General features: G+C 38.8%; 3 protein-coding genes across 7 annotated transcripts; 2 read left to right on the top strand and 1 right to left on the bottom strand.

Annotated features, from left to right (window-relative positions):
* The first annotated feature begins 7,004 nt into the window (after positions 1-7,004).
* LOC131232590 (F-box/kelch-repeat protein At1g22040-like) lies at positions 7,005-9,982 on the top strand. The gene is made up of 2 exons (XM_058228931.1): positions 7,005-7,164; positions 8,218-9,982. Exon 2 carries the CDS (start codon positions 8,349-8,351, stop codon positions 9,777-9,779), a length of 1,431 nt encoding a protein of 476 aa, XP_058084914.1. The 5' UTR covers positions 7,005-7,164; positions 8,218-8,348; the 3' UTR covers positions 9,780-9,982.
* A 20,530-nt stretch (positions 9,983-30,512) lies between these two features.
* On the top strand, positions 30,513-34,960 carry LOC131232597 (membrane-anchored ubiquitin-fold protein 3-like). The gene is made up of 3 exons (XM_058228942.1): positions 30,513-31,482; positions 33,938-34,108; positions 34,500-34,960. The coding sequence occupies exons 1-3, from the start codon at positions 31,353-31,355 to the stop codon at positions 34,550-34,552; spliced, it is 354 nt and encodes a 117-aa protein (XP_058084925.1). The 5' UTR covers positions 30,513-31,352; the 3' UTR covers positions 34,553-34,960.
* A 2,578-nt stretch (positions 34,961-37,538) lies between these two features.
* LOC131232568 (uncharacterized) lies at positions 37,539-60,810 on the bottom strand. Of its 5 annotated transcripts, none has more exons than XM_058228884.1 (10): positions 60,634-60,802; positions 58,003-58,136; positions 56,479-56,679; positions 56,167-56,286; positions 53,513-53,550; positions 53,285-53,411; positions 44,004-48,026; positions 39,005-39,112; positions 38,773-38,915; positions 37,539-38,214 (listed from the first exon to the last, which is right to left on the bottom strand). In XM_058228884.1, exons 2-10 carry the CDS (start codon positions 58,078-58,080, stop codon positions 37,980-37,982), a joined length of 5,073 nt encoding a protein of 1,690 aa, XP_058084867.1. In that variant the 5' UTR covers positions 58,081-58,136; positions 60,634-60,802; the 3' UTR covers positions 37,539-37,979. The 5 variants fall into 5 exon arrangements, with proteins under 5 accessions (XP_058084867.1, XP_058084873.1, XP_058084893.1 ...); XM_058228890.1 differs by lacking the exon at positions 60,634-60,802 and adding an exon at positions 60,435-60,566; XM_058228910.1 differs by lacking the exons at positions 53,513-53,550; positions 58,003-58,136.
* Positions 60,811-72,089: the final 11,279 nt, after the last annotated feature.

The raw sequence follows: 72,089 nt of genomic DNA, 5'->3' as shown, positions 1-72,089 counted from the left end.
AGTGTTCATCCTTTGATGATGGGTTGCACATTTGCCTTCTATATGATGTTGATTTTAGTATTAAGCGAAAGGTTAACTTACAGGTTATCCAATACTACTTCACTAGTACCAATAGACGGCATAGGGGAAGAAGCACTACACTTAGGAATCAACAACATGAAAACTTTATTATAAATTACTCATTTTTCTTATCAATATCAAGACTAACAAGAATAGTTGGGACAACAAAGGACCTTTCGGTAAAGTTTGAAGAGAAATGAGAAAGGGATTCTTATAGTCGATTGTGAAGAGCAACTACTCTTAGATGAGGAACTAAATTTATGCTCACCCAAATTATAATTAAGATTACCAACTACTTGATTAACGCCATGGATTATACCATGCAATGTAAATAGTAAACGAAAAGTAAATGATTACACTAGGAAATGTAATTGCCTTGCATAAATGGTAAAGTGATTACACTAATGAATGTAATTGACTGGTAATTGAAAGGATAGTTGAAAGATAATATTCAGGCGTGATTGGGTTAGTATGAGATGAAATTTCCCTGTTAAATCCCCATATTATTTATAGCTTTACCCTTTCCACATTCTGACGGTTACTATAACCACTTGGCCTTATTTGCTCATGCTTTTGTCACCCTTCTTGTAACTGCTTCTACATGATTAGTTTTTCTGGCATAAAGCGACAACAAATCCACTATGGTAATGAATGTTACAATAGATGGAAGGGCTTATTGATATGAGAATACACTTCAAAACCCATAAAAAATCCTAGCTTTGATATCCCTTTGCGCACCAAAAGGCTTGACACGTTTTTAATTACCCTAATCCCTGTTGACAAACCCTTAATATAAAATAAAACCCGCAGTTCCACAAAACTGCGTAAGTCGGTCAATATGAGCTTTAATTATATCGAGTGCTATCGATGACCCCTCGATGAGATCGAAGCCATCTTCGATTAGATCGATTTGAACAAAAAAAAAAAAACTATCCAGCGAGCAAAGGTCAAAAAATAGAATTTTCTCAATAAGATCGAGTAAGCTGTCAATGGAATCAACAACTGCTCGATGGGATCGAATGGTCTGTCGATGCCATCGACAGACCCAGTTGACATAGAAATTTAAGATAATTGACAATAATCTCCACCATGTCTTCAATTATCATGAACCACAATTTCAAACTCTATCTCTAGTTCCTCCATCATAACTCCACTATCGTCATGGCTTCTCGTGCACACTCTACCCTCGTCAAGCCATTTTCAAGCCCAGAGAAGTCACACATAACTTGAATTTCTCTATAGGAACCACTTTCATAAGCATGTCCATCAGATTCATGCTTGTGTGGATCTTCTCAAGAGTCACTCCACCTCCCTCAAGCACCTGTCAAATAAAATGATAATGAACATCAATATGTTTAGTACAAGAATGCTAAACGGAGTTCTTCACTAAATCGATCACGCTTTCATTGTCATAATTTACTAACATGACTTCTTACTGAAGCATAAGTTGATTTATCATCAATTTCAACCAAACACCTTCTTTAAATACTCTCATTACCGACATATACGCTACTTCAGCTGTGGAAAGAGCAACCACAGATTCAAGCTTCTATATCCAACTGATCCCTCTACCCGCTATCACAAATGAGTAGCCAAAATTTGATATCTTGTTATTCATATTACCTGCGCAATTGACATCCACATAGCCTACCAACTTGTCCTTAGACTTTTCAAATGTTAAGACAAGTCTACTATACCTCGAGTATATCGAAGTAACCATTTCCCTGCTTCCCAATATTGTTTGTTAGGGTTAGCCATGTATTTGCTTACAACACCCACTGCATGTAAAATATCAGGTCTCGTAAGACAATGATATATATGAAAATGTCAACAACACTCGAATAGGGAACACGAGATATCACTTACTTTTCTTTATACACTTCTTTATTATTTTCTTCATTCTTCTCTATAGGGTGCCAAGTCCTTGATTTTCATAGCCTTGATTGTGTGATTTTCTCTATAGACTTCATCATGGGTGATCCACCTCAAAATTATCCTTTATATGATAACCCTCACTGGGGGTGTCAACGGGTCGGGTTAGTGCCAAGCCAAGCTGTCACGCCTCGAAATTCGGTACCCGAGTTGGCCAGGCCCGAACTCGAATTCTAGGACTGTGAGTTGTACTTTAACAAAATATACCACGTAACCCACATTATAATCATGTATTTTTAAGGCAATCAGAGTAACTAAAAGAATAAAAATCATTCTCATTAAATAATGTCCACTAATCAATCCTTAAAATTTTACTTACATTAATATTCAAAAATAAATAATAACAAAATGCATTGAATTTTAATTAATATTCGAATAAACAAAAGAAAAGGTCTTCGATATTGCTCAATTGGTTCTTCATACATAAACCCTGCAAAAATCTATACGGTTATGAGCACGACAGCTCATAGGGTCACATCATTCCTAAAATTAAAACTTCTACATCAGTATGTAACGATGAATACATAATGAAAGGTCGATTCATAATGCGTAGTATCGTAAGCCGGTAGGGGCTTTGCACCAAGGGCCACAACTCACATTAATTCCATACCTAATGTGTGAAGTGATTCTAAGATGATAAACTCCAGATCCCGAATAGTCTTATGATCGTGACCCACAAATTTGTACACCAAAACTGTATTTACGCATCCACAACTTGAACATAAGAGTACAATAATATTCTACTAATATAAATGAAATTCTGAAAATGAATTCAAATAAAACAAAATAGTTTTTGATCCGTTTTTGGACTTTGCCATGACATAACACCTGTGCACCCATTTTAGGGATCAACCTAAGGCAGAGCATCGTGACCATTTTGGACCTCCCAGGGCGGGGCACCGTGCATCCAACATTTTAGGGAATCCGGACAGAGCACTCACGTGTACATTCACTTAATCTTAAATAAAGAAAATATAATTTTCATCCTGAAACATGGGCCATGGATCGAATATTTAGATATGACACATCCTGTAATATGGGTTAAGGATCGAATGTCCACAATTGCTAAAAAATGTAGCATGAAATAAACATCCTTTTCGGGAGTGACCCGGGCAGAGCACCCATAATAACATGATCCTTTCTAGGGCAGAGCATCCATAACTTAACCATATTTAAAAGAAGGTAGCAATAATCAATTGAATTAATTTCACATATTAATAATTAAATAAATGCATTTTATTTTACGTGCACCGAAAATCAAATAACTAGAATCAATAATATGAAATAATAATCAATGAAAATCAAAGTATATACTAATGTAGGCTTTTCAACCGGGAAGATCACCTATCTATTATGATTGTAAATATTGAGGAAGATCTAAACTCTCACGTGGTTGATTTGAACGATCCAGATTATATGGCTTCGACTCGACCAATCACGAAATCTTTAACTATCGCTAAACTGGTGACGATAAAGAATTTAACTAGTTTAAATCAGGAACATCTTCCTCATTGGAAGTGGTAACTATATATGGAATTTATGGTTCATATTCAAGAAATCTAACAAACGGAAATGGTTGACTCACTAAGTTAACTCGGTGAGTCAACACACCAAAGAGATTAATCAAAATAGTATATGGAACAAGGAGTTCATGAATAGATATGATCTGAGGGGAATGAATGCATACCTGGTGATGCTATAAGAGTTGTCAAGGCTCTGGAAATCAACACAAATATAAAGGTGGAAGTCAGTTCAATGGTTAGATCTGGCGAGACTTGGTGTGTTCAACTCGTCGCACCTAAGTACAACTTCCTCTCTCAGTCCAGGTCTTTCTTCTTTCTTTTTCTTCCGTTTTCTACTTTGTCTTTCATTTGATTGCTTGTTGGGTAGAATTCATGTTGGAGAAGAGTAGGCCATTGGATGGAGAGATTTAATGGTCGAGATCGTGAGGATGGGCTTCGTGCCGATTGTGGAGAAGGAAGTTCGTGCTTGCAAAAATGGAAGGAGTTTCCGCTTCGAACGGAACTTACGCTAGATGCTCGGGTTTTTAGTTTTAGTGGCTGATCTAGGTAGGGTCCACTAGAAAGATCTAAGTCGTTCATTAGTTTTACAAGATAAGGATAGATCGGGGGCTTAAGAAATAAAGAAGATCTGAATCTCTAGTGGGTGGCTTAGGGATGAATATGGATAACATATGATTGAACTTGGAGATTTCTAGGCAGTTTTGATTAGACAAACGGTCTAGATTAGACTGACGGGTCCACCATGATGGACGGTATACAACTCAAATGGGTGCGACAGCGGCTCTTGCAGCGAATGGAGGAGAAAAAGGAGGAGAGAGAGATTAGTGGAAGATGGGTTGGACTTCTCAGTTGACATGCACAACACGTCATTTTTTCTTTCTTTATTTTATATGAGGGTGGGCACATAGGAATGGTGTGACAAATCCACACTATCCATCGCTTTGGTCCACCCATGTTAGGGCATGGGCAAAGAAATGAGGCCGATCCAAAGTTCAAATGGGCCATACCACAGGGAACAATGGAGCTTGCCGTTGAAAAAAAAAGGGTATTACACAAGCTCTGTACGAGCTTAGCCTGGAATTTTCAACTTAAGCCCAAACCTGGGTGGGCATGTGACGAGCAAAAATAGTCTAGCCCAAGCCTGGCCCTATAATTATTACATAACCCCGCTCGAGCCCTAAATTAAAATCATATTTTAAAAATACAAAAAAAAAATGTCTCTTTTCTTCCAAATCCTCATATCTCCATTGACATCCTCTAAGCCTAAGTGGTGTTTGAACAATAGTATCGAAGTTTTTCCCGTTCCGCATATGAAAAATTAAGATAGAATCCAATTTTCTCAAATGATTTAATAATTAAAAAACAAAAGTAAAAAGGAATAAGATATAATGAAAAAAGAAATCCAATTCCTCGTACTTACAGAGTATAAATGATAAGGTTTTCTGATTTCCCGAGGATTCATAGCACTCATCACATATGAAAAGAGCACCATGATATCAACTAAAAGGGTCTTTGTAACTTTAACGCCTTACTGTTGTTTGCTCTCGGTTTGTTTTTGTCATGTGTAGTGTGTGCGGGTATGCTAAAACTGATTGTGCAGCTCGATTCAAACTGAACTAACTTAACCACAAGCGCCAAGATATGCAGATACGTCGAATGCAATCATATATGATCGATATCAAAAAATATTGATTACTTATTCAGTCACTCACAAAATAGTTGTAAGATGATCAGACAATAGTTAGAGGGTATGGTTCTTCCTCCGAAGATGGATTGCACATTGCCTTCTGTATAAAATGACTTTTTATAAACGGAAACAGTCAAACAAAAAAGAAATACGTATGATCAATCACAGGGAACAATTGTAAAGTGCCTTTTTGAAAGTTGAAATGATTGTATTGATACGGGGAATAGTCAGGTGCAAAAGCATAAACTTGAATTACAACTAAAGATTACTGCTACTCTAATGACTCTTTATAAACGGAAACAGTCAAACAAAAAAGAAATACGTATGGTCAATCACAGGGAACAATTATAAAGTGCCTTTTTGAAAGATGAAATGATTGTATTGATACGGGGAATAGTTAAGTGCAAAAGCATAAACTTAAATTACAACTAAAGATTACCGCTACTCCTAAGATAGAGCTAGGCTATAATAAGGAAATATAACTTTAATAGGATAAATTTGATTAGTATGAGATTGTTTGCTTTGCTAAAGTTCTTGTTATTTATAAATTTCTGTTGCAACTTCTTTTCAGACATTTATCTTCTTTATTTTAACAGTTATAGTAATTGAATCGTTGCCACGTTGGTCTTTCAGATCCTTCTGTATCTTCATATCCCTCGAACCATTCTTTTTCGCTCGATTGCTTTACATTTACTGAACTTCTTAGTAATGTCTTGTCATCATATGATATGTATCATCCAGCTCAACATTAACCGTACTTCCATAAAAAGTCCTACAAATATCTCTACAAATCTTTCACAAATATATCGAAAAAGAATGGTTGCTGAAGTACTTGCTATTTATAGATTTCTGTTGTAGCTTCTTTTCAAACATTTTTCTTCTTTATTTTAATAGTTATGGAAGTTGAATTGTTGCCACGTCGATCTTTCAGATCCTTCCGTCTCTTCATATCCATGCAACCATTCTTTTTCACTTGATTACTTTCCATTTACTAACCGTACTTCCATAAAAAGCCCTACAATTGTCTCTAGAAATCTTTCACATGCTATTTCTTCACTGGGCAATGACATATGTTCATTTCTAATTAACTATTTTAGAAATGGTTAAAAATATAATACAAGAAATGTAGTCATTTCTCCGTTAGAAAATGAGAGAGATTAATGGATTTTAAAAGAGAGGGGAGGGCGAGGGAGGTTAACAGGAGGAAAGTTTTTCCTTTTTAATTTTACGACTTTTAAAATAGTAATAGGTTAAGCCAGGCTGGGACCTTTTGACAAGCTAATTCAAAACCAGCCTGCGTGAGAAACGGGCTGGATTTTGAAGCCCATCCCTAGCCCTTAGGCTTGATGCGACAGCCCAAGCCTGTCCTCAGAAAGGTCAGACGCGGATGCTCGGCTGCGCACCGGTTCGCATGGAACTCGTGCGAATTTTTTTGAGAACTCATAATAGGTGATGTGAATCCAAAATCTGAACGGTCCGAGTGAAGAAGAACCTCATGAAACCTTCTGGGACCAACTTTTACTTTGATCCAAGACTTTCGTTGGCCACAAAAAAAGAAGAACATTTCCTCCCTTGATTTGTATTTCTCTCTGCTATGGCCCACAAGAATTTTAGAGCAGGGTGGAAATTTGTCCCCAGAGATTTCATCGGATTCCACGTAACATGGACCGTACGGATTAGACGCCCATAATACGTGTACAAAAGTACGCACGTGCGTAGGTGCGCAGGTGAACAGGACTCCATATAAGGAATCGTGATGCAGCACCCCGTTGGAAACCCTCGGCCGGACTTTTACTTTGATCCAAAACTATAAAAGGAATCGTGATTCATGTTGAGAAGAAGAAAGGCGTACGAGAGAGAGGCCGAGAAATAGCGGAGCAGCAGCCGACGCAGCTCGTTCTACAAAACCCTAAACAAGTGCTTCTTCTCCATCGCTTTCGATATCTTCATATCTCATTTCAGGTACGTTTCTACTGGAATTTGAAGAGAAAGAAGCATTCCCGAGATCGTTCGAGATGGGACTACTTCTCCTTGGCAATTTTCCTGAATTTCCCGTTCCGAGATTTCCACTCGGGGCCTGTCTCGTTCCGAGGAATCCCGGGTTTTAGGGTTTTGGTTTTACATTTTGGAATAGCGGAAAAGGATTTATGTAGCCGACCCCAATTAGTTGGGATAAGGCTTAGATGAAGATGATGAAGAATTTGTAGAGACAGTGTAGTGTGTGTGAGTGATCCAGGATTCAATCCCGGGAAGCATTACATTTCACAAAAAAAAAAAAAGAAAAAAAAAGAAAAGAAAGAAAGGAAAAAGCAAAAAAGATTATGGTGATGATTTTATTTACTTGTGCATATTGCTTATCTAGAAATGCTCGAACCGTCGGGATTCATAGGATATTTGCACTTTTTTTTAGTATTTCATGGGCGATTTAGATTTGCGGACATGTTATTGGTTCCTTTTTCCCATAGATTTTTTAAAGAGCTTATGGTTGGGATTTTGGTGAATCTATTGAAAATGATTTTTTTTTTTTTTTTTCTTTTCTGATTTTAACTATGGGATTTTTTGTTAAATTCCAGTTGGGATTTTAGAAGCCTGTTATTTGATTTTACTGATTTTTCCAGTGAAGAATTTGTGAACCTAATGAGATTTGAGAGGGAAATGTCAAAGTTATATTTGCAATATTATTTTTCCTTTGTTGATAATTTGTGATGTTTTGGAATGCTGTGGTGATGTTCTCTCGAAGCTTCATCTTTGGGGTTGATGTTTGTAGACTTTATAGTGGAAGTTTAGGAAACGTCTTCAAATGTTTATTCATCATTTTAACTCATTCATTGGTGGATGTTTGTATAATTTGTGACCTGAAAGTGGTATTTTCAAGCTTTGCATATGGATTTCCCGTGTCTCTTGTGGAAAGAGTTTGTTAGTGCACGTTATTACTTTATATTAAAGCACATCTTTGTCATTGCTACTAATAACCTTGTCTTTTTATCCTTTTATTCTTTTCCTGCTGATTTCCAGATCCAGTGCTTTTCTCTTTGACTGAAAAATGCTGTTGTGAGTATTTCATCACTTGGAATAGCTTATGGGATCACGTACACTTGGGTTGGTCTGAAAACTTCTGTGAATCGAAAGTGATTGTAAGGATTTTGATGGGGGCTTTCTTGAGCTTGGGTGGCACCAGGACTAGGACAAGCGAGCACGACGAGAATTCACAAATTGAAGCCTACAAGAGGCAGCGGATGTCTTTGAGCTTTAATGATGAGAGCCCAAGACTGATTCCGAGCCTCCCTGATGAGATGTCGATTCAGATTCTTGCAAGATTGCCTAGAATTTCTTTTTTGAATGCAAAATTGGTATCTCGGAGCTGGAGAACTGCTGTGACAAGTCATGAAGTCTATCAGGTGAGAAAAGAACTTGGAACGGCTGAAGAATGGCTGTATATTCTGACAAAGACTGAAGAAGATAAGCTTATATGGCACGCTTTGGACCCTATGTCCAGGAATTGGCAAAGGTTGCCGCCAATGCCCAATGTTGTTTATGAAGAAGAATCAAGGAGGGGCCTATCTGGTCTTCGGATGTGGAATGTTGTGGGTTCAAGTATCAAGATTGCGGATGTCATAAGGGGGTGGCTTGGGCGGAAAGATTCATTGGATCGAATGCCATTCTGTGGTTGTGCTGTTGGGGCCATTAATGGCTGCCTCTTTGTGTTAGGGGGATTCTCCAGAGCTTCGGCCATGAGATGTGTTTGGCGGTATGATCCTCGTGTAAATATGTGGAGTGAAGTAATGCCCATGACCATTGGCCGGGCTTATTGTAAGACTGGTCTCTTGAACAACAAGCTCTATGTTGTTGGAGGGGTGAGTAGGGGTCAAGGTGGGTTAACTCCTCTGCAATCTGCTGAAGTATTTGATCCCTTTAAGGACACATGGACTGAAATACCGAGCATGCCTTTCTCAAGAGCTCAGGTGTTACCGGCTGCCTTTTTAGCTGACATGCTCAAACCAATCGCAACTGGAATGATTTCATATCAAGGAAGGTTGTGTGTTCCTCAGAGTTTATATTCCTGGCCATTTTTTGTTGATGTTGGTGGGGAGATTTATGATCCCAAGACAAATTCCTGGGTGGAAATGCCTACTGGTATGGGGGAGGGTTGGCCAGCACGGCAAGCAGGGACAAAGTTGAGTGTTGTTGTAGACGGGAAGCTATATGCATTAGATCCTTCGAGTTCTTTAGATAGTGGTAAGATCAAGTTATATGATCCTCAAGAGGATGCTTGGAAAGTTGTTATAGGGAAGGTTCCAATTCGTGATTTCACCGATTCAGAGACTCCATATTTACTTGCTGGTTTTCTTGGAAAGCTTCATGTCATCACAAAAGATGCCAATCATGAAATTGCAGTATTGCAGGCTGACTTCCAGAGTCATGGAAGCTCTTTCCCTTCAACATCATCATCTCCTCCTGTCAGATCTTGTGAAAAATCTGATTCATTGGCTGAAGCAGAAACAGACCTTTGGAAAATCATTGCCACAAAGAACTTTGGGTCAGCTGAATTGGTCAACTGTCAGGTTCTTGGTGTCTGATGATATGTTAGTGCCTGGATGGGAATAGTGCCTCATGTAACATTAGTTGCTTGGAATCTATTGAACAATTCAGGAGCTGACACTACTGTAGTATAACTTATCTAGTAATGTATCTTTACATTTTCTTCAATAAATCTTCACTAAAATAAAAGTAGTTCAAAAGAAATGGGAGCCATAAGACTGTAGTAGCCTATTTTCCTATCCATTCTGTGCATTTGCATTGGCTTAACAGCATTTTGTATTTTTCACAAGCATTATTTTCATGGCTTGTCTTGAAAATATGTAGTTGGTCAAATATTAATTTGAAAGCCCTTAAACAAACTTTGCCAACTTTAAAATGTCAAGCTAATTAGAAATAAATTTAATGAGGGGAATATATTCAGATCAAAAGGCATTTTAGGAATGCTAGCTAATATATTTGAATATTCTCCCTTATTCTATGTGTTGCATGCAATTTGATCTTAAATCAGCTTTGTGGCTCAATTGCGTAAAACTTGGGAATATAACAGATATAAGGGATTGAGTAATGGCCTAAGGCCTTGTTTGGTAGATGCCTAAAAATGAATTCATCTCATTTTAGTTAACAACAATTATGTATTTGACAATTTTATTTCTAATGCATAATCATTGTTACCATGAACTCATAATGTACTAGAGATCATGATCCCTAATATATAATTATTGTTAACTAAAATGTGATCAACTCATTTTTAGGCATCTACCAAATAGGGCCTAATATTTTTAATCATCATCATCATGTTAGCCTTATCCCAACTAATTGGGGTGGGCTACATGAATCCTTTTCTGCCATTCTAGTCTATCAAGGGCCATAACTTTAGTTTTACCATTGGTCATCAAGCCTTTTTTTGCCCTACCTCCCACCCATGCCCTTTTAGGCCTTCTCCTTACTCTTTTAAAGCCTTCTACTTGTATGAACCAGTGTTTCAAATAGTGCCCGTAGTGTAGCATGACCGTAGCGCTACGTAGAGTCCTAAATAGCATAAATCCCATGTAGTGTACGCTATAGGGGTCGTACCATATGCTACAGCTACATAGCGCGTAGCATATGTAGCATAAGCTACAATGTATTTTTTTACTATTTTATTTTTTTATTACTTTTTTCATGTTTTCTTTGTATGTAATGTTGAGGAATGTGACACTTGTATTGTACTTGATACTTTTAAACTATGTGATTTTTATTTCTTTTCATAATTGTGACTTATGGTTTCAATTAGACATTATTAATTAAAGTGGTTTGCTTAGAAAATTGTTGATGTGATAATTATTTGATTTGGCTTATATATGTGGATTGGCTTTTGATAAATGATAACTAATAAATCGTTTGAACATGCTTATGCATTTTTATATTTTTCTTTTCCTTTTTTCCAATATTTATTATATTTGTCCCATTTTTAAATTAAAAAATAGAAGTAACGTGTAGCTTACGCTACACGCTACGTATTTATGCTACACGCTATAGAGTGCTGAGCGCTACGCATCACGCTACCGCTATTTAAAACACTAGTACAAACTCATTCCTTCTAATTGGTGTAGTGCTTATACTCCATTGCACACGGCATGACCAAACCATCTAAGTCTACTTTCCCTCATCTTGTTACCAATCGGTGTTACTCTTAAATTCCTTCGATTGCATTCATTTATTGCTTCGAATGCATTCATTTCTAATTCTATTATTGTTTTTTGCTCATCCTTCTCAACATCCTCATTTCAACCCCATGTGTGATACTTTTTTTGCCAATTTAAAAAAGGGAAAAAATGGAAGACACGTGAATCTATCATTTATTTTGTTTTCTACATAAATTCGTTGGGGTGTCAGACAGAGTACCGTAATGGTAACAGTGGGCGTAATGGCTCAGACCATTACCATTTCGGTATGCCCTAGTAGTAGGCAATTTAAAAAGGAAAAAAGAAAAAGTTGGAAAAATCTATAACATTAGAAGGATTCCAAATATGTATTCTTTTGTAGTTTTGAACATGTTTGTGATGGTGTAACAATTCGCTCTTTAGTCGAAATGTTGTCTTAGATAGCTTGATGATTATATTAATTTGACAGGCTTAAATTGACCCCAAATTGGTCCGGAATTCATGTATGGCACTCATCCCACTAATGTACATCCCTAAGCATTTGACGTCAGCCCCTAGGTAATTTGAAGAAAAGTTTGAAATTAAATTCGGATGAATAGTGTCGTCAACTTGGGCGACGATAATTTGAAGAACCACCTGAATCCCCTCAAAGTTCTTGCAATCTATGACACTTATTCCATTAACTCATATCTCTGAGGATTTGGCATCATTGCCTCCAAGCAATTACAAGAAAATTTGAAATTAAATTTGGATTAATGGTGTCGTTGATTTAGGGTACCGCTCGAATGCCCCCAAATTGGCGCGAAATTCATGCAATCTATGACACCTATCCCACTAGTGCATATTCCTAAGGATTTGATATCATTTACGCCAAGTAATTATAAGAAATTGAAATTAAATTTGGATGAATAGCGTCACTGATTTGGGAGATCTTACTTGAATGCGCTAAAATCAGCCTCAAATTTATGCAATCTATAGCACTCATATCACTAATGCATACCCCTAAGCATTTGACATCATTACGCCCAAACCTCTAAAATAAATTTTAATGTCACCGATTTGAGGGATTGGTCAACTGCCCCTAAATCAGCCCGAAATTCATAAAATCCTTGGCATTCATCCTTGCAACAATGCTTATATCACCATCCAACTATCAGATCGATGTACATTTATTGGACAATGAAGAATTAAAAATATCTAGCGATCCTATACTCCTATTTCAACAAACAAGTGTCTGCAAAATCAACGGTTGGGATCATTCAAACAAATCTGATTTTGGGACTATGGTTTAGCAACAATAAGTCCCACAACTTAATCAGGTTATTTTGAGTTAATATATGCCATCATGTGCAATTTGTGAGTGCAAGTGTTTCAAGCATCACCCACCATCAGAGCGCCAACTTAGCAACAAGGAGTCCCACAATTTAATTGTTTTTTTTTTCAGTTAATACGTGCCATATATGAGAGAAGATTATCCAGAATTAAAAAATATCTGTGATTACAACCAAATGACAAGGAATATATGCATGCTATCCCAGCATAATACTAGTCCATGACTGGGGTTGGGGAACTTCCCCTCACCTCCAAATTATATAATATATGCAAATTAACTATGTAAAATATCACAATTTATTAGTTTAATATGCACAATTCTAATTGGTAAGAAGTCCAGTTAAAATGTGAAAATTGTGAAAAGCACTATTTGGTGGATTAGGGCCTATTACATTGAAATACAACATAAAGAAGAAGAAGAAAGATGCTTTACTCTGATTTTTCAAAAAATGGTGGACTCAACTTTGATTTGGCGATTCCCACTTAAAATGAAAAAAAAAACCCCTTCGATTTGACGATTCGTGCTTCAATCTTGTGTTCAGATCTCCAAATAGGCCTAGATCTAGTTGAAAGTGATTTATGATGCTCTCTCTTTGGTTGAAATGAAGAAAAAAAGCAAGAAGATAAGAAATTTTGGAAAGAAATTCAAAGGGGGGCTTAAAAACCACAATATGGAATTGTGCGAGATCAACATGCTCTGATTTTTTAATTAGCCTGTTTGATTGTTTCACAACTGTATTTTGTATTGGCTTTAGTCAATATCGATCTGACACAGTCATACTGGCCGATTATGAACCCATGTTTTGAGCGTGGTGAAAAACTTTTTCACTTCCAAATTTCCAATTATACTTCCAAAATTAATTAAATGGATAAACAGGTAATTTTGTTTAGTTCTCACTATCCTTGTTTCCAAACAGTCCCTTTCTGTTTTGACTTGGACTTTTTCTTTATGGATTACTTGTTTCTTATTGCAAACTAATCACCACTTCTTTTTCTTCTAGGTTTACTTAGCAGATGGGTGAAGTTGAAGTTGAGAAACGTAGGAGTATTAACTGCGCCTAGAATAGGGCTGAAAGTCAGGCGGGTTGGTGCTCAACCCTAGCCCAACCAAGGTTCCTATACCTCAACCCTAACCCAACCCAACCCAACCTCAGATTAGGAATTCTCAACCCAAGCCCAACCCAAACAGGCTCAGTCGGGTTGGTCGGGTGGGTACATGCTAATATTTTTATTATTACATTAATCTATTATACTTCAATACACATCTTATTTTTTGTACTTATGATTTTATTAATTATATATGTAGTTATTTATCGTAAAGAACTTCATTTTTTCTAAACAATCAAGCTAAAATATAGGACAACTACTTCTTTAAAAGTTGTGTTGTGCAGCACACAATCTATTTGGGAGAGAGAAGTCTAGCGTATCTTGTTAGCTTGAGTCATCGGAAATGATGTGGACCAATGAGACCCAATGGCACTGGAATTTCATGTGCCTTCAACACAAACAATCCACACTCAGTTATAATTTATAAGTAACTTATATATCAATCAGGTTTGGGTTGGGTCGGGCAACCCGAGACCTCAACCCAAGCCCGACCCAAGTTTTATCGGGTTGGTGTTTGTATAGCCCAAGCTCGAGACTGAACCCGATACATCCTGCCCGAGCCCAACCCAATGTCAGGTCAGTCACGGGTCGGTTGGGTTGAACCTGCCCGACTTTCAGCCCTAGCCTAGACTGGGTTAGTGCGCATTGTGCAATTAATGGGCATATTTGTAACTTAAACATTAAAGTTGTGGTCTGTGCACCTCTCTCGTGAAGAACTATGACATGCAGCATTTCAAGCTTTTGAATTCCATTTTTTATTCAGACCATGCCGTATGAATCCAAGTCTATTATCTTTGGTAGTTTAGCTAGTGATTTTTGTGGATTATACTGATGGGCTCTACTAGGTGATCCATCTTCCCTAGCATAGTTTGTTGAGATGTGTGGTGCAAGGTTAGAAAGTTTTGGGGTTGATCAGGGAGCAACAGATGCACACATTATGCTTTGAAGAAGCTTATATGATTCGGATGTGACTTTTCTGAAATTGCATTTGTTTCATTCTTCTATTGTCATGCGCATACAAGATTTCTGAGAACTTACTATTTTATCCAAACTTAGGATACCGTTTCACATATTGCTGGTAGGGGTGCAACTTGGGTGGGTTGGGTGCGGTTGAGGGTCAAACCGAGCCCAACCAGACCTCAAGAGGACCCAACCTGCAACCCGACTGAACTGAATTCCAACTTGAGTATCCTATCCTGAACCCAACCTGAATTCCTCTATGCTCAACGCAAAACTGACCCAACCCAACCCAACCCAACCCAACCCAGATGCATGTTATTTCCCAACTCAGCCTAAACCAACCTGAATTTGGTCAACACGAACCCAACCTGTTGTCAAATTAGGTTGTAGTTTTTCAATCCTAACACAGCCTAAGGACCCTGACAGCCTGACCCAAGCTCGGGTTGGGTCAGTCTGGTTCAGGTTGACTGAACCCAAGTTGCAGTCCTAATAGCCAATGTTACACTTTGCTTTTTTAATTAGCCATCAAGCTTTAGTGTAACAAGATCTTTTAGCATGGATTGTATTAGCTGTTGGAAACAATAGAATTGATTTGTCACTGTAAATTCTTGTCACAATATTTCCATTCACAATGTATTGAATTTCATCAAAGCATTATATCATGGAAGCTTGTAGATTGAACATGATAATTAACAATATCAAATGACAGCAGATCTTGAGTCACAGGTACCTTCAGTTTGGATCCAGTCTGTATTTCACATTTCTTTGTGATATGGCTGACCGAAAAGTTGTTACAGGTAAGTTTAGTCAGCTGTTTGTTGCTTATTAGTTTTGTAGACCATCAACATTTTCTTTCTCAACTCCCTGAGTTGTTACAGGAGAAGACATTTCTAGGAGGCTTTTCCAGGGACTTGGCCAAATTTGGCCCTTCTTTTAGATTAGGACACTTGTAAATAGTGTGTAGAGAAGAATTATAGAGAATGGTAAAAGCACGTAGAGTAATGTTGAGGTGTTTGGAATATTTTAGAGTTCTCTAATGGGTTTTTCTAGCAAGGGTGATGTAGCATTACCTAGAAGGTTTCTAGAGTAATCCTGGTGGCTAGGCGATCAATATATGCCAATGTCCTAGTCATTCATGTAAAATAGCCAGAAGGTTCCTACTCTTTATAAGGTGGAGGGCTCCTCAATTGAGGGGCACCTCAAAAGTGGTTAGCTATCGAGCTCTTCCGTGCAATGCAAGTTATCTTGCCTTGTGCATTCAGGCCATGCCATCCCAGATTTCATCAATGATAAAAGCTCATCTCCAAGTATCGGACATGATCTTAGAATCACTTCCCGCAATGGTCCTACTGTCAAACGAAGTCAAGAAAATACACAAGCCTTCTCTTGAGCGCAAGTTTCTTCACCATGCCGAATCACCAATAGCTGTAGGCCCTAAAAGCCATTTAGAAAAATGACCATCCCCATTACTCAGACACCTTTGATGCTTGAGGCTCCTAGGTTGTCAAAGGAGCAATCCCAAGTTTAGCTTCCAAACACCAATCGGTTGCTGTCTTTAATGAAACTTGGGCTTCTGAACAAGTTCATCAATGGTACTCTGCTCAACTCATCTTCCATATTTCCCCAAATGAAAGCACTTGAAAAGGGGAAGCTTCCACAGTATCCTCCATCTTCTACCATATTCACACACCTTCTCTGTTTCATGCAAACACCCCCTTTTTCTACTTTGGTATTAGGACAGTACAAAACAAAAGTAGGATGATGGGCATTTGTTACAAACACGTAGTGTAAGGTCTGGGTCTCACACCCTGATCCATAGCTCAAGTGGTAGACTGAATGAAAGATACCTCGTTTCAACACTGAGGTCTTGGTATCAATCCCTAGTAGGGGTGGCTAACAGTGAGAACCGACAGTGGGGTGTACTATAAAGCTAACAAAAAATAATAAAAATAAAATAAAATAAAATAAAAAAGGTCTGGGTCTCTGTCAATGTTGGGGAGTAGCACGACTTTTTTTTTTTTTGGGGGGGTGGGGGGGGAGATCTCTGTTGGCCCTGTGGAGGATTGTTGGAAGAGTAATGCTTATGGCCCATTTTGATACAACCAAGTTACGTTTTCTACTTACAGCAGTAGATAAGTAACTTATTTCAGATAAGTTTGGTTTATGATTAGTTATAAGTAACTTTTTTACTTAAAAGAATTTAATCACTTCAGTTAATTTTTTTTAGCTTTTCTACTGATAAGTAGGTTGTTTACCAAACATACTCATGTTCTTAGTAAGTAGAAACTAAGATAAGTTACTTGTGGCATAAGTAACTTTATCTTAGGCAACTTACTATCCAAATGGGCCCTTAGTGCCACCCTATCAGCCAAAACTGATTGTTGGTTGGTTCCTCAAAATACAGAACCCACCCTATCAACCAAAACTGCATGTTGGTTGTTCCAACACGACATGTTCAAAGACAATAAATAAAACTAAATCAACAAAGCAGGCATCCAAAATGTCTCTGCTGCAGTTGATGGCCCCCTTGGCATTTGAAATTTACCAACATGCATGACCTTTAAAAAAAAAAAAAAAAACAGGAAATGTGTGGCCACAGCGACATAAATTAAAAATAGAAGGGGGCCGAATGTGTTGTGCTGCCACCTCTTGCACAAGGACAAGAGTGGACTGCAAGGAGGCTCCCATGGCTGAGGGGGGAAAATGTTTAGCCTAGCCACCAGTAGCAATGAGGCTCCTGTGGCTAAGGGGAAAAATGTTTAGCCTAGCCACCAGTAATTTCATCACAGCTCGAAGGTCTCAATTCCAAATCAACACACATCTAGAGTGGAACCCTAGCCTTGTGAGGAATTGCAGACCACCTCACTACCCTTTGTGAAGAGTTTTTTGTCTTTAGTTTCAAGGGTGCCGCCATTCTCAAATGGGCCCAAAAACACCCAAATAACATTTCCATGTTCATTGCTAAGGATTGCTCCACTGTGGTAGACCTGAAATTTACATTTCCTTGATCATCTCTAAGGATCCTCTGATACATGCTTCATCCTGGGCATTCAGAACAACAGGGCTTTCCAATTGGAAAAAATAAAAATTAAAAAACAAAATCTGATGTTTGTTAGGATGGTTGTGGGTAGTAGGCCACCTCCAACTAGCAATGTTGTTGTTTTACCTGACTCATAGGTTGGAACTGTGCCTTACCTCTCAATATCCATCAGCAAAAGTAAATAAATCTCCTCAAACTATGATCAGAGTTCACTATCTGTGGAAAAAGTAAGTCCATATCTAATTTTTCCAATAGGTGCAACTTCTGTTCTCAGTATTACATGTGATTTAGATTCATTCCTTCATATGTTCAGCTCCTCTTCAGAGGCCCATATAAACAAATCCGCTATTAAACTAAAAAACTACTCCTTTGAGCTCATCGTGTGCCAAGGTCCACACCCCATGATTGCCGAAAGGGACTGCGCTGAGAACTCACCCTTAGGAGATCACTACCAAATACTCGTCCTCCTTTTAGTAGGAACAGTGACTACGGGTTTTTGTGCCCGGTTCTTCTCCAATGTTGTCCTCCGAGCAAGCGGTCTGGTCGGGTCTTTAAATAGGCATTTGTGCTCTTTGAGTTGCTCTCCTCCAAGCATGCAACAACGCTGAATGCATTCGTTTCTACCCAGTCTCCTGTGTTTGTTTGTTTTTCCTTCCACAGTTTTGGTTTGCAGAGGTGGGCCTTTGTTTGTTAGGATATTAGAAATGGATTGCGTATCAACACTCGCAAAATCCTGTGTGCATGTCTTGGTTTTCTGATATTGTAAAGATAAGTGTGTTAGGCTGAAGAATTTGCAAGAGAGAAAAAAAGAGAGGGTATTTTGCTGTGCGAAATCATTAATGGCCCACTAGATTTCATTTCGACAGTGATGATGGTGGTATGCTGCGGGTTCATGGAGTACAACTCCTACACTCTTGGCTATCTGTTATGGGTCTCACCAGATGAATGATCTCGTTTCCCATAGTAGGTTCCATGTACGGTAGTGCAGACTTAAGGACTACAATTTGAGGTGGTCCCGACAACTACTGAATTGGTAATCGTTTTTGCCGGGAGGGAATCATGCGCCCATACAAAGTCCATGGTTGGTGACAGAGACTGTGATGCGTTATTTCCTGAAATCTCTCAGGTCATATGATTCCAACCGAGTGATCGTTACCTTATTTTCTGTTAAAGGCAAAACGATGTAGTGACGCAACATAAACAATGTTCATGATTACCAGAAACCGGGTCCACTTATTAGGATGAAAAAGCACCTATTCTGCACAAAAGATGATAAAAATTCCTTGAAACAGCTAAAATGGCTCTGTTCATCTCGTCCTTGAAATAGTAATTTCGTTGACATTGTGTGCTGTCTTTCTGACCCCATATGTAAGCCTTGGGTGCCTTTAATCATGCCTTCGTTGGAGCTGTGAGGCCCACCCATGATGTGTACGTGGAATCCAAGCTTTCCATGAAGTGCGTTCTCTCATGTTCAACATATAATCATCATGATCCAAAATTCAGGTGGACACAACACTAAGTAATTTTCAACTATGCCTTAACTTTCGTATATTCGTGGTGTAGCCCACCGGAGTTTTTTGCCGGCCTGAATTCTGGTGTGTTCCTTCATCATGGTGGTTTCCACCTGATGAATGGTTTGGATGGTATATGTGAAACACGGTGGACACTATATTTCAACTGGAAGTTTTTATGATAGTCGTCACAGTCCCAACATGCTCTATTGTTTCCTTTGTTAGCCCACCTGAGTTATGGATCAGGCTTGACTTTGGAATCTACAGCTCACATTGCTGCTCGCACCAGATGCATGGCAAGGATCCTACATACACTACCGTGGGCCCACACAAACTGTGAACAAAGCCATCAACCAATAACACTAGAGTTGAAAGTTCAAGTCAGTGGATTTGAATGGGATTGAGGATGGCTCAAAGGGTCCTTTCTGACAAGATGTCACTTGTTCTTGTATTACTCTTATCCAAGCACGCTTAATGCGAAGGTTCCTTTGAGTTGGGATTTGATGTTTCCATGATCCGAACCACCCACGGATACACGAATCTGTATTGTGGCTCAGACTTCAAAAACAGATTTGGCCCAGATTCTCTGAGTTTTTGTAGATTTGTGCCATTATTCTCTATTGGATTTTGATTCTTGCTAGATTTTTGTCATTCTAACAACTTATCATTACATGTTTGAGTGAAATTTGAGCCACTATGTCTGGAGATCGTGCAAAGGGGCAGTAGAAAATGCATCATTTCTTCGAAAACAAAAATAAAAATAAAAATAAAGGTCTTTTCGCCTTTTATAGAATATCAGCAAAAATCAGTTATCCTACCAACATTATTAGAAGGGAAAGAAATTGGTTGCTGATTTTTATTTTATGGAATCAAAATACTGTTTATAACATATGGGGTTGCTTTGCTTTGCTTGGTTTTATTTGACAGCGAGGGATGGTTTTTATCATAGTTTGTCGATTCTACTTGATGTTCGCCCGGATTGGGTTGACTTGAAGATTCAACCCGTCTCAATTCAATATTTAATTGTTATAAAGCTAAAAATATTAGGAATGTTAATAAGTATTTAAATTTAATAATATTTAGCACTTGTAATATGAAGTAACACACAAAAAACAGAAGAAGTCACTCCCAATTCCGAGTTTCCTAGTGATTCTGGCTAAAAATCTTGGTGGTTGAGCTGACTCAACTGAGTTTCAAGTTGAGTCAGCAAGTTTTAAAACCATGGCTTTTATTAATCACTTAGTTGTTTTTGATAGATGAAGACTAAAACTTGGATACATAACTCAGGAGATGGAAACTGTGCATTTTATTTTTTTTCGTTTTCCTTCCCCTTGTTTTAGATTCCAGTTTTACATAGATTTCATGTGCTTATATCTCGTCTTTACCTTGGAAATTGATTTAATCCCTTCTTGGCAAAATGAATGTCTGAAATTTTTAAGAAAAGCTACAAAATGAAAATTGGTTTCTGAGTACTTTTTTTTTTTTTTTTTTTTAAATTTTCCTTCCTTAAAATGGAAGAAATGAAGATTTTCAGGGGAAACCAATTTCGTTTTTCAGGGTTTTCAAAGTTCTCCAACTGCACCTTTGAAAATATGACATGAGTGGCAACAATTCTAGATAGTTCTCTTTTCTACTTGTCTTACGTCAATGGGTAGGATTGAAATTATTAGTCTCCTAAACCTGAAATAATAAAATCACATTCTATTTCTGTAGCATCCACATGGAGGGTTCAATGCCCATGTGCATCCAAACACGCTTGGGGCCTGTTTGGCCGGGTGGGTTGGAAGGGATTGAATGGTATTAGGGTGGATGGCATGGATTTCTAGGTAATGATGGTGTTGTCAGTGGATTGTCTTGAGATCCATGGGATTGCTATATCCAATCCGTTTGGCACGCCTGGCCAATCCCGGGATTAAACCTTCCCATCCCTTCCAATCTCTCGAACCAAACAGGTCCCAGGCAAATTTGGACGGATGAGGGTGGATTGGATGGGATTTAAAGGTAATGATGGTGTTGTCAGTGGATTGTCTTAAGATCCATGGGATTGGGATCAGATCACCGATTCTGTTTGGCACGCCAGGCCAATCCCGAGATTTAACTTCCAATCCCTTCCAATACCATCCAGTCCCTTCCAATCCGACCGGCCAAACGGGCCCTTAAGGTTTATCTGGACGCATGAAAACAATCACTTAAGGCAGACGTTTCAATGGAAATCCAAAATTCTTCTGTTTGACACCACCAAAGAATGCAAAAGCTGCTTGTCTGTGTGTTCTCTTTACTTTAAGTTTGCCCCTTAGCTTGCCTGGCTAGAATCTAGGATGTCTGTTCCACTGAAAATCTTTCCTTGCTAGAACTGCTTCCTTTTCATGGACTCTAGTACCATGCGTCCATATGACCCTTAATGCAAAGGGTACCAACCTTTATTATTATTATTTTGCAATAATTATTCTTCTTTTTTTAAAATATAAAATAAAATTTAAGGTATTTTTTTAATATACACATGCCTGGCAGATGCACATGCCATTAAGCTGACTAACCTATGTCTCGCACTCATTTAATTAATCAATTAAGAGTAATTAACAAGGGGAATGAGAATCCACTAAGCTCTCTCCTTCTTCAGCAATCGCACGAATTGCGTTGTGGAATATTGGAGTTAAGTAGAGTATCTAATTCTCCCCACAAACATTAGAAACCTGATTCTGTTATCAGCATCATTTTTATGATATTTTTTTTGAGATGCCTCTTCCTTTCGTTTTCATAGCTTTATTTGGGTCACGGAGGATAGCTTTTGTTAGTTCATGAAGGACACAAATGCCTCTCTCTCTCTCTCTCTCTCATGCATGTAGATCTCCGCTTATAGAAGAGCTTTTCATGGAAATCTAAAGTTACTGTAATTGAATGCCATGGTTCACTTAAGAAATGTTAATATCATGGAAAAAAACAAAAAAACAAAAACAAAAGAACGAAAGAGAACTTCTTCCACAAAAAGCTCTATTACAGGAATTCCATCATATTGGAGTTCCACGCATTCAACGATCCCTTAGATTCAAGTGTTCTGTCCAAGTTCTAAAACGAAAATTTGTAGTATTAATCTGCTTACTAGCCAAGTAATCAATGCATACATGTGATGTGATGCCATATCCTCCGCAACCGTTGTCTAGCTTACAACACTTATTTATACACATCTCAAAGCTTATTTATAAAATGTTTAAAAATTCGTGTGTTTTGGTGGTTGTCATTGTTTTCTATTTTATAGCCAACCTGATGGTTGTTTCAGTCTTATTTTTGACATGGCCCATTTCCTTTTGTGCAATGACTTTGTTGGGTGGGTTGGAGGCCATACGCACAGCAAGTGAACCCGCAAGCAGCTAGTTGCACGAAATTCTCACATACAACAGCTGTAGAGGAACCGGCCTCAATTTAATATGCACAAAAGACACATGACCAACCCATTGTAGATGGGTCAATCCTAAAACCCCACTTAAGATATGGTCTTAATTGTGTAGTTGGTAGGAACAAGATTAATGGTTATGAAAATATTCAATTGTTGTTTGGGTCAACTTTCTTGCTTGTTCTGCTATAAATAAATTTTCAATAATCAGATGTTGGAATGCCCAACCAATCTCATTTTAGACTAATTTCCTTCTATCGCAGGTTCACTGCCCATGTACACCCAGATTCATAGCTCTACTGCCAGACTGAGTGGAGATACCTCGTTTCAACACTTAGAGGTCTTGGTATGGATCCCTAGGGGGGTGGCTAACATAGAGTGTGTGTACTGACGTGTGTGTGTACTAACAAGCTAACCCAAAAAAAAAAAAAAAAAAAGGTCCACTACCCATGTGGTTTAATTCAAGGTACATGGCTGCCTTATGAGCAATGTGCATGCATGTGGAGCATCAGACTCTGTAGAAGCATTGACATGACCCTTGATGTAGAGAAGTCTTGAGCGCACCACCGAGGTGGGTGGGACCCCTGACTGTGGGGCTCACGGTCATGATGCATGTGCCTCAAATCCGCACTGTCCAACCATTTTGACCCTCATTTTAGGGCATGATAGTAAAAAATGAAGCCGACCCAAATCTTAGGTGGATCACATCACAAGAAACAATTGTGATTAAATCCCCACCATTAAAACTTCATGGATTCCACCAAAAAGTTTATTTCCATCCAACTTGTTGATAAGGTTATAAAAACCTAGATGAAGAGACCATGCAAACATCATCTTCATCTGATGCAGGGAAGGACGTGAGGTCGAGTACCGTCTTCCTTAAGGGGATAACGGTTCCGAATCCATGGAACATACTCCTCACAAAGACTTCTCTAGTCCACCGGAAAAGAACAATAAAAATAGAAAATAAATTTTATAAAATTTGAAATTGATTGATGAATAAAATAAACGAGTCTACAACCCTTTAAATATGGATACAAAGCTCATGAAGAAATTTCATAGTAAACTTACTATTTATAGACGGTTGTGATGTCTACTAGTGTGCATGGTTTTCGGTCAAAACTAGTGAGTGCGATATTTGGCTTCACCATGCTGTTCTCCTAATTATTCTAAACACTTTTCATGTTGAGCGCAACTCCTAAAGTTGAATGGATGAAGAGTTATAATCAAACTAAAAATACTATTTATAGTAAAAATGGAATTAAAATGAGGAAATGACCATCGATCTGATGGTATTTTGCAAATCCAGCTCGCGCAACCTAGCATAGTAGTGTTGGGTGACTAAAGTAGCTCGTCCTACTCCAAAATCATATATTTTACATTCGATAACTCATTCCAGTTTATTAGATACGTCCGTTTTAAGTTCTAACGGTCCGGATCATCTCCGTCTCTGATAGGGCCTTTTCTAGTCTATCTTGGCCATGAAATTATCCGCAACCAGCTCTACATCATCATCCAAAGCTCTTGTGGCCCACAAGAAGTTCTTAATGATTAATTACCATTGTTTCCTATATTATGGTCCATATGATATTTTGATCTACTTCAAGTTTTGGATCATGCTAAAAAATGAGCTTTCAATGCGGATGGACAGCATGTATGCAGTCACATACATCACCGTGGGCCCCAAAGTCAGGGGTCCCACCCACCTTGGTGGATCCAGGCCTAGAGGCCTTGATATTCTAGTAGAGTTTGATGGTTTAAATAGTGGATTAATACAGGTGGAAAACCTCAAATTGTAACATTCCACAGCACTCATGATAGTGATACTCAGGTTTGCCAGATAGTTCTTTCTATTGCCCATGACTCAAAGACAAGACTTGATGTTAGCTCTTATACCAATTGATGAAAACCTAATCAATATGCCAAGTTCTAAGATTGATGTAACATGTTTAGTAAGGTTATTAAACCCTTAGTATCGTAAACCAAAATTCAATAATCTACATTTGAAAGGAAAAATATTTAACAGTCTAAGATTAACAAATAACCAGAGTTCTTGATCACTCAATCTCTCTGATCAGGGATCGATGGCCTATCCATAATAGGTCCTGCATTTGTAATTGGGACGGTATAGATTGAGTTAATTTATTTCAAGTGCATGATTCTTGTGCGTGAGCTTGTGTATCAACCACCACACTTACCAGAATATGTAACAAGTCACCTAATTGCATTTTTAAAATTTTAAAGGTCTAATTACACCTACCCCCCTCAATTGTATAACAATTATGCATTCCTACCCTCTGTTTTGGATTATTACAGATACTTCTGGGTTTCAAACATTCATTGCCATTCTCCCAATACAAGAAGACACCATCCACTGTGTGTGAGCAATTGACCATTTTATACCTATCTAATGGGTAACTAGTTGTAGACTCATGTGCCCACTATTAGACCTGGCAACGGACATGCCTAGGGCTAGGTCAGGCCTGGATTTTGAACTGGTTTGGTGACCATCAGGTTACCCATACCACTTGAATTTAGAGTTTTGGGTGGCGATCCATTGTTTTCCATGGTTTGGCCCACTCGATGATAGGATCATCTTGATGTTTTGGGCCTCCAATTTTTACAATGGAGCAACGTTTTTGGATGGGTTGGATGCTATTTATTGATAACAATAAGCCCCACATGTAGGTGAAAGCATGCTCCACAAACAAGATTATTTTTGTCATTTACCACAAATTCCTCTTAGGCCTGTTTGATTTTCCGGCTCAACTGTAATTAGCATGTAAATGGGTAATAATTATTTACCTAGGTAATTACTACATCTTTCCCAACTTTTTTAATATTTAAATTGAGAAATTTACAAAATCAATATAGGGTCCATCGTGATGTATATGACTTATCCACACCGCTCATTTGTTATGCTAGCTGAATTTAGGACATGACCACAAAAAATGAGGCAGATCCAAAGTTCAAGCGGACCACACCACAGGAAACAACATGAATCAGACGCATACTATTAAAAACTTATTGGGGCCGTTAAAAGTTTAGAATCAAGCTGATATTTGTGTTTTCCCCTTATCTATGTTTTTGTAACCCTATGAACAGGTTAGATGCTGAAAAAACCTCAACGTGGGCCCAGTGAAAGAAATAACTTTCAATGGTAAACGAATTAAGGCTACTATTTCCTTTCATGTGGGCCATTTGAGTTTTGGATATGCCTCATTTTTTGGTTCATGCCCCAAAATGTTCTAATAAAATAGATGGACGGTGCGGATATTTCATATACATTACAGTGGGGTCTACGGATTTAAGTCAACACTTTTGTATCGATTTTCAAGGTGGAATTACTCTCACACTTTCAAACCAGGTGAAAAAGTAATAATTATTTATTTACCAAGGATTTACCAGTATCATGGAATGGTTGTAATAATTCAAAAAGAACTGGAAGTAAAAATATAACAGCCGTACAACTGAAGGGAGGCAGCTTCAATTAACCCAAAGTTAAGGTGGAGTTAGGAATTAGCCATTTCATGTATAGATGTGAAAGAGCATGAATGTGAGCGTCTTTCAGCATGGAAAAAACGGCCTAACATGCATAAAATCTGCGGCGTCCATCACGTACACACTCTTTTTTTTTGGTCTCGATGTCAAAAATCAGGAAGACTTGGTGAGCCACCCAAACAAATTCTACCTAAAATCTCTAAATTCATGTGGTATGGCCCACCTGAATTTTAAAATACTGTGATTTTTTGGTAAATGTTTCATAATCATTACGAGTCATATGATATGAAGCCATTGGATGGCATATGAACACCACATTGGTCTTATACAAAACTAATGGTGAGCGTTGCATCCCGACGGTTTCTTGTAGTGGGGCCGACATTAATTTTAAATGATTATGATTTTTCAGGTTCAATAGTTAAAATAAGGCAGCTAACTGATGAACGGAATAGATCTAGTTTACCCCCATGCCTTTAGGTTTGCCAAAGTAACCCAGGAGTATCTAGAGCGAGCAAGCACGGCTCTATCATCATTCAACAGCCTCGCCAAAATCAAACTACCTAAAACCTAGAAAGTACTCTGAAATCTGCATTTTGCCAGCCCCATACACGTCCTCTCCCTCCACAACGCCGCACCCAAGTATGTGGGGGCATTTGAGCCATGCATGAAGCGGCTGCACCGTGAAAAGACCATACCCAAGAATCATGCCAGTCCAAACATGGTCGTTGAATTTGGACCGCCGGCATGTTTTATTTATTTAATAAATAACCTGTCCGTTTTTATGGAGTGGACCACCTAACAATTGAATAGGCCTATTTTAAAATACTGGGGCCACCTTAGACACCGCTCAGATGTACCACACGTAATCCAGGTTGGCACTTGTGCGGTTAGGAAACCTTTTAGAGATGTAATGTGCATATCTATACCCACGTGTGGTTTGAGTAGGTCAATGGGAATCTTACGATTCATAATTCAATTAGCTCATTCCATTCTACCTCAACTCATGTAAGCACACTTTTTTCACTCACTTCTCAAGCATGGAATGTGGTACACGTGTGAAAGATCCAATCCGCTAATCAGACGTCTCTCACCAGGTAGATGCCTTGACTAAAAAATCAGACCACTCTGATGATGAGATCGGCAACACGTGTTGAATGTTGACGTTGTTCAATTTCTCTTAACCACCCCCTTATATTTTACACATGTGGCCCGTCTAATAATCAGAATGGCTTGTTTAGCAGCGATGGCATATACTGTATATGCCTCTGCCTGATTAACGGCTTGGATCTCACACAAGTGTGCCGTGTTGCCACATGGGGATGGTGGGGTGCCAAACAAGTGTACCACCTTGGATGCAGCTAGCATTAATAGGGATGATGGGGATTGAATGAGTGGGGCAAGAGAGAGATGGTTGGAAAGTGGTGGGCCATAGACATGGTTACCTAGTTAGAATTAAAGTAGTGAGGTGATGTGGGTCTCACCACCAATGAAGATATGTCCCATAGAAAAAGTGGCACACCAATTTTCAGAATCCAAGATGGCGTAGGAGAGAGACTGTTAGGAGAAGGTAGATGCCAAAAAATGAGAACCATATAATAATCAGGACTCTTTTTTATTCAAGGAATGGTTTCTCTTTGTAAGATACAAGTTAGAGGGTAGTTGGTTGGTTGGAAAGGTTTCTTTCTATATATAATTCGACCATTCAAGAGAGAGAGAGAGAGAGAGAGAGAGGTAATTTACTTGAAAGGGACCCTTGGCTGATTTGTGTAGAAGGAACCATTTATTAAATTCAAATAACAAGATAGAGAAGTAATGGGTAGTTAGTTTGAAAGGGTCTCTTTGTAAAATTCAAGTAATGGCTACACCAAATGATAGGTGATAAACCACTGTTTTGAACTTTGTATTTTTTATTAAGAAAATATATGTAATTATTAATGTTTAAAACTTTCTATATTCCAGATAACTCGAATTAAACAAATTTTTTCTTTTCCATAAGAACTCATTTTATTAAAAAGAACTTGTGAGGGTGATTTAAACATATGGATTGGTTGTTGCCTTCCTTTGATAAAATTGAGCAAGTGGAAACTTTTAATAGGAGGCCATTAGTTTATATATGGAGTACTTGACAAAGGAGGATTTGAAAAGTCAAGAACAGATTTTCTTACTATTTAATTGCCTATATGCATTATTACTTGTAGATACAGAAAGTTTAACCTTTTACTCAAAATTTTTATTTTAGATGTCCTTCTTTACAAGGATTACACATACACATGCGCACGCACCACACATCCATTTTCTTTGAGTTGAACAATGTATCAAACCTGAACTTTTCATTCTCCAGTTTTTTATGTTTCCATTTTCGGGGCCAATATTTTCACTATCTTCAACACTGAATGTGTACGGACATTTCTTGAATTTTATTTTATTTTTTTGCCACACTGTTTTGTTAACTGTTCACCTAACTCAATATTCCAGATGATAATACTCGATCTCCTGACCCAGTGTATGCCCCGGATCAAGTCTTATCATAGGTATTCAACGCATGATGCCCCGGACGCCCTAAAAAATTAAGCAATGGCTATTAGAGAGAGGGATAACTAATAGACCTGAATTAAGATAATTCATGTCCATCTATCCAGCCCAGAATAGCTTTCATGTTTCACAAATCAAACCTATCAAACAATTATATCCATCAGTTTCTTCTGACCATTAATTATTTTTGTTTTCCACTGTTGCTATAGTAGCCACCTCTCCCTATTTTTTTTTTTTTTTTAAATTATTAATATGACATCCACCAACTGCCCAGACTCTATTGGTTGACAAATTTCCACTTGCACCAAAATAATGATGGCTTTAGGGTATTCTGATTCCCTATGTGTACTGTATCTTAGTGGCTTTTAGGCCACTTCCTATTAAGGAGATGGAAAAAAAATTCAAACATTCCTCTGAGGCTTGCAAGGCAAGTTGGGAAGACTTTTTGTTTTTAATATGTTTATAGATTTGTTTGAAAGAGTCATACCTATCATCATCTAATCCCCATACTAACTAATTGGATTCGGTTGCTGAGGCTCTTTGTCAAATTCAAATTAATGAGAGAGAGTAATTTGTTTGAAAGGGTTTCTTTGTAAAATATAAGTAATGGATAAGTAATGGATATTAGAGAGAGAGAGGTAAAGGTAATTTGTTTGCAAGGGTTTTAATGGATATTAGAGAGAGAGAGGTAAAGGTAATTTGTTTGCAAGGGTTTCTTTGTATAATTCAAGGGGAGAGAGAGAGAGAGAGAGAGAGAGAGAGAGAGAGAGAGAGATTGTATTTCTTTAACATACGTGGAGACAGTTAAAGGATGGCATAGCATCTTTATGAAATGAATAGAAGGAAGGTATGTCATCAATTTCACATAAAAGACATGTGCTGTGCTTTGCTTTCAAGGTAAAGAGGACTTTGTAGAGTGCATGAACCTTTTACAAGAATCCAATTTCACTTCTCTCTCTCTCTCCTTCGCAAAGAACTGCTACAACTGAAAATCTCAGCTTTTCCTTTCCATTCCCTCCCACTTGAAAAATCCAATGGCCTCAAAGGCCCACCTGCCGACAATGGCATGAAATTCATTTTTGATACAATGATTGGCTCAAGATATGCACAGGCAATGTCCTTATATTTTTTTAATCATTTCATCTAATATTGTAATTTGCTTTTGTTCCTTCGCGTTTGGAATACAATAAAGATGTCCCATGTTTTCATGAGCTCGTGAGTAGTCCTATAATGCAACTCATTGCAAATGGGAAGTATTGGGCACATGGATAGCCCGACTGTTGATCCAAGCCATCCATCAGGTGGGACCTACTATTGATGGGCCACCATGAAAAAATGACACAAATCAGACAATCCTAGTGTCTAAAGAGTAGCCTGCGAAATGGACTCTTCGAGATTAAAATAAAAGCCCCATGTGACCCATACCTTTCTACACCACTAAATCTGATGGTTAGGATTTTCCAATTGGTTTGATCTTCTAATTATGGCCAATCAAAGATGGGGCTTTTTGAATGGGTGAATCAGATTGATGATTGGATGGGTCATGCGTACAAATCGCCTTCAACCGGCCTTCCACCTATCAAGATATAGGGCAGATGAGTTGCACCAGAGCCCTCATCCATATCATGGCTACTTTTTTCATATTTTATTATAACTTGGATCATCTCCTTAAACAAATTGGGTTAGCTTGTCCACCAAAATGACCAAAATACCCTTCACTTTACCAAACCAAGCTGTGAAATAATCAAAAATGTATTCGCAGTGTCTTTTGCAATAATTAGGGGGTAACCCATTCCCCACTCAAAGATGTAGAAATTACTTACACCCTCTCTTTTGATAGACTCTTAAATTGGTACTTGTAGCACCTTCTAGTTACCAAAAGTAGAGAAAAGGTGTGTATGTGTCAAAAAGATAGGGTGTAAGTATCAATCCCAGAGTAAAAACAGAAGTCAGTTATAAAGGTGCCATCTGGAAATCAGCCTCTTCAGCATCAATGTTGAGAGGTATAAATCCATCAACCTTTTGCTTTTGAGTAACAATCTTGTCTGAGGAACGGATTTTGGAGGGATTTCTGTGGATCTATTGTCATTTCTGATGACTTCTTGGAGTTGGAATGGATAAATCTGATCTGGGTCTTGTTGGGTTTTCTTTCTAAGGATCGAAATCCATCATTAAATGGGTTTGGCGTTAGGATCTTGTTTGGAAGAGGGATTTTCTTTTAGATTTCCGTCACTTCTGTGCTGATTTTGGTTGACTGAGAAGAATCTTCAGGTTGGATATAAATTTTGGTGGGTCGCGTTGGGAAGGCGGTCTTTTTCAATTTCTCATCGAGAATAAGCGTTTTCGGATCGGGTCTTGTGATTTTTCGTGCTGAATTCTGGTGTTCAAGGTTTGAGAATCACAATTTTCGATCTGGGTTTTTGTCGGTTTCCTTTTTTAGGATGAAATTCATAGAGAATTTCCATCTTTAATGAAGATCTTCTCAGAAAAAAGCGGTATCGGGGCGGTTTCTGTGGAATTTTAGTGGAATTCAATAGTTTCCGTGCGACGGGTTATGTGAATTTGAGGTGGGTTTTCTCTATAAGGTTCTTTAAATGGCTGGAGAGGAATTGATTGAGCTCAAATTCAGGCTTTTCGACGGTACCGATATTGGGCCAAACAAGTACGATCCTGCCACCACCATTGGATCTCTCAAAGAAGTCATCGTAAATCGATGGCCGCAAGGTAAGGTTGGAGAATTTCTTTTTCTTTTTTCGAAACACGGTTGATCTTGATAATATGATCTTGCTGTGCCAACTTTCTGATTTTCGATTGTCTTTTGATTTCTTTCTCATTTCCTTCTGATGATAATTTTAGGATTTGAATTAAGGGAGGACATATATGATCAGCCCAAGGAGTGTTGTCAGGTGCCAAGGATATGCAGTGGGGCCCATGGTTTGGTGATCCATACCATTGATCTGATTGGGGATTGTCATGGATGCCCATGTGGTGATTGAAGAAAAATAATACAGCAACTGTCCATAATCCCGGGGAAAATGGCCAAAGATTGGATGGCTAGCATTGTCCAATCTGGGAGATTTTTTGGGCCACTTGGTACCCATCAGATCAATGGGTTGAATCACTGAACTGTGGGATCCACTTGTAGGGAATCGGAGCTGAGGATACTCTACATATCATACAAATCCTCTGAATCAGCGACAGGATACTTTGAAATTCTGCCTCTTAAGTTCTTTTATGGTTATCACCCCATCAGATTATGTTTTAGCTAGATTGCATGAGAATCTTGTATTTTGGGCTTTCATGATTTCCTGGGAAGATTTTGACGTTCGTTCGCCGGTCTTCCCTGTTTGGTTGGTTGATTTGTTGTCATTTGCACTTTTCATGAATATGTTTAGTTGGGTGGTAATAATCCTTGCCTAGCTTGCGCAAGGATTTAAAAAGCAGTTTTGGAGTGTGACTCCCCTCGTACTAATACCATCACAACTCACCCCGACTGGTCCTTTTCAGTCCTGTATTCGTCTGGTGACTCATTTCGTTGGGGACTGAAACTGATACAACTCGGAGGATACGGAGTTGTCATGGATGATATTTAAAACCATGACACATATATGTATTCCCATTTTTAGCGCTCTGTATCCGTTCTCCGTAAATTCTCGATGATTGATCGATACATCAAATTCTTAAATTCTTGTGATTGCGGATTTGTCTCTATGTATATTGTACAAGTTTAGTATCCCCCTTGCATGACTGTTTGATTTATCCTAATCAAAATCGAATTCTAGGGTCCCCCACCCCATTTTTTATTGACTTTCTCCGAAAAACAGGATTATACCTTGGTCCTGATTTTAGTGTGCCCCATGCCCTCCTTCGTGTCAGATTTGTGCTGGTGAAGAAGCAATTTCTCGTGCAAAATCCCAAGAGTTGAACTTAAAATGTTTTGTATGTTGTAAAACATTCGAAAATTGGGATTTTCCAAGAGAAAAAGGACACTTCATAGGTGTGGATCTGATATGGAGGCATAGGGCACCCCAAAATTGGAATTAAGTCATTATCCCTATTTTGTGGGATGTCCTGCCCAAAAGGACCCAAAATCATAATCATCATTGTCATATCCTCGTCCAAGCTTTCCCTAAATCATTCCAAAGAAAAAATCTACTTCGTAAATTAGGGTAACCATCTGAACTGCATTCTTGGTGTTGATTTACCATACTGAGATTGTGTTCATGGTGGCTCCCCAAATTCTACTTGCCATTGATGGGTATTGGATTTGTTATTTTTAGTTTCTCACTATCCATGTTCGAGTACTTGCGTCGGTTGCATTTATCAATCTCTTCAACTGCAAAACCCACTCCATTCATACCAAGGGACTAGCTCCCAAATTACAATTCAGATCATTTCAGTTTCAACTTGAAACGCATGGAATTGGAACTGAGATTTTGTTTGTCATAATGAATTAAACTGTTCCCATGTTGGTCATTTCTTCTATATTGAATTCGTTAAGTGGTTTGCTGGAATAATGTATTGCAATAAGATATGTTGGGACTCGAACCACTGGAATTGGTTTTTTTTTTTTCTTTCAATGAAAGGGTCCTTAGCCTTTGAATCTGTATCATCTTCAAATGATCTAAACTGTTTATATGATGCTTCTCACTTTTGTATGGTGGATAGACAACAAATAAAAGCTCTCAATTGGATATTTCAACCCTTTGAGAATTTGGCTATTTAGCGTTGAATATAGGCACCCACCACAGCCTCTATATAATTGAAGGGTTGAAATATTCAATCTAAGAGTTTTTCCAGGCATACCTAATCCAAGGGGAGCCCTATCACACAAAAGGTTTGGAAAGTCTGCTTTTATTTGCAATACGTCCAATGTCTTCTAGCAAAACCTCATTGGTTTAATGGCAATTCAGTTCAAAATCCAAAACACATCATGAAATCTACCACTACTGAATATGAGGAAGTAATGCAAATTAGTTGTATCTTTTACGACTGGATTTAACTCATTCTATTTCGGAGTGTTAAAGCAATGAATCTTTAGTTCTTGAATTGGTTTTGGGCTGTCTGAAGCGTTACATTCCCATCTTATTGTGGTTAAGCTTCCAAACATGAGTAACTGTTTTTTTTTTCTTCTTCTTCTTTTTCTTTTTTCTCTTACAAAAAATATAATCTTTGACAGACAAAGAAAATGCTCCAAAAACGATAAGCGATGTGAAGCTCATCAATGCAGGTAAAATACTGGAGAACAACAGGACTCTTGCTGAGTCAAGGGTGCCAGTCGGAGAGCTTCCGGGGGGAGTCATCACCATGCATGTTGTTCTTAGGCCTCCCTTATTGGACAAAAACAATGGTATTTTCAGGAGCCCACATTGTATTTCATATTCCATTTCTGTTTTGTCAACATATACAATGTTCAGCCGAGTAAAACGGTTTTCATTTTCTTTTTTATGTTCCTTCTCGGCCAACAACCGTGCAGCAGGGCCTACTCTTCTGTGATTGGAACCTTTAAAAGGGAACTTCTGTGATTGAATGCGCAATACTGACATGCCCCTTGATTTAGCAAATCAATGCAACTATTATCTCAGCAATTTTATTAACAAATATTTTAGTTAAATCATGTTGCCCAATCACCTATTGAACTAATGTTGCATGACCCATGAATGCCAAATGCAGGATGTGGGTCCTGATCCAAAATTCCGGTTCCTTTTCCCAAAACTAACATAGAAATGTTTTTGTCACAGAGAAGGTGCAAACAGACTCCCCGAAGAGCAGATGTGCATGCTCTATTCTGTGACAGCAAGGAATGGTTTGATCTTCTCGTCCGCTCAAGTTCCCCGTCTTTTGTGTTTCAGTAGACTGGTTGTCGACCCCTTTGGGAGCCTTATCTTTTCCCCTGCACCAACTTGGAAAGTGGGCCACAGTAAGCTTGGAGGTCGTCGATTTCAACTGTAATTTCAATTATGAGCTTAAAGATCTCCTGCATAGAACCCTGTGTTTCATCCGAATGGTAATTCTCCATTTGGTTTTGGGTTCAATCGCCCACTCGTCATACTAAAAAAAAAAACAAAAAAGGAAAAGAGGGAAACAAAGAGAACATTCGTGATGTGATTGGTGTTTGGGATTTGTATAAATGGGATTCTGGTTTGAAGATTGGCAGCCAATTGCTTTGTTATTCTCTTCTTATGATCGAACGTTTCAGCTGCATGGATATCGCAGGTTAAGACAGCAAATGCATGTGAATGCTGCCATGAAAGAGTCCTCTTTGGGTGGGTAGTTCCAAACACTGTTGGCACAATGATCTTGTGTGTGAATTTCATTTCCTCACTGAACCACAGGCAGATACTAGTTGGGTCCATCTAGGACGTGTTTGGATAGACCATATCATTGTGGCCCACTTTCCAAGTGTTTGGTTAACCATATCACTCCCCTGTCCACTATTTCCATTCGTGTGGCGCACCTCAATCATAGATGTGGCTGATTTTTGGGCCTTGGGCCTAACATTAGCTGACACATTTGGGTTTGGGGCTGACCAAAGAAAATGGTACATAGAAGTAATTAGAGAGAGAGAGAGAGAGAGAGAGAGAGAGAGAGAGAGAGGGTATTGGAATTTTGCCACTCCATTAAGACACAAAAGGATGGCGGAGAGGTCTACTTACTCAGTCCTCAGAAATACAACAGAATGCATTAATATTTTTTACTTGGGGGACTGTAGTTGTTGGATCTGGGAAAATTTCCAGTTATCCACAGGGTTGATCTGATGGGCCACACAGTAGATCGTTATATAAAAAACAAATTTAAAGATTGGAAGACCATAAAATGCTTAAAAGGAGACTGTCAATATTCAAAAGGAAAAGATTTGATGATGTAACGGTTGAAAATTTTGGCTCCATCATGCTAACGTGGTTTTGGACCATTGAAACATGACCACAATTCAACAACTATAGTTCAACGTTAAAAGTATTGCAAAAGTAGCCAATACCTTGACCGTTTCTCCCTCCCAACGTCTTGCAAACCTCTCTCCACCTGCTTCTCTACTTAGTGTAATGATGTTACCGGCTGATAGAAAAAATCAAACCTCAAGGTACACATGGAGCCAGGTTGGAGGAATTACGTGGTCCTGCTCATCACCAAATGCACAGGATACTGTACATGTGGGGCCCATGGTTATATGGGCCCGGCCCCCCCACCATGCATTGGGTGGAAGATATTTTAACCATATCATTTATTCATATTTGACCTTTGGCCTTTTCTTTCTTGTGTTGAATGAAGGCCATTGCTTTTGACCATCAACTGTCGATCCGTAGGCCACCACGTCCAAGGGTATAGACCGGACCTGGATTGCATACTGACACTGCCAGTAGCGAGTCGCTGCTGGACGGTGCTCTGTGGACCCCACCATGATGCATGTGTTTTATCATGCTGTTCACCTAGTTTGAGGTAGATCCAAATCTCACGTGGACCACCCCACGGAAAACACTGGTGATTGAATGCCCACCATTAAAAACTTCTTGGACTACTTGGGGGCTACAAGTTCTGGTTCAAGCTGATATTTGTGTTTTCCCATCATCCAGGTCTGTGTGACCTAATCAACAGGTTGGATGACAAATAAACATTACAGTGGGCCCTATGAAGTTTTTAATCGTGGGCATTCAATCACCACCGTTTTCCTGTGGTGTGGTCCACTTTGAGATGTGGATCTGCCTCATTTTTGGGCTCATCCCTAAAATAATGATCCAAAATGGGTGGACGGCGTGGAAAAAACACATACATCATGGTGAAGCCAGAGTAACGTTCAGTAGCAACGTGGCTACCGGCAGTGTCAATATGCAATCCAGGACGTGGATTTCCTGCGAAAGGTTTTGCAAGGAAGTTACTGCACAGGGATGCTGGGTGGGGCTCACCGTGATGTTTGTGAGAAATCCACCCCGCCCATCCATTTTGCCAGTTCATTTTAGGACTTGGGACTAAAAATGAAGTAAATCCAAGACTCAAGTGAGTCACACCAGAAGGAAAACTGGGGAAAGAAATTCCTACCGTTGAAACCTTCCTGGGCTCCACCTTGATGTTTATATGCCATCCAAACTGTTTATAAGGTCAAACCCACTGGGATGAAGTGAAAACACACAAAAAAAAAAAAAAAAAAGCCTGATACAAAATTTTTATGGCCATAAGAATGGTTCAACGGTGCTCACTGAATCCCCACTGTTTCCTCTCATGTGGCCTACTTTAGTTTTGGATCCACCTCATTTTTTATTGCATTTCCTAAAATGACAGATGGAGTGGACGGGATAGATTTCTAACAAACATTGCGGTGGGCCCCACCCAGCATCCTTCAGCAGGCATTTTCTGCAAAAGGATTTCGCAGGAAATCGTGTCCTACAATCCACGGCTGTTAGGACCTTCCAGTCTGGGAGATTTTGCTAACCCCACGGGGGCCCCTGTCCACATTCATCTTAAAACAGTGCATGCGCCAACCTGGCAAGCGTGTGGGACATCCGACTAGTTCATAAGGTGGTCCTCTTTGCCAAGTGACCATGCATAAAAACCTGGGCTTTGGATGGTACCGGCGAGTTTATTAAAACACCCATTCTTTTCGTACAGAGTGCCCCACCTGATGAGTGGATCAGCTTGATCATTCCATACAGTTATCCTGACAGCAGGGGCCACTCTTGATATGTTGGCATGTGTGTGGAGAGGTGAGTGTGCAAAAAGCAAACATTGGCATAACCCTTAAAAAAAAAAAAAAAAAAAAAACCCAAAAATAATAATAATCTGGTGACTAAAACCTGCAAGCAAACAAATTCCTTTGATGCAAAAAAACAATCCTGCATTACTAACGATAGCTCTTTACACAAACGCATCTGCCTCCAAAAAACACATTTCCTTTAAAAAGAGCCATAAGATCAAACCAAAGAATATGACCCAAATGTACATCATGCAATATATATTACAGACCCACATATGAACAATTATCATACACATTGTATACGTGAACAGTGTCGATAAATCCATTCGATTTGCCGACCACCGATGATAAATGCAGTGTGTTTTATTATGCATATCCCAGCTTACAGTACTCATAATTACAGCTCATGGCAGATCCAAAATGATGCCCTTATCATTTTTCTTCAGAGGGTATAGGACTGGGCCCATGGATGGGCAGCCCCAAGCGGCACGCAACTTGAAATTCCAAACTTCCTGAGAAGAAGTAATGATGATGTCTAGGGTTTCCTGGGCGGCCTTACATTCTTGAGTGCCATAACCAGTTCTTGTCTCTCTCCCTCCACCTCTGCAAACTGCAGGCTGAGTTGGGAGTAGCGTTCCTGCATGTCTTTCAGCTCGGTCTCTACCGCTGCATACCTGCTCTTCACTTCGAGCGTGTCTTTGATCAGGTCATTGATGTCTCTGAAGCTCTTGAATATCGCTTCTTCATCATTATGCTGTTTGAGGAATGAACTGAACCACAACAGACCAGAAAAGAGAAAAGACACGTCAAGACTTCACAATGGCCGAGTGGCGTTATCCATTAGCAGTAAACAGATTGTTAGGATGGGGATCAAGGCCTGTTCCATCGAGGTTAAATAAAAAACAGTGTTCTGACATCACAATGGCTGACTGATGTTACCCATTTAGTAGTAAAGGAGGCTGTGTGAAGGAAAATAGGAAAAAGGAAAATGTTTGGGCCCACAAAGGAATAACGGCTGTTTTTTAGAGAAACAGCATCATGTGTCATAACATAATGGTAATATTTAAAGACAGAAAAGTAGAAGTCGTATAGATAACATCCATTATTCTGTTACATAACAACAATCATTGGCAATATAGTGGCCATAACATTTAATGGTCAGTCATTTTTCATAAAATAACACTAAGTAGATTGATGGATTATAATAACACTAGGAGATCGATTAAAAAAACACCTATTTAAAATGCGTATGCATCATTGGAAACCCTTTCCACAGTAAAATAAATGCGACACTATCAATCATTATTAAGGTTCCAAGTTAAATGTACCTCTGAAAATGAATGCTTGAATTCTTCTTTGCTTGCAATGCTTCAGCAAGCTCGATTTCCAGCGCAAGTACCCTTTCTAGTGCATTCCCACTGCCTGAAAATTTGTTAAATAAAGGAAATATGCTTCCCAATCGTTCATTTGCCTGTTGAAAAGGATTAGAACATTTTTGTATTGAGTTTGAGAGGAGAAATTTAAAAGACTTCACGAGATTGATGAAAAATGTCTATATACCATGTGTAATTGCAACAGTTCTCCTTGTAAACCATGAAAGCCTGGGGCTGAATGATGCTCATCTTCTGGAAGAAGTGAAGCCACATATTCATTTTTCATCCTTCCCAACTGCATGCATGTGGCAAAGGCTTTACAAGAGGCTGCAGATACGATACTGAAGCAGACAAATTGCAAGCTATCGTCTTGTTCAAGAACCATCTTGCATTACTTGGAAACAGAGATCAATGGCAACTGATAGACACTATGCTTTATAAATTTTTAGTGATTTGATAGAACCTAAAAGGGACAAGGTTTTCTGAGCAGTGTTCGAAGTATCGATATCGCTACAAGTTTCGCTAGCCAGGGATACAAAAACAATATCGATATCGCCGATAATATTGCTGATAACAATAAATGTGGGGAAACATCGGAAAAATGGTGGAATTTTCAGCGAAACTTCAGGAGATGTTAAAATGGACATATTTGCATATATAGAAATAAAACAATTGTAAAAAGAATACATACATAGCAAGTTTCCATTTAATGGGACCTTAAAAGCATGTGCCATTGTAAGAAATCAGTCCAACCATCCCATCCAGCCTATTTATCCATCCAAACATCCATTGATATTGCAAAATATCAACAACGCATGATATTTCACCAAGAAATCATCAACAATTGGAAAGGAAACGAAAGATTGTGGTCTCAATATCGTGCATATTGTGATATCGATAATATCGAGATATTATTAGTATTATCAATGAAAAATTGAACACTACATACAACCATGTGCCCATGAATACAAAATTGAAATAGTAAATTATTGTCGATACACTTATGATACAAGCATTACCTAGAATTTTCATAGTCGAAAAAATTGGTGATACATTGGCGATATTGATGCATTGGCAATACAAGCGACACCTAAAATTTACATAGTTGAAAATATTGGTGATTACATTAGCGATATTGATATGTTGGTGATACTTAGCAATACATTGTTAATACCTGAAATTTCTGACACTACTAGCGTTATCGGTATCGCTACCAGTGTTATCGGTATCGCTGAGCTAGAGATAAAGATAATATCGGAGATATTTCGATAATATCGGAGATAATTCGAACACTGTTTCCGAGACAGATGAATAGAGGAGCATTGGGGAATTAGGAGGAAATATGAATAAGGATAAGCATTGCAGAGATGAAAATGTGGAGATGGTGTGGGAAGACTATGAAAGAATCACAAATGAGGTCATCCCAAGAAGCCTAAGACTAAGAGTGGTCCCATCATCATCATCATCGCCATGTATCCTGTTTTGTCACATGCTAAGGGAACTGGAGATGGGCCCAGTAGGGAAGGGTACTTTAATTAGGGTTGAAGGGCCTACAAGTTGGATGAGGGGAAGGCCTAAATAAACTTTGATCGAGGTGGCGACAAGGGTTATAAAGGTTTCTTCACTTAAATGAAGATAGGGCTGTGGACATGAATGACTAGAGAAACAGGATTCATAATGCCGGCTGACATGGCTGGGACAAGGCTATGATGATGATGATGACCATGAAGTGACCGAGTGGAAACTTCTCCACATGCGTGTATAACAGAAAAAAAAAAGAAGAAGAAGAAAATAAGGAAAAGAAAAGAAAAAAGAGCCAACTAAATGTACGCCTCATTGATAAGAGCTGCATGCTTCATGCTATTTTGTAACAAGGTTTCTTGATGCAAGAGCACACGCCTTGAAACCACAAGACTGCTTTGAGATATGACACCATCCTGTTAAAATCTACTTACATACAATCACAAAATAAGTGCACAACCTTCTGAGGTTTGTCTAGCAGTTCGATGCCAGTTACACCAAACGACGTAGTGCCAACAAAGGCACCAAGATGCACACTTCAAGGCATGTGGCAGGCTGCTTGCACCGGATACAGGTCACTGCAGACTCACCAAAATATGCAACCAAAAGAGCATCGATGTGTAGGTGAGGTGTGTACCTGAGCATTTTAGGATCATGCCAAGAATTGCAGCACTGACTACTGTCCAATAGAATATGTTGGGACTTGGGATATAGATGGTTTTTAGACATTATAAACCTCAGGTTTTGTCAGGATTTTATGCAGGCAGAAAGTACATAAATCCAAACAGCACATGGAAGTGGATATTTCAAGGTAAAGACAAATAGGAAGAATGTTGACAAAAGTACAACTTAAATGAACAATGAATGAATTCTTTGCAAACAGTTGTACAACGATTTTTTTCAAAGATTTCACTTTTTTTAAGTGACTGTTTGGATTGTGGGAAAAGAAAATAAAAAATAAGGCTTCTCCATTGTTTGGACCTTATACATTGTTTAGATAGCAAAGGAAATAGTGAGATTGGAAATAGCAATCATTAGCCTTTCCTACAGTCAAATTCTCACACGACAAAAGGTGAAAATTGTAAGAGGAATATAAGATTTCCACTTGCCATCCAAACAAGACTCCCAAAAAAGGAATCCATGGGAATCCATGTTTTAAAGTGCTCCTAGAATCCATAAGATAAGGTGATTGAAAGGTTTGAAAGGAAACTCTCAAGGTGTAAAGGTCGTCATCTTTCATTGGGTGGAAGATTAACATTGATAAGAAAGCATCCATGTCAAACCTACCACATTATGTCTCTATTTAGGTGTCCAGCTGCTATTTTGGATAGATTTGTAAGATTCATGTCTTCTTGTGGCAAAGTGCAGAAGGAAAGTACCAAGTTTCATCTTGTGAAGTGGGAAGATGTGTGTAAGCCATACAGGGAAGGGGGTGTGCATACTAGGGTTGTTGAGCAAATGGTGTGTAGATTCAGAACGGAAGAAGAAAGTATATGGAAAGAGGTGAATATTAGCAAGCACAGTATAAAGGATGGGGGTGGTGGACCAAAGAATCCTCCTTATGCAGGGCATTAACATTGTGAGAAGGAAATTGCTAAGCTGGCTACCAAGTTCACGGAGAAGATCGGTTTCTTATTGGGTGATGGATCGTGGATCCGCTTTGGGGAGGGTGTTTAGTGTGGCGACAGGGCAGCATGTGAGACATTCCCAAGGTTAGCAAGATAATCTCCGGAAGCAAATGTGCCCATTGCTTGGTGCTTCTTAGTCTCGGGTGATTTGGAGGTTTGGCTCCCCCCATGTCAGAGGAATTTGACAGATGATGAAGTGAAAGATTGCATCCGATTACTGTTGTGGCTTCAAAGCTACCATCCCATTGCAGGCGATAGAGATCTAGCTAGTTTTCTGTTCAGTCATTCCACAGTATGATGCATAAGCATATTCTAGGGGAGCACAAAGCTCACACCTCATTCATTTGGTCCTATGGAGCTCCTCCCAAGGTTGCAGCATTTGCAGGATTGGTATGAAGAAACAAGGTGCTTACTCTTAACAATCTTTAAAAGAGGAAGATAGTGATCCCAAATATATTTTTTACGTGAGGAACACAAAGTAGGTCGATCATCTTGTTATCCATTGTAGATTCACTAGAGAGGTGCAGGAGCGAGTCTTTAATACCTTCAAAGTTTGGTGAGTGACGCAGGGAACCACTGATAGTCTCTTCCTAGCATGGCACAAGAGTGGAGTTGGGCAGAAAAGGAGGATGATTTGGTGGCTATCTCTTCTAGCAGGTATTTAGGCCTTATGGGAAGAAACGAACGACCGATGTTTCTGGAATCGGAGAACGTCAGCGTCGGAGGTCTTTAGAAGGACAAAGCTGGAGTAATGGTTTGGGCATCAAGTATAAAGGCTCTTGTTGAGTGCCCTCTTTCTTCATTATCTTGGTCTTCTATTTTGTAATTTTGGCATAAATATCTCATATATGTCATCTCAATAATATTATAGTTACCTTTCAAAAAAACATAGGAATCCATCACTGGATAATCATTACACTTTTCTCTTCTTTCCCCCCAAATTCAAAGAGGCCCTCAGAGAAAAACAACACATTTCAGCGACATGCAAGGGCTTTTAGAACTGTTAATTTGTTTAGACAACTTCACTGATAATATGTGTAAGTATTTATTTATCCAATAAGCTTGTGGTTCATCTAACCTGCTGGCATAAAATACAAAGTATATATGTCATGAATACATCATTCTATATACATACATACATATATATAGGGAAATGGTACTATGAGGTCGACCTCATGGGAGTTCCCATGAGGTCGAGCTGTGTGGGCCCCACCGTGATGTGCGTCGAACATCTACCCCATCAGTCAGATGTGCCATTCCATGGTGGGCCACGGGCTTAAAAATCAAGTCAATCCATGACTTGGGTGGGCCACACCACAAACAACAGTTGAGAGGGGTTACCCTCCCATTAAAACATTCATAATCATTTATTGGGCCCACTGAGACGTGGTTCACAAATCCAGCCCATACAATGTGTGTGTCCCACTTGGATGAGGGGTCAGAGCAAGTTTCAGGTGCATCCAAAATTCAGGTGGGCCCCACCAAGTGCTTTTATATGTTTTAGGCATGTCTTAACATGGTTTTAGATGGTATGGCCCACATGAGTTCCGTATATGGCTGATTTTTGGGATCTCCCATAAACTAAAGGGGACCCATCAAATGCACGGTGTTGATGTTCAACACACATCACGGTGGGGCCCACACAGCTCAGCCTCATGGGAAGTTCCCATGAGGTCGACCTCATAGTACCATTTCCCATATATATATATATATATATAGACACACACACTCACACGACCTTCTTAAGCTCTGGTTAGATAAAAGTCAACAAGATAAGCAATTCTAATTGAAATTAAGAGCCCTTGATTTTAAAGAAATTCAACTAAAGGTGAGGATAGATTGAACAAGGAAGGGTGATAGCATATGGAGGATTTTTTCTTTAGAGACACCTCTCTTCTGGTGCTTGGGAGGGGAATAGGAAACAAGAAAAAGAAAATATTCTTGCCCAAGTACTCAGCATCATTGTCGATCAGGTTATTCTCTACAAGCCAACAAAATACAAATGAAAAGGATGATACCAGAGAAAAGTTAGATTACCTCTAAGGAATGCGATTTCATTTCATCCGTGGAAACTAGTGATGCATCTTTTGCTTCTCTGAATGAGCTCAACATATTAGCACTGTCTGAGAAAGTCAGCCTATCCACCTTATTTACATCATCTGCAGCAACAATGTTTGCTGCATCTTTTCCACCATCTTGAAGCTCTATCTGAAGCTTTTCCTCATGCCGTAACTTCATCAGCTCATCCTCATATTCCTGCAGCAATGATAACTGGGCAGCTTGTTCATCCAACTTGGATCTAAGGACTATAACTGTGATTTCCAGCTCATCCCTACAAGACTGCAGATTATCCATCTCTTCTTCAGAACTCATCAGCATGCTTTTCAATTGTTCAATCTGCCTATGCTTCTCTTGACTAGCTTCAGCTTCCACCACGACTGCCATAGTCTTACAATTCTCGAGTTCAGCCCACATAGAACTTCTTTTATCCACGTAATCAGCAAGCTCTCTCTTCTCACTGACATTGGTTTCCAACTCAGACTTCAACGACTGGAGAGCCATCATCAATTTTGCATTTTCTTCAATGCATTGTGCTTCGCCAGCCATGTGACCATTCAGCTTGGTCACTACATCCAGGTGCTTCAAAAGAAGATCCTCATTGCACCTCTCTAAAGAGCTTAGTCTTTCAAGAAGCTCCTGCACCCTACTCCAGAACTGATTTTCTGTGAAAACAACTTCAACTTCAGCAGCTAACAGGTATGCATGCATGGTTTCCAAATAAGTTTCCAGATCCATAACTTTAAGACGAAGGGATGAATCATCTTCATCCACCTTTCTTTGGCATTCCTCACTATGCAACAAGAGATTCCTCACTCTTGACTTCTCCAATTCCAGATCCAATAACTGTTGCCTGAGATGGACCAAGGCAGCTTTCTGATCATCAAAAGATAGCACCTGCTCATGTTTCACGTTCAATTGAGAGGTAAGATCTCTAACTGTAGCCTCCGATTCACCTCTCAAGCCTCTATCAGACTGCAATTCATCATGCGCACATCTCAAACTTTCTTTTAAGCCACTAATCTCTTTCTCCAGTTGGAGAGATGCCTCATTCCCAGCCTGTAAAGATATCATTAAAGCTTTGTTTTCCTGCATACAATCCATAACGGACAATTTTGTCTTCTCCAGTTCCCTGTTGACGCAATCAAGAGTCAGGATCTTTTGAGCAAGGTCCTTGTTTTCACTAGTAACATGCTGCAGCTTGGTTTCCAAGACATCGAGTTTTGAAGACAGCTCTCTGTTCTGCTCTGCATATTTTTCTGCCACTTCTGATCTTATCGTAAGTTTATCTTCAACATCTTGAAGCTCTATCCGAAGCTTTTCTGCATGTGTGTTTGCCATATCTAGCTTAGTTGCCATATCTCTGAGATCAGATTCAAACTTTTGTTTCAGTTCCTGCTTCTCTTCACTGAGTTGAAGAATCTTTATATATGCACTCTGCTGAAGCTCTTCCAAATGCAAGAAGATGGTCATGAAGTTCTCATCCTCTGATTCTTGCTGCATAGATTTACTAAAAAGGGTTGGTCCATTGGTTTGCTCATTATAGGAAACCATTCTAGACCTCAGATCCCCCAACCTATCTTGCATGAAAGCAACAGTTTTCTCCAGACTATCTTTCACAGACAACTGTTTATCAAATTCTGCTTGCAAGGCTTTCAATTCTTCAACTAGAGAGATATTTTCCCTCTGAAGATGACTTTTTTCTAAGCTTTCCTGTTTCAGTGCATTTTCTAGGCCATTCTTTTCTGCAGAGCAAGCCTCATGCTTGCTTCTATAACTTGCGCACTCATCAAATAATATATCGCATTCTGTAACATTTTGAGTAAGAAGACAATTCTCATCTGAAATACTTTTTAGTTTCACTTCCAGGGTATGATTTTTCAATGCCAAATCATCGCATTTGATGATGCACTTGGCCTCAGATTCCCTCAGAGTTTCTACCTCGTCCAGTGCAGCCTGCAGCTTAAGCATCAGCAACTCAACCTCAGCAGAATGTTCTAGCTGCTGTGCAAATTCATCCCTCTCTTTCTTTATGAGCCTAATTCCAACATTCGCTTCACGCAGAGATTCTTGTAGGACTTTTGAAAATACTTCCAAACGCAAGTTCAGCTCATGCATTTCAGAAATTTCTTGTTCTGCCTCCTGGTGGAGCTCTTCCTGCAAATGAAGGGATCTTTTCACTTCCTCACAAAGAATGTCTTCATTCAACAGCTTCTTAGGCCTTTCACTGAGCTCCACAGACGGAACATTCTGCTTTGGAGGCAGTTTAGGCTTGGTTTCCCCAGATATGACAGTGTCTGCTTGAACTTCATGCAACTTTGCTTCATGATGTGCTTTCAGGAGTGCAGATTCAGAATCATCCTTCTGCAAGCATGAGTGTACATCGTCAGAAGGCTCTTCAATATATTCCCGAAAACCTAGTTGGGAAACTTCTGTAAAAGCTTGCTGAGCAAGTTTCTCATTTGTTTCAAACAGAGAAACGACCTGGAAAGAGAGCAGTTCAAGGTCCTTTTGTAGCTGGCCAACAGCAATAGAATAGTTCCAGCAGGCCCTTTTTAGTGTTGTCTCGGAGGCAATGGCCCTCTTCTCAAGCTCCCTGTTAAGATCATCTAAGTTACACCTGTCTTCGGCAGATCTTTGGAGCTGCTCATTAATGTCTTGGTGCATTCCATTAATCTGACTTTTTAAATCAGATACTGTGTAAATGCAAGCAGAATGCTCATGTCTGAGGTTCTGCAACTCATCTAGCATTTGTTTCTGACATTCCTTGAGCTCCTGAATGACTGCTTCATAGTAGCACTCCATCTGGTCAATTTTTCTCATGAGATTTTCACGTTCAGCTTTGCTCTGTTCTAACTCACTTGAAAGTTCAGAAAATTTTTTGTTAGTCACATCAGCAGCTTCTAGGTCATTTTTTAGGGGGTCAAGTTCCTGCAACACTTGAAGAGATGTACCTACAGAATTAACCGTGCCTTTAGAGGGAAAACATTCTGCATCACACCCCTTTGGCCCATCTCCCCAGACAGCCTGCTCAGAGTTTACACCCATTACTCCAACTGCCTTAACACTGGTTCTTTCTCCTGTTCGTATATTTTGCAGAGGAGTCACTTGCCAGATTCCTTCTTTAAGACCTTGCACAACAGATTCCAATGCCTCTAGGTCAGGCTGAAGGAAGGCCAAGTCCATTCCCTGATCTTGGCATGCCTTGTTCTGAATTGCTCGTACTGTATCCTCCATAAGCGACAGTCCCTGTCGCAACCTCATCTGTACATCATGTGCTAAGCAATCTTGATATTTTCCAATATCATTTGCCCCAATCTTACTATCAAATGAAGAACCCTCCAACAGGTCACACTTTGTCCAGCACACCTCTTTGCTCAGCAATTCAGTTTCTGTGCTATGAAAATGCTGTCTTGCTTTGGAATGTTTGAGTTTTTCAATATCACCTTTGAGTTTTGTACAGTCGGATTTCAGTATAGAAACTTCTCTTGACAGTTCTTCTCCTAAAGCAATATCTGCAGCAAGTTCCTGGGCAAACCTTTGTGTTTCTGTGCCTAAAACATCAGCCTGGCTTTGTAAAGAGCTCACTTCCAGCTTAAGGTCTGAAATAGATGACTCAGCTACCTCCAAGCTTCCTCTAAGTCTACTATTTTCCTCATAAGCAGTGGCTAAATCATTGTCCACTGAATAATCTGAACTCCATCCATGAACCCAGTCACTGCTCCCTTGTGCCGCGAGGCGAGGATCACATTGGTCTCCATTGTCAGGCCGAGGGCTTTGGCTTAGAGAAGATCCACCTAATTCAACAGAGATTGCACTCCTAAGGCTATCAACTTCATGGATACTGGAAATATCATGTTTCTCGGCATACAAACTTTCTGAAGTATGAGATGAACCATCAATTCCAACAGCTGAGTCCATGTAATCTTCATTCAATTCCCCCTCTTCTTCAAGTGAAGGAAGCTCAGCAGAGTCTGATTTAAATCTAACCCTTGCATTCACCTAGTATAATAGTGAAAAAAGAAAAAAAGTCACCACCACCACCATCAAGACTAATGTCATGAAACAAAATATAGAGATAAAAACAGAGATGATCATTAGAAACAGAAAAAAGCTTTTGCAAAATGAGGTTTTATTTGACATTTTCCAATTCTATAATTCATAGGTAGAAGCACACATCGCACATCAAGATCATTATAAGTTAGCAAAAAATGGTAAAAATCCACCAATATGTTGGGCTCAACACTATTCAGTAGGTGGAAACTAGAAACTTGATAAATGAAAATATTCTTCAATGAGAATAAGCATCAAGGTCTAAGGAACATCAGAAGTTATTGATACTATCGTCAGTTTAAGTCTTAGAAATCACTTGAATAATGTTCTCATTTCCAGACATTTTTCAGGATTAATGTAGACACCTCATTTTGAATGGGTTGCCTAGATCATTTGCTCTAATTTTATTTTATTTTATTTTTATTTATTATTATCATCATCATCATTATTATTATTAGTTGGGTTAGCTTGTTAGTACACACCCATGTCAGTACACACACTCCATGTTAGCCACCCCCACTAGGGATCGATACCAAGACCTCAAGAGTTGAAACGAGGTATCTCCACTCAGTCTGCCAGTTGAGCTATGGATCTGGGTGATCATTTGCTCTAACTTGAAGCAGAGTCGACTGTCAAGGATCTTGCAACTTGTTCGTTAGTTAAGAGACTGATTAAGGGTCCTACTTTCATGTCGACAAAAAAATGAGCATTTTGCAAAGATCTCCATACACCCAGGAACCTAAAAAATAAAGGAAACCCAAGCCTATCACCAGCAGGAACCCCATCTATTATAGAAAATCTAGACTACCAAAACTTGAAACATGGATCGAGATTGGACGACAAGGTTGTGTTTGTCATCCAACACATGCATCAACCACATCCCACCGTGATGCTTTGACACTAAAAAAATAGGCCAAATCAGATCATGCCCCACCACCTGGGTTTGTATATGGTGGAGCCCACTTTGGTGCGTGCATGACATCCAACCAGTGCATCAAGTGCACATGCATCCCACCATGATGATGGGGCATCCTAAAATCAGCCCAATCCAACATTCAGGAAGGCCTAACCACTTGAATTTGCTGGTTTTGGGGCATTTTTTGTTGTTTTTTTTTTTTTTATGGTGTGACCCACCTAGTGGATGGATTGCCTAATATTTAGGGTGTCCCATTTTCATGGCAGAGCGCACCCGTCAAATGGGTTGAATGTCATTGACACACCACATGGGGCCCATTTTCGACCAGTTGCACCACAAACTGTTTTGAAAACATCTTCCCTCCAGCATTTCCCATGTATATAAATACACGCGCGCGCGCGCACACACACACAGTCACATGCACACCTGTTGAAGGACAAAACCCTCAAAAGATGACCATAGTGAAACTCAATGAAATTTGAGATTTCAAATGATAAGTCCAATGCAGCTTCTATGCCTCCCATCCCCCTTCTCTTTCTGTGCAGAGTATCAAAAAGTACAGATCCATTGCAATATCTGTGGCTGAGAAAATGTGTATATAAAACAGAGAATTCCCTTCAATTTAGATTGTTATACTTGTCATTCAGTTTTTCAGATCTTCATTGGCATGAGGGAAGTCAGTCAAAAGTTTCTTAACCATCGGTTGTGGTGGTCGTTGCAACTGAAAGGAAAAATGAAAGATGCATTGCACTTTGAGAAAACCCTGTCGACATCTTCTAAACCATCTCTTTAGTGGAGGCAATATTACCTATTGTCAAACCTCTTACGTTTTCCATGACACCTGATCTGGATTGCAGGTAATTTATGATCCATATCACTATATTTTATTGACCTGAAATTATAATTAGAATGTAGAGATCTATTCTTTTGATTTATATAATATCAAATGCTATGCCAGCCAGTTTTATAATCTATACCCATGAGTGGGAATAACCCAGTAGTGTACATAATGTGATAAAGATAACATGCTACTGTGGCTTGGCAGTCAGAAAAGGTAGAATAAGGAAGCAGCAAACATTATCAGCGAGGTGAAGGATTTCTATGAAGAAATCAGTGTAGCTTTTTCTCATACACTCTGAGAAGCCAATCATGAGCTGAACACTTTAGTGAAGAGAGAAAACCTTAGATGTTTCTTATATCTCAGTGACTAGTGCCTGCCTTTGTGTTTGTATGTCTTGTTTGGCTTTCCACTTAGTGTTTGGTAAGCTGCTGTATTTTACCTTTTCTTTTAATAAAAATGTTGTTACCCATAAAATTAATAATAATAATCATAATAATACCTGAAACTCACCAACACGTTTGAGGGAATGAAATAAGATTAACAGGGAGAACCTTTGAGGACCTATTATGAGTCTATGACACATAACCAATGCAGATTGTCTATGGGGATCCTCCCAAGTGGCGGCATTTGCTTGCCTAGTGGAAAGGAGTAGGGTGCTCACCTTAGGGAACTTGCAAAAAATATTGATAGTAATTCCCAACAGCTGCTACATACGCTTGAGGGATGTGGAATCATGAACCACTTGTTCATCAATTGTGCATTTGCAAGTCAGGTGTGGGAGAGGTTTCTTGACCTCTTTGGCATTCCTTGGGTGATGCCAGCGTCCATCCAGGGTCTTCTCCTTGCCTGGCATGGGGGAGGAGCTGGGAGAAAAGAGAGGATGGTGTGGATATTAACTTTGCTTGCTATATTATGGCCTCTTTGGAGGGAGAGGAACAACCGGATCTTCTGGAACAAAAGCAGGATAGTTAAGGACATCTTTGAGAGGGCAAAGTTACATGTATTTGATTGGGTTTCTTCTTCTAATGTCGCTGACCACCGTAGCCAGTTGTGCTCTCTCTCTCTCTCTCTCTCTCTCTCTCTCTCTCTCTCTCTCTCTCTCTCTCTCTTCTTTTTTTGAAAGATGATAATTTTATTAAACATGCACAAAAGGGGGAAGAAACAGAAAGAGGAAAAAAAACCCAACCAAAAAAAAAAAAAATCCCCACTAGGAATCACAGATCCCAATCCTTCATGAGATCAAACATTCTTCTCACAATAATTTGGGACGAGGCCCTATTGTTCTTAAAGCACCTGTTGTTCTTTCCAACCATATACACCTTAGAGACACATGCATGGCAAGTCTCCATTTAGTCCTATCTTTGATGCAAGAAACACATCCATGCCAGGATAAAAATAGCTCAGCCACTGATCCAGGCATCAATGTTTTCAGTATCCTATGATATCACCGATATATTCGTCAATATATTTGTTATCCCAGTTGGGTGATACGAAACCTAACTTTAATATCCACTTTTTATGGTATTGTGCAATATATTGCACAATATTGAGATATTCATGGATATCACGATATCGTGCGATATATCCACTCTCCCTTCATAAATTCTCAAGGTATTGTGCCATATATCGATATCGAGTATGATATCGAATGGGATAAAAGGAAACGAACGATGTTTTTTTCTAGAAAATCTTAAAATTTTCACAAAAATGATTTTTTTATTAAAAAATTAATTAATTAAAAAAAAATTTAAAAAAAAAAAAAAAAAAAAAAACTTTCTTACTATATTGTAACGTGATTTCAACCTATCCACTTACTTTAGTTTGTTGGAAGAAAATCTTCAAAATTGAAATGGGAAACTTCTTGGGGCCAGATTCTAAAAGATGTGTATTTTTTAGTTTTGGTTCCTTTTTCAGTTTTTGTATGTTGTAAATAGTTTCAAATGATAAGAAATTCATAATTCTTCATGGTTTGCATGAAATATTATGAATTTAGGGTTTCAATTTCGAGATTTGGGGGAGATGGGCCGAGTTGTGGAAATTTGAAAATTTTGAAATTTACCCATTTTTTTCCATATTAGTTGCAATATTAGTGTCCAAACAAGAAATCAAACATGTATATAACCCAATCTACATATTCTTGGAAATTTGGAGATTTGTTTTTGAAAAAAAAATTAATTAATTAAAAATAAATTAAAAACGTAAAAAAATAATAATAATCTTTTTCGAAATTTGCTAGTATATTTTTACTTTTCTACTTCTTTTGCTTTTGAATATAATGCTTGTGTTTCCATACATGTATTCTTACATTTATAAATTTTATGAATTTACTTTGAATACAGTTGCATCAGTTCAATTAGACAACACATAGATTAGGACCCTATACAAAGAAAACCTATTAAATGCACTTGTTTTTTTTATGATTTTTTCTAAGTGTGTATTAGTGTCCTTTTTAGCAATCCCTAAAGTTTAATTGAAAAATGCGACCAATTTTCCAATGTTTCCCCGTGTTTCCTAACAACAACGATACATTACGCAATACAACTAATATATCCTGTGCGATAACCGATATGTATTTGTATCCCAAGGGTGCGGTACATTACGTGATGACAATATGGAAAACGTTATCAAGCATGACCCAATGAATATTGGAAAAAGGCAGAACTCCATCCCAAATCTCCTTTGCAAACTGGCAGTGAATGAATAGAACTCATCCACCTCCTCATCAGAAAGATTTTTTCAACGCGCCGGTAAAAAATTAGTTGTCAATCTCCTTTTTGGCTTCCCTTTAATAAAAATTAATTACCTCTATTAAATTATTATTATTTTTATTTTTTATTTTTAAAAAAAGACAGATTGTCAATCAATTATCAAAGGGGAAAAAACCTCAAAGATGAGCAAAGCAAACATCTAAGGTCATGCTCAACATAATGGCAGATTTTTAAAATATGTAGCCAACCACATCATTTAGGGCAATACCAAGTAATGTAAAGGTAATGTGCAATGATTACAAATTACTTTACCCATCTCTTGACAACACCCACATTTGACTATTGATTCCAGTGTTTGGTTTATCGGCAGTAAAATCATAATGAGAGCATTTGTACATGAATGTCAAATCATCACCAAAATACACTAATGTCGCTGTTTGGATTCGAAATTTTCATGGCCATGAAAAAGTGCAATTATTACAAATTCCTTTACTTGTCTCCTGAATAAATCTGCATTTGAACAATGATTCCCACGTTTGGTTTGGCAATGGTGAAATCATAATGATGACACTTTTACTTTTAATTACCAGGGTAAATTGGTGAAACAAACAGGCTTTATCCTTATCCATATGGAAGTGAAGATAGTTGGACAAAAAGAAGCAGTACAGCAAGTTTCAAAAAGCTTTAGAAAACCATACATCGGATAAATATAGGTATTTGGGTGCAAAGACATTTTCAAAACCTCAACTATCTGATCATTGGCTGTTTCTGCAGAAGATGAAACTTCTCCAGCAGGTTCATCATGAACACTCTGGTTGGTGATTGCCCGGAAACCCTTCTCTCTGAGCTCCCTTTGTTGCTCAAATTCTCTGCAAGGATCCAATGGAACATAAAACATGTCTAAAGCATCAATATAAGATGAGTAGGTTGGAACAATAAAGCATCTAACTAAGCATTCATGAAGCAGTACCTAAAACCAGTTTTAGAAGTGAGCAGCTGGATAGTGACCTGGCATCAAATTGAACAGTTAATACAAGCATCGGCAAGGTCACATTTATGAACTCTACCTCTGCTATATAACTTTCAGCTAAGAGCTACCCAGTATACAAATTAGGTTGCAAAGAAAGTTCCCACAAACCAGAATTGCTTTTGAGAATGCAAACAAAGTGCAACAACTGGAAAGTTCACATCGTTGGAGCTACACGTAGATCCACCTCATTCAAGGCGTGATTCAATCCACTGTTGCAACTGGAACGTAATAAGTGTGGTTATCTAGATAGCCATCACCCTGATGGATCAAAAATATCCAATGGGAGTGTTTGGATGCATGAAAATAATCGATTCATGAGTTCGGAAGCTCATTAATGGTAGCACCATGGAACTGTAAGTTAATGATTCAGGAAATTTGATGCTTGGTTTTTCATTGTCATATTAATGATTTTGTAGTTTTATTGTTTATTTGGCCTTATCAAATCTTTATTCTTTACTTTGGAAAAGAGGTTTGCATTAATTTCTCAAGTCCTTTTTAAAAAAAAAAAAAATTACACATGCACACATACCCCCCACACACTCACGCCCTAGTGGAATTTCACCACCTATACCCTTGGCCAGATGTTGAAACTCCTAAGAGTCTACCACCGGAGCAAGAGTAAAGACCCTTTTTCAAGTCCATTGAAATCAGTAGAGAATGGACAATCTAAACCATCAAATCAATGGTCACCAAAATTGATAGTCCAAATAAATTATAGTATAAATTTTTTTGATCATGGGTATGAGCTGTTCATCATATGTCCCACCCAATGTTGTCAAAATCATCATCGTATCACATATCATAATAGGTGTTAAATCCCATCAAATTGCAAAACATAAGATTATTTCTGATTTCATGAAAATTTTGAAAACAACTGAAAAAAAAATAAAAAAAAAATCATCAACAATTCATTTCCCATCATTATATACCATGAAAAGTAACCGCACATCATGATATTATCAATTGTGAACATGCATACAATATACAAACAATGTGTAATGGTAAAAGTGGTAAAAAAGAAGATAAAGTGGGTAAAACCAAAAAAATAAAAAATAAAAAATGAACAAGCATAGTAGAGGATCTTTTACATGTTTTATAACCAAAATGATAAAAAGAAACAAGGAAAAAAAAAATCATGTAATTTTGGGGCCATTTATGCAATTTAACTATTATCGTACGATTCGTACAATAATTGTACGAATATTTAAGATTTGCAATTTATGTGTACAATTTGAATCGTACACCTGTACAATACAATATGAATCACTCATATCGTGATTCATACAATTTGGACAACGCCAGTCCCACCTGTGATTGCCCATCTCACTCACAAACCACTTACATTGGATGACTCTAGCCATTCAATCAATGGCTGAGAAATTGTTGTCCATATCTATTATGATAGAGAAAATATGATTATTGATGCGGACCATCCATCATGTGAGGTACACCTTTGATTGCCCCCCCACGTCAAGAGCCACTTTGGATGTCCCTAACCAACGATCACGACTACGAAAATGGATGGCCCATATTGATTATACAAAAAAAGGTCTAGATCACTGATAGGACCGCTTATAATATAATTAATATGGACTAAGGAAATGGACAACCCATATCAAGTATAATAGAGAAGTTTTTTATCACTGATCTACACCGTCCATCATGTTGGGCCCACCTTTGTTTGTTCATCCCTCTTAAAATCCACTTTGATCAGTTGATCTTAACCATCCAATCAATGGCCACGAAGATGGACAATCCATATTGACTATACTTGGGGTCCATTTGTTGATCTAGACCATCCATGACGTGTAGCCCAGCTTTGATTATGATCCCTCTGAAAACTTACTTTGATATAATGATCCTACCCATCCAATCAATTGCTAGGAAATGGATGGTCCGGATTGATTATACTAGAGAGTGTCCTAACTGTGACCCTCCATCATATGGGGCCCTCCTTTCATTGCCAATCTCTCCCAAAGATTACTATGATTGGATGATCCTAACCACTAATCAATGGCTAGGAAATGGATTGTCCAAATCGTTATGCAAGAAAAGGTTTTATCATTATCCATCATGTGGGGTCCACCTCTAATTGTCCATCTCTCAAAATTTACTTTTATCAGATGATGAAAAGCATCTAGGCAATAGCTTGGAAAAGTTGATAATCCGATTAATACTATGAAGGATAACTATTTTGTACCTTTCATCATGTGGGGTCCACCTTTGATTGTTCCTCTCTTAAACATCACTTTGGCCAAATGATCATAGTCATCAGACCAATGGTTACAAAAATGGATGTTTTATGTAGGGTGGGGAACCATTCTCAAGCTTTTACCCAGGAATCCATTGGTTTCCCAACTTCATGAATTGCAGAATATTAATTTTTATTATTCAATTACCAAGTTCATGATATATGCCCATTTTGCTAATTAGTGAATTTAGCAATGAGTTTGCCAATTAGAAATTTGCCAAATATAACTGCCAAATTCATGAATTTGGTGCCCATTCAAACACTCCATAAAGACTAATTGATGAAAGGCCTAGCAACCCGGAAAATATTTGATCAAAAGATTTGCATGGCAAGCCATCCTCACATGTAAAACAGATCCAAAGTTGCATCCTTGAAGAGGCAGCACAACAGAAGATGGCTTCGATGCATCTGCATAATCAGCAAGGTTGATGTTTGCTTCACCGAGGCTAGCCCGAGAAGAACCCTGATGGTGAACAGAGATGATTTCAGTTCAACACTATATAATTCATGGATGAAATTTCAGAATAAATTTAAAGAAGAACAAATGAACATGTAACTCTTTCGTATCAAATCTCAAATATTAGCATGGTGAACGATTTTGTTGCTGCTGATACTGACTTAATATGGAAAGACAGGTCATTTTAAGGACAAATACCATTGACACCACAAGCTTATACATCTTTTCGTCATATTTTTTTGTTTTAGCGTCTTGGAGAAGTTGTGTCGTCTCATAGATAGGATCTGACCATTTGCAACTCCCATTCCTCACGTTTGCTTTGGTTGTCTTTCCTGTTACCTTTCCAGAATCAGCAGGAATGAAGGACACGAACAATTTGTCCCACCCTGGTTGTGGAATCTGCAAAAAGCACAGAAAGAAAACTCAGGCTTGGAGAAGTTTCAAAACTAGATGCATGGAACCCAATCATGCAGAAGTTTGAAAAGTAGATGCATGGAACAAAAAGCCTGAGGCAGAAATTGTCTCTACAAGTTAAATCACCATTTCCAAGGGTGCAGTTTGGTCTTGGCATCACCTTCAAAAGCTAGTGAATATTTGGTTATTTCATTAATGCCTATCAACATAAAACCACATCTTTGACTTAACCCCATGTATAAACATTGGGCCAGAATTTGTACTATTCCCAAGAAATGTGCTTCCTCTCTGTTCTATACCATACTAATTCATGCCGATGAATTCCAACACATATGATGAATTCGAATTGGAGTGAAATTCTTTGGTGTGGTTCAGGTAGATCTAAGAACCTATTCTTGGAAAGTTACTCCTTTGGAGTTACCATGGTTAACTTTGATGGTAATTTGGGCCCATCTGGTGTGGGGGGTATCCTTCGTGATTGGTGCGGGAATAATATTGCTGAATTTTCTGCACCAGTTGGAATTAGGGATACAAATTATGCCAAATCGGCTTTGCTTCGTGCTTGCAAAGTCAAGCTGGATTTGGTGCCAAGTCCTATCATCTTCGAGGCTGTTTCAACGATATCTATTTGGGTTGTGGTGGTCGTTTTCCTTGGAGGTTGGCCAATATGATCGAGGGAATTCATGAGATCTCTGCCAGGACCATGATGTCTCCTTCTCCCAAGTGCTGAGAGAGGAGAATTCTGTTGCGGATTCTTCGGCCAAGATGAATCCAAAACTCTGACCATGATATCCTCTCGTACGTTATTTATAGGATTTAAAAATCCTATTAAAAAGTTCTATCCTCCATGCAATAAAATGTGAAATGGAGAAATGACAAAAATTATTTTCCAGATCATATCTCTACGCTTCCATACACAGGAAAAGATCAAAACACACTTCCTTCGAAGACTGAAAATAATGTGGCGGAGCAAGATAATATATTCTGAAATGGAGAAATGACAAAAATTCTTTTTCAGATCAGATCTCTATGCTTCCAAACACAAAAAGATCAAAGCACATTTCCTTTGAAGACTGAAAAGAAGGTAGCGGAGCAAAATAATAAATTCTGAAAGAAAACTACCTAATTTTCAAGTCACCTTTAGCCAAATAAGGATCAGAGGATAGCTATCTTTCAATTAACAAATGATTGCAAATAAGGAAAAAGATATCTCAGTGATGGATCATGGAACAATCCTGTCAAGGAAGCAGTTCGGTAAGGCCAATGTATCCAGCATTCCGACTAGAGTAAGTTCAGAGCACAGCTTACATGAGTAGCATGGAACTGGATCCGAAAAACCACTTTCACTTTCATCTTGTCAAGCTTCGACTTAGCACTCGTCGACATGATTCCACAATCAGCCAATCATCACCAGAAAATATCAGCTTTCCACATTACCTTCCCTGCATCATTCAATCTCACTTCCTTTATCAAAAGGAATAAGTAATGGAAGGAGAGAATTTGAAATTAACTACGCTGACTGTTGCATGCACGAAAATGCAACTACTACACAGGCAAGCATGGTTTTACACCATGGTTTCATTTTGCAACTCGTTTGAACTGAATCCAAGTCGACTCTGTCTAGGATGAGTCAAAGCCTAGCCTGGGCTAGAACTGACCAAAACAAGCCAAGTCAAGATGAAACTGACTCTACTCTTTCAAGGCCAAAACCGAGTCAACTCAGACAGGACAACTAGTTTTTGTCAGACATTTTAAACCATGCATGCAAGCGCCACTCCTAACATAGCCAATGGCAAATATTTAGAGCTACCAAAGGAAAGGTGATTTCCTAAATTATGCCAGATCTAAAGCAATTTTGAGCATGAAAAGGGCAATAACATCATGAGATGCTACAAGGATGGCGAGCAAAACGCAGAAAAGGGATGCTCAAAAAAATGCTCAAACGAAACTTGACAGATTAATTACCACTAAGTTGGAGCTCGGCACTCTCTAAGAATGCATCTCAGAAACTGCTTATCATTGATTCATTTTTTTTTAAAAAAAAAATGGAGAATACTACATCAAGTTCCATCTGACTTTCTCGTATTCCAACTCTAAATCCAATTTGGATACACCAGAACATGATTCACTCCCCTTCTTCAGTATAGTTGATCCATGACATGTTTGGTGCAGATTTGGAAATGGAAACAACATTACGAAGGGTCTCATTTTCCTGCTCATTCTGGAGATCTCCATATGTACCCTAAGCCTAAACCAGACATCGGAAGTCTTGAGAAGTGGGGAAAAGAAAGGATCTTATGCAACAATCACCACCCAAATACGAATTTAGATGCTTAATTTTTTTTAAAGGGAAAAATAGGGTCCAACAGCAATAACTCAAGTCTAAAATACCTCCTGGAATATGCTCCAAGACAAAAAGTAGGATAAGAGTTCTATAAATTTCTTCAATTCAAACCCATGGAATATGGACATGCGATGCAATTTAGACCCTAGAAAGTGGGAAAGAAAGAGAACTAACAAAACCATTTCCAGCTAAAACAAGCAAAATAGATGTCTCAGGGATCGTTTCCATATCCATTGGTTAGCAGAGGCCGAAAGGATGCATTTCTACCCAAATCCTCATTGGATTCAAGAATGGAAAAGAAAGGCGGAAAAGAAGAAGAAATCTTGAGTCATGTGGTTCCGGTTTTTTAGCTGAAATTGTTCTGCACAATACAGATTTGTGTACCCCCTAATGTGTGCTTGACATCAATAAGAAACTCAGATCTAGATTTTCTGATGGAGGATGTCAGAGAGAACTTCATAATTCTGCAGGTTTGTATATCAAATTTATCAGTTTGGAGTCGGCAAAGCTCTGAAAACAAATTTCTGACGCATGTTAAGATTAAAATAAATAAAGATCCCCACAACTTTCTTAGATTCAAGCCTTGGGTTGGAAACAGAACCATTTGGAGTACCAAAAAGTGGAACAGATGGAATGGACATAAAAGCATACGACTAGAAAGTGATGCTTAGAAATGGAAAGAAACACCATAATGTACTCCTTTTAAACACTGATAACTCAAATCTTGAATTCCACTGTAAAATTTCTCAGAAAGAATGGGAAAAAAGAAGAAGAAGAAGATAAAATCTACCAAAATCTCCTTAACCCCTTATATTTCAAATAACCAAATAGAGAAGAAAATTCAAACAATTTCTTAGTTCTTTTCTTTTGGATAAGTGGCAGTAACTTTTGTCAAAAGATAAGAAAAAAGTACTCTGAAAAGAGAGACAGAGAATCAAGAAAGAAGCAATGATGATATGACACAAAAAGAAATCTAAATTGGCCATGATAGCTTCTAGTGACAGATAAAGCAATTACTATCTCGGGAACCTAGGATCTCGATTTTTGTACCAGAGTAAACCTCAAATAAGCAAAAAACAGGGAGGAACAAGGAAAAATATCTCGCATTCAAACCATAGATTTGTCTAGAATTCAATGGAATTCACACCACAATTTCAAGTTAAACCAAACAAACTCTCAAAAGACGTCATTTCATCGCCCAGACTTCAAATCCAAAGCTCTGACCAATTCAATTCCACAAATTTCGAACTAGAATATACAACTATCAGCAGAAATTGGACAAAATTCTCGAAATCTTATCAGATTCAAACCCTACAGTAAAAACAGAGCAGCTTCAGCATCTGACAAGAAAATTTCCAGCAACTACATTTCAGGAAGAGAGTAAATTCTAACGTACCCCATTCCTTCATCAAAACCTCAAATCCCGAAATTCAGCTAGAATGCGCCTCAGAGAGACAAAAAATCCTCGAAATTCCCCAAATTCGAATGCTAGAGCCTAGAGTCCAAACATAGGCGGGTTTTACTGTAGAAAAACGATACAAACAAAAAAAAAAGAAGCCAAAAAGGTAGAAAAGAGAAGCATCTCCATCAGTTACCTAATCTGGCAGCTGCTGGTGGTTGAGAAGCAGGAAAAATAGCGGGATCTTCTTAGAGAAGCTTCGGAGAGTGACTTCAAGCGCGCATTTGCGTGAGAGAGAAGAGATTCTAGGGTTTTCGCCATGAGAGAGAGAGAGAGAGATCGGCGCTGAAGAAGATGAAATATCAGCTTTCAGAAGGCGGATTAGAAAAGCGATATCCCGCCAAAGCATGTCATTTTCGTTGATTAACACCAGAGATTTGCTAAGCGTACTCGCGTGTGAAATAAAGCTAACGTACACGCCACACATGTGCCAGAATGGCATGATATGACCAAGATCCAATCCATTCTTTAGAACAAAACCATTACATCGATTCCCTACACCAAAAATCCAGTTGATCCACTACTCAAGTGGGCCATAGTTTGAAAATAACGTTTACGGCTATGAAAATCTTGGCTGAAATCTTCTAACTCATCCACCTGTTTACAATTTTGCGGTGCACATACTGCATGGACCATATTTATTTTTGGGAAAACATGTATAAGATCGGACCAACTTGATGGATGGATGGATTGGATCTAGCACCATCCCTCTTCTACAATGATTGCTCGTAGGGCCCACTTCTGATGTCCCCACCGTGAAATATGAACGCCCCAAAAATCAATCCGATCCACACATCAAGAGGGCCACCAGTGAATTAGGAAGCTTTTGGGTGGTTGTCCATTGTTTTCTATGGTGTGGCACAAGTAATGAATGGATGGGCCTGATTTGTGATGCGTTAGATCATCATGATATAGCTCACTTAATGATCGGATTGGATGGCATATGTACAAAATGCTGGGCCCCGCGCAGGCAATAGTGCGGAAGCAGGTTAATAAGTAGAGCTGAACCGGGCGAGGACAGATTGAAGTATGGAAGCGCGTTACGCGTGGCAAGTTGAAATACTCATATAAAATCCGAGCCATTCATTAGGCTAATCTGAAAAATAGTACGTTCCGTCAACCGAGTCCATCTTCATCTGGTCTTTACCGTGCAAGTCCCTTCAAGGCGAGGTTCTGGCCATCTTTAAGATGGTGGAAACACCTAGCCGTACGTAAGTTAATCCAGAATTCAGATATCATGAAGACCACATTGATGAGGCTATATTAAGCAAACACCATTTTCTTTTAACTGTCCGTTCGGTGGTCAGCAATTGGATGGCGATGATTTTGGATGAGGTGTGTTCGGTATAATACCCTATACAGCAGCGCTACAATTTGAGAGGATTTTTAAATGGACTGATTCGCATGAAAGAAAAAATTAGCACCATATACGCTTACCTTTCATGTGTTTTTTTTTTTTTTTTTAAATGGCTGAAAACTTATGCTACTGAAGTAGATTTTTCAGGGAGGAAAAAAAGTTTTGAATGAAAATACTCTTGATTTGTAGGTAAAAGTAGCTGAAAAATATGAGTGTTATCGTTTGATTAGTTTAACCGGGGCGGGAAAAAAAAAGCTGGATGAAATGTCGCGTCTAAGGTAAAAAATTACCCAGCATAAAAGTCCCCACCATTTAAGAAAATGCAAACGCTTGCATCTGTCGTACAATTAAATTATTGGAAAAACTATGATACTCACGCGAGTGTGGTTGATGGATGATAGGAAGACACTCATTTAAATTGAGGTATAAACAATTATAGCAATGCATGTGTAAGAAATATGGTATACATTATACAAATATTTTATTATATATAGCCATTTATCAAGACTACATTATCCTTAACAGATGTCACGTTTTAAGTAGTAGTCTAAACCTTTTATTTATGAGAAATCAGAAAATCTTGTTTAACTGCACTGTATTTGGCCACGTCATTACTTTCTCAATAGAAAATTTTGTTTGACTGCATTCTATTTGGCCGCATCATTACTTTCTCAATGAGAAAAGATAAAAATAGTTTAGGATATGACAAATTCAAAACAAAATCCACAAATGCAACATCAATGTTTGAAAACTCAACTGCATCAGGAAGCAAAACAAAAACAGCTCTTGTCTATCATTCATGTGGAGATTCAGGCCATTATAAATTTGAATGCATGTCTCCTAGAAGAACTCAACTCAATTCTAATCAAAATCATATTGGTAAATACAAACCAACTAGAAGAACAATGAAAAATGTCAGGAGTCCACCTAGGAATATGGCTAAAAGTAATACACATCCACCACCACCCAGAATAAAGGAGGTATTAAATCAAGTGCTTGAATTAAATATAAAACCTAATGAATTTGCGAAACAAGAAAACATGATTCAGTTATCCAACCTAATTAATGAAGCAAAAACTACCCTAGTGAGAAATCCTGTCACAAAATGGATATTGAAAGAAAAGAAAAAATGTCTTGTTACTCACTCAAATCATATAACAAGCAATAATGCTAAGTGGTTCCTGGATAGCGGGTGCTCTAGACATGTCACAGGTGACAAATCTCTCCTCACAAATTATTCAAATCTTGTTGATGGGATAGTCACCTATGGAGATGGAAGCATTGCTAAGGTAATAGGATGTGAAACCATAAAAGGAATGGAACTGCTCAAAAATGAGAATGGTTTTTGCATAAAAGGATTGACTCGTAATCGTTTAAGCATCTCTCAAATATGTGACAACAAACATGTGGTTAGGTGTGTACACGAACCGGGCTAGCCCGGTTAGCTCGCTCAACTCGGCCCGAAAAAGCTCGACTCGGCCTGACCCAGAACTGAGTTCGGGTCAGGACGGGTCAATTTCTCAACCCGAAAACTGAGTTTAGGCCGAGTTCGGATATGACCTAGTTCGGCCCGACTCGGTCCGAAACCTGACTCAACACGGCCTGACTCGTCCTGACCCGACCCGGCCCGCCTTTAGGTATATATATCTGTTTAAAAAACCCTACCTATCACTTTCCACTTTCCCTTTTGCTGAAAACGCCTGACCCCACCGTCCCCACCAAACCCTCTCCTCTCCTCCCCTGCTCGCTCCCTCCCTGCCTAACCCCACCAAATCTCTCTCTCTCTCTCTCTCTCTCTCTCTCTCTCTCTCTCTCTCGTCCGACCAGCGGTCCTCTCTCTTGTCCGACCAGCAGAGGCCGTCCGCCTTTCTCTGCTCGTCAGTTCGTGCAACCACCAGAGGCCGTCCGCCTCTTTCTGCTCGTCCGTCCGTCCAACCACCAAAGGACCTCCGCCTCTCTGCTCGTCTCACCTTCCGACTAGCAGAGCTTGCTCGTCCCTCCGTCCAACTGCAACCAGTATGATCTCTCTCTCTCTCTCTCTCTCTCTCTCTCTCTCTCTCTCTCTCTCTCTTTTAGTGTATGATTCCTCTTTCAGTAGATCTGTGCAGATTAGAGATTTTTTTTTTATTGATCTTCAGTTTAGATTTGCTCTTAATGCTAGTTATGGATCAATTTTTCCTCTCCTGCTTTTATATATATGTGGATGAATGGAATGGATACACAATACATATATCAAGGTGGGCTCCATGGTAACCCTATGGTAGGGGTATCACCATCTTAGGCAGTGCTCTGTGGGCCACACCATGGTGTATATGTTTGATCCATACTGTCCATCCATATTCCAGATCATTTTCTGTCATGAAACAATAAAATAGGTAGATTCAAATCTCAGGTGGACCACACCACAGGAAAATGAAAGGAAAACACAGTATTCATCAAAAACTTTGTTCTCAAGAAGTTCATAAGGGTGAGTGTTCAAGTACAACTTTTTTTAATGGTGTGCATTTAATTACCATTTTTTTCCCGTGGTGTGGTTTAATTGAGATTTGAATCTACTTTATTTTTTGTCTAATGCCATAAAAATGATCTGTAAATGTGGTTGAACGGCGTGGATAAAACACATATTACATATATCATAGCAGTTCCCACGTAACACCGATAAGTAGGGCTTTTAGGGGGTCACTTCCAAAACTCAGGTGGGCCATGGAAGTGACGACAACTGAGAGGGGCGTCCACAGTCGATTTCCACTTTGTTCACCTAATTTCATAATGGCCTGATTTTTACACTAATTAGTAGATTATACATACACGGTGGCCCCACACAAATCAATGGTTGATGTCCCCTCTCTAGATTTTTCATGCCTTGTGGGCCACCTGAATGCTGGTCGGGCTAGATTTTTGGACTTAAAAAGCCAAAGGTGGAAATGCCTGCAAGTTACGCTGCGAGTAGACATGGTATTCTTTGGGCCCCACCATGATGAACATGTTCTTTATCCATTGTTTTTTTAGATCATTTTATGACATGAGCTTAAAATAAGGTAGATCCAAATATAAAGTGGACACCAACACTAAAAATAATGTAGATTGAATTCGAAGGTTCGAAACTGGCCCGAACTCGAAGTTTCGAAACTGGCCCGAAGTAAGGTTCGAAACTAGCTTGAACTCGAAGGTTTGAAACTGGCTTGAAATCGGCCCGAACTCACCCGATTCCTGCCGGGCCGGGTTCGGGCTGGATATGTTGGCCCGGCGACCGGGCCAGCCCAGGTTCGGGCCTGGTGTGGCTATTGAACGGGCTTGGCCGGGTTGAGCCCAGTTCGACTCGGCCCGACCTGTGTACACCCCTACATGTGGTTACTTTTGACAAACAAAAGTACATGATTCTGGATCTATCAAGAAAATCAATTATGGAAGGTCTTCGCACTAGTGATCACTGTTACGTCATCAATGGCATTGGAAAGGTTGATCCATATGCTTAGCAACAATTGAGCCTGAAAAGCATATCTAGGTTATGCATCTAAATCTGGATGGTTGTTGAAATGATGCAATTTTGATGGTTCTTATGATATATCTGAGGTCTCTACACCTCAATTTTTTTGTGTGTATAAACATTTTGATGTTTATAATTTTGGATGATACAACTTTTGTACAATTTTTGATGTGTATACTGAAGCTGACATGAAAATATTTAAAGATATGCATACATAGAAAATTATCGAAAACTGAAGATAATTTGTCCCATGTTTCCTCTCGATAAGTGAATCGTTGAATTGAACCAATCGTCGATATCATCGAAACAGAGTCGATCCCATCGATGACCTCTCGAGAATCTGAAACATCGGGTCGATTGGTCTGCCCTTAAACTCATCATTGATAACATCGATTAGAGTATATCAATATCATCGAAACCATGTTCGATGATATCGAAGTTTACTGCTTAATAAAAGTCGGGTGAGCGGGAAAGGGGTTTCATTTGTCTTCCCTCTCCATCTCATTTTGGCGTTTCGTCTTCCAGAGCATTTTTCCTTATCTTGGTTAGTTGCCCAATCAAAATGTAGACAAATAAAATTTACCTATTTGTCATAAAAAGAAGATTCGACTCATTTTCTCATCTTATATATAAAAAGGAGCTTGACAATCCATGTGCATGTTGCATATGCATGACAAGCTTGTGTAATAAACAACTTTTCAAGTGTTCAAATAGTCTTTTTTTTTTCAATAGTTGCATGTCTTGGTATAGTTTGTATTAACGTATATTGCATGTACTATTTATGAGAGTATGCTTAATTATCAAGCCTCATGCTTTGCACATAAAACTCAGAATAAATTAGGAGCTGTATAGACTTTCCATTTCAACCAACCTTGTTCTACAAGGCACACGGGTTAATGATTTGTTGGCAACTATTATTTGGATAATGACACTTGTTTTAATAAAACCTAAGATAAGCTTACTCAAGAAATTAGCTCTTAATGTAGATTGGGCAACAAAGCGTGAAGTTTATTTAGCTCATTTTTTTTAATAAAATGCATACTATAATTACCTCATGTGCACGTACATGACATGTGTCACACTAATCATAAGTATAAATGTGCCACATATGAAACTACTCATTTATAAATTAAAACCACCCACGCACGTTACATTCAATATTTAAGTATTACACATGTGCCATAATATTCATACTCATGAATACATAAGGCACATGTGTTATATTCATTTTCAAGTGACCTAAATGTGCTATCATACATCTTCAAGTGAATCAGCATATCACATTTGCTGATATTAGGTAATATAGTGTTGCATGGCCACATGTCAATGTGCTTAATGTTTTGAAAGCTACGTATGCTTACCTAGGAATAATGTTTGGCAAGCAACAATCAACAATAAAGAGTTCATTTTCAAGTAGAACTTTGATGGTAACCAAATGGGCCCAACGCATTTCACTAGGATATGTTCTGAGTCCAATAAAAAGCAATACTCTTAGATTGAATATTTTAAACTTTTGATTATTGGAATGTTATTATATGACCATTCATGTTCAAGTAAAAGAGCCTACTTACAAAGCATTGAAAATAATCCAATATAAGAGCTTTCATTTATTTTTCCATCCACCATACGTTGCTAGCAACGGTTTGGATCATTGTAAGATGTCCCAGATTTAAAGGCTAAAGTGGCTACGCATGCTACTGCAGTAAGTGAGGATGTATTCCATCAAATGTCTAATTTTATTCCATCAGCCACGTGAACTCTGCCGGGAATCATGGATTCCATACTGCAACATGGGTTTGTCCATTTCACGCGACTTCACATGTAAAAGACAAAAAGATTGATAAGGTCCAACCAAACAAAAACAAAAGGGAAAGTTCTGCGACGCTCCACTGTCGTACTTCATCAGATGGACCACCACGGAATGTTTATTGCTTAAATCTCAGTCTCATCCAGCAATCCTAGCCATCAGATACATGTATATACTACCAACATTACTGTTTCTGCAACAGGTAGCGTTACTATGTTTGAGCTTTGTTGGGCCAGCTTGATGTGTGAGTGCCATCCAAATGTTAGACCATGATCTAAAAAATGCAGCCTTATCTATAACTCAGGTGGGCCACAGAAAAGGAAAAATATGGACGTTTGGAATGTGGGGTTCCCCATTTGTGCACATGTGGCTGTCAATAGGCAGAGCTTGGGCTGCCAAATGCAAAATTTTAAACACACGGCTGGGATGCCAATAGCATAGTATCTAACACTACTGTGGGGCCCACCTTGAGGCATGTGTTTTATCTACACCGTCCATCCGTTTTGCAAGCCCCTTTAGGGGTAAACCAGTATGGAAGGATATCCAAAGATTAAGTAGACCACAACATAGAAGCAGTGAAGATTGAACGCCTACTGTGATCATGTGACCTAGTGAACAGGTTGGATTAACCCTAAAAAGGTTTCAATGGTGGATGTCATCGTCCTGTTTCCGTGGTACGATGGTCTGTATAAAACACATACATCATGGTGAGCCTTGTAGTGCTGACACAAGGTGGCTGCGTGTCTAGGTCGGCCGCGCAGACTTTTAGAGCCAGGAACTAGCAATGTGGGTGGGACCCTGACTGTTGGGCCCACCACGATGCATGCATTTGTATATCTATGTCGTTCACCTGTTTTTTCAGCTGATTTTATGCCACGGTGGAAAAAATAAAGCGGATAAAAAATTTCAGGTGGACCATGCCACAGGAAACGAAGGTCATTGATTGCTAACCATTAAAAACTTACTAATGTCCGCCGTAATGTTTGCTGGCCATTTAACGTGTTGATAACGTCACATGGACGTGAATTAAAACAAAAACCAAAAAAAAAAAAAAAACAAATATCAGCTCAATCCAAAACTTTTGTAGCCCACAGAAGGTTTTTAGTGGTCAATAAACACTGTCCTTTGGTATGGTCCACTTAAAATTTGTATCTACTTCATTTGGGGGACATGGCCTAAAATAAGCTGGTAAAATAGATGGACGGCGTGGATATATAAATGAATACATCAAGGTGGGCTCTACGGTCAGTGTCCCACCCCTCGTTCCTCGGTCAGTCGCGCTCTTTCTTGGCATGTACAGTTCGCATGAGGAGGTGCATTATATGGACGGCCTGGATTTCAGTTACACATCACGAATGGCCCTGCCCAGCTCAAACTATATATGTTAATTAGCGTGCAAACGCATGTAATCATGCCATGCATTCGGGCATCCATGGGATTGGGTCTTCAATAACATGGCGAATATCGTGTTATGACAGACGAGTTACGGTAGACAGCTATCAGATCGCATTTGAAATTGATGGATTGATTGATCAGGGCCGTTCATCCGGTGGGCTCTATCATAGATGGCTCATGTTTTAAAAATCACGCTTATTTGGCAACCTTAAAGAGCAATTTTCTGTAACGGATGTTTGACATTAGATACTTTCGGCAATTTTCTTACGCTGAAGGCTCCCGTGATGGACGCAGATTGTCTGGAGACCAGGTCCGAAGGGACATCCTGACCCGACTCTGCGAGGTCCACAGTGATATTGATGTTTTATCCACGCCATCCATCCATTTTCCATATCATTTTAAGAGCATGAGACCACAAATGAGGGAGATCCAAAGCTTAAGTGGACCGCACCACAGGAAATAATAGAGATGGAATGCCCACTATTGAAAACTTCTTGGGCTACAAAAGTTTTGGATGAAGCTGATACTTGTGTGTACCCTTCATCCCGGTCCGTCTGACCTCACGAACCTGTTGGATGGGAAATAAATATCATGGTGGGCCCTAGGAAGGTTTCAACAGTGGTTTTCATTATCACAGTTGTTTTCTGTGGTGTGGTCCACTTGAGCTTTGGATTTTTTTTATTTTTAGGAAATTATACCCTAAATTGATTTGGAAATTCATATGAATGGTGTAGATAAAATACATACATCAGGGTGGGCCTAGAGTTTGTCTTTTTTTTTTTTTTTTTTTTTTTCTTTTTTTAGAAAAAATTAACTTATATACATGCACGCGCACACACACCCTGCACACACACACACTTACACACGCCGTGGGATTTCACCACTGATGGGTACTCGAACCACCAACCACTGGGCTCCGACCACCAACCAGGGGGCTGGTGGCAGGGGAAGTAGCCAATCCCTTTCCCAAGGGGAAACGGATTGGCTACTCCCCATTATGGTCGGTGCTCTGTGGGCCTCACCATGATGTATATGTTTCATTCATATTGTCCATCTATTTTTTAAAGATCATTTTATAGTATGAGACCAAAAATGAGGTATATCCCAATCTCAAGTGGACCACATTACAGGAAACAGTGTTGAACCAGCGTCGACCATTAAAAACATTTTGGAGGCCATATAAGCTTTGGATCAAGCTGATTTTTGTTTTTTCCTTTCATCTGGGCCTGTATGACCTAATCAACAGATTGGATATCAAATAAACACTACAGTGAGCCTTAGGAGGATTTTAATGGTGGATATGCAATCACTATTGTTTTCATATGGTGTGGACCACCTGAGATTTATATACCTCTAATTTTTTATATCAGGCCCTAAAATGATCTTTAAAAATTGATGAACGGAATGAATGAAACACATACATCATGGTAGGGCCCACTGAGCACCGACCACCAGCGACGGGGCTGGTGGCAGGGGGAGTAGCCAATCCCTTTCCATTTCAAGGGGAGCGGATTAGCTGTACCCAGGGCAAAAGCTTAGTGGGAGTGTTACGCTTACCATGTGGGTCCACCTTGATAAATTTGTTTCATATCCACACCGTTCATCTGTTTTTTCAGCTCACTTAAGGACGTTAACCCAAATATTAAGCAGATTCAAATATCTGGTGGACCATGCCACTGGAAAAATTGATGAAGACCATTAAAAGTTTTTTATTAAGCTAATATTATTATTGTCCCTTTATCCGGATCTAGTTGACCTTATCAACGGGTTGGATAGAAAATCAAAATTACGGGCGTTGAATTTTTTTTAATGATGAGCATTCAATCATCATTGTTTCTTATGATGTGATCCACCTTAGATTTGAATATGCTTAGGGTCATTTGGCACCAAAGTTTTGGGGGGATTTGAGGGGACATGAGAGGGTTTTAAATCCACTCAAAGAGGGGGTTTGAAATCCAAGGTGAGAGCTAAGATTACACCAAAAATTATTTCAATAGTTGCATTTGTAACATGCGTGTCACATACTATTATTCTATTGGGCACATGGCCCACTAATGATATCCAAAAACAATTAGATTATCAATGGCATCACTGTTAATTACTTTAATATGATGATCAGCACCATCCAAACATTGTCCATGTAAATCAACGGTTAAAATCATTAGTTAGTCATTTGGACATGATCTTGTGCTTCTGGCCCATCCGAGACTTGGAATTTCATCATTTTCGGGCAAAGCATATATTTCAGCGGGCTTATTACAACCATCGTGTCAAACACTACATATATCACTAATTAGAGCTATTAAAGTTCAATTAGTAATTAAATTCAAACCCCCATAAATATACAAGGCATAGCTAGGTACTTTTGAATTAAAGTTGATTCTCAATCTAGGGGTGCCAAACACAATAGGAGGATTTCAAATCCAGGGTTCCGAATGCAGGGGTTCCAAATCCACACTCCCAAATAGGCCCATAATTTTTGAGACCATATACTAAAATGAGGTAGAAATAGATGAACTAAATTGATATACAAAATATGATTAAGGTGGGCCCTATGGTAGGGTAACACCCACTAAGCTGTTACCCCCACAATACCCAATCTACGCCCAACTTTAAGCTCCTCTAACACGACTACATAAATAAAGTCTTAATGATGTCAACATGAAAATCATTTTGAGTTTGATTTCAAGAACCAATGGAATTCACTAGAATGTCTCCATTTTTTATTATAAGATTGAAAAATCAGTTTAATGATTCACGTAGGCCATAGGATGAGAAACAACATGGAATAAGGACACCCGCCCTTGATTTTTTTCAAAGTTTCCCATGACAATTATAACAAATCCACTCCAATCATTAAACGTCAAACTAAAATTTAAGCCTCAGGGTAAAAAAAAATAAAAATAAATCAAAGCTCATTTATGATTCAGGTGAGTCACATGAAGAGAAATAGTTGGAGAGTTAAGGTTACTATTTTCCTTCTTTATGATTCACCTAAATTATGGACTGGGCATGATTTTGGCTCCTTGGCCATGTGAACGCTGGGAAATCGGCGCCCATGCTGGTTTTAGCGATTTGGCGGATGACAAGGTGGGGATCAAATCAAGCTGATTTGGATTGTGATGTGATAGTCCTAGAGTCGTCACTAGCCGCTTAACTCAAAGAATCCTGCAGTTGGCTAGAACCTGCAGAATATGTAAAGCCAGAGAATCCGAAAACTCTCTTACTTTAAATTGACTCCTAATCTGCGATTTTAGAGATTCTGAGTAAGGGATCTTGGTTGCAAAGAGGGAAGGTGTTAGACACCCTCTCTGCCTATACAGATGTATAGTCTCTATTCTGTGTGGCAAAATAGTTTTAAGGGATATGATGATGAGATTGAAATAAGACTAAGCAAATTCAGATTTCTGATATAGAAAGATCCAGAATTCCAGCAAGCCATAGATCATACGTCTAAGGAATGTCTAGAGGAACTTTTGAAACAAATGTGGTGATCTTAAATATCATTAAAAGGGGACTAGGCTACTATGAGTTTTTTATGTGATA

Source organism: Magnolia sinica, chromosome 2 (genome assembly GCF_029962835.1).
Source record: "Magnolia sinica isolate HGM2019 chromosome 2, MsV1, whole genome shotgun sequence".
NCBI classification, from domain to species: Eukaryota; Viridiplantae; Streptophyta; class Magnoliopsida; order Magnoliales; family Magnoliaceae; genus Magnolia; species Magnolia sinica.
This window is presented reverse-complemented; position numbering and strand designations above follow the sequence as displayed.

What these genes read in the sequence shown, in the direction of transcription:
- LOC131232590 (XM_058228931.1), top strand. Translation starts at nt 8,349, where the DNA reads ATGGGGGCTTTCTTGAGCTTGGGTGGCACCAGGACTAGGACAAGCGAG.
- LOC131232597 (XM_058228942.1), top strand. Translation starts at nt 31,353, where the DNA reads ATGGCTGGAGAGGAATTGATTGAGCTCAAATTCAGGCTTTTCGACGGT. An exon ending in CGTAAATCGATGGCCGCAAG is followed by an intron (nt 31,483 to 33,937) that starts GTAAGGTTGGAG and finishes AATCTTTGACAG; the next exon opens with ACAAAGAAAATGCTCCAAAA. An exon ending in CTTATTGGACAAAAACAATG is followed by an intron (nt 34,109 to 34,499) that starts GTATTTTCAGGA and finishes TTTTTGTCACAG; the next exon opens with AGAAGGTGCAAACAGACTCC.
- LOC131232568 (XM_058228884.1), bottom strand. Translation starts at nt 58,080, where the DNA reads ATGTCGACGAGTGCTAAGTCGAAGCTTGACAAGATGAAAGTGAAAGTG. An exon ending in ACTTTGGATCTGTTTTACAT is followed by an intron (nt 53,551 to 56,166) that starts GTGAGGATGGCT and finishes ATTTGATGCCAG; the next exon opens with GTCACTATCCAGCTGCTCAC. An exon ending in CCAATGATCAGATAGTTGAG is followed by an intron (nt 48,027 to 53,284) that starts GTTTTGAAAATG and finishes CTATTATACTAG; the next exon opens with GTGAATGCAAGGGTTAGATT.